The 72,089-nt window shown below is 37.7% G+C and overlaps 2 protein-coding genes and 1 non-coding gene across 4 annotated transcripts; 2 read left to right on the forward strand and 1 right to left on the reverse strand.

Moving 5' to 3' along the window:
* Positions 1-1,391: 1,391 nt before the first annotated feature.
* On the forward strand, positions 1,392-43,117 carry LOC145776355 (ras GTPase-activating-like protein IQGAP1). 2 transcript variants are annotated; one of them, XM_082587751.1, is made up of 39 exons: positions 1,392-1,417; positions 8,933-9,032; positions 9,184-9,418; positions 10,407-10,551; positions 10,827-10,940; positions 11,494-11,672; positions 12,428-12,515; positions 15,752-15,909; positions 16,685-16,775; positions 16,991-17,157; positions 17,340-17,504; positions 17,898-18,000; positions 19,342-19,596; positions 20,128-20,295; positions 20,439-20,581; positions 21,141-21,287; positions 21,565-21,672; positions 21,882-21,953; positions 22,156-22,225; positions 22,432-22,518; positions 22,671-22,792; positions 23,310-23,465; positions 23,653-23,816; positions 25,889-26,009; positions 26,811-26,914; positions 27,304-27,444; positions 28,337-28,421; positions 28,712-28,879; positions 29,247-29,314; positions 29,437-29,569; positions 29,734-29,836; positions 30,426-30,458; positions 32,220-32,352; positions 36,252-36,339; positions 36,830-37,063; positions 37,781-37,950; positions 38,200-38,304; positions 38,684-38,795; positions 39,171-43,117. In XM_082587751.1, the coding sequence occupies exons 2-39, from the start codon at positions 8,968-8,970 to the stop codon at positions 39,291-39,293; spliced, it is 4,923 nt and encodes a 1,640-aa protein (XP_082443877.1). In that variant the 5' UTR covers positions 1,392-1,417; positions 8,933-8,967; the 3' UTR covers positions 39,294-43,117. The 2 variants fall into 2 exon arrangements, with proteins under 2 accessions (XP_082443877.1, XP_082443878.1); XM_082587752.1 differs by lacking the exon at positions 30,426-30,458.
* LOC145776463 (U6 spliceosomal RNA) lies at positions 41,098-41,200 on the forward strand. Its single transcript, XR_014290252.1, has one exon. It is a non-coding gene; the product is annotated as a U6 spliceosomal RNA (small nuclear RNA).
* Positions 43,118-64,117: 21,000 nt separating the features above from the next.
* Positions 64,118-65,622, reverse strand: LOC145775940 (solute carrier organic anion transporter family member 4C1-like). The gene is made up of 2 exons (XM_082587353.1): positions 65,372-65,622; positions 64,118-64,848 (listed from the first exon to the last, which is right to left on the reverse strand). The coding sequence occupies exons 1-2, from the start codon at positions 65,559-65,561 to the stop codon at positions 64,589-64,591; spliced, it is 450 nt and encodes a 149-aa protein (XP_082443479.1). The 5' UTR covers positions 65,562-65,622; the 3' UTR covers positions 64,118-64,588.
* Positions 65,623-72,089: the final 6,467 nt, after the last annotated feature.

The raw sequence follows: 72,089 nt of genomic DNA on the forward strand, positions 1-72,089 counted from the left end.
TGTGAAATAATATATAATTATAATTGCCAACTTGATATTTAAATTCAAAGAAAATGAAGGGGTGTACCAGCAAACATCTATAGGATTGGCCCATGATACAAGAGAAGGATCCACAGAGGATCATTGATATTTGAAGCATTGAAGGTCTTAGTTATTTTTCCTTTTTCTTCAAATTATTAAATGAAATAATTGGCAAGTTTGGGCTGATGAAACTTCTCTTAGGCCACTACATCCGATGCTTTGTTTTTGAATCATTGTTGAGATAAATGGTTTTTAACAAATGTTGTTATGCCATAGCGTAATTTAAATTTTGTTGTGTGCTTTAATGTTTTCCAAGATGTCTTCTATTCAACGTGTGTTCAGTGCGCTAAGTCGGAAAGTACTGGTAGTTGGTATGACAATGATATAGAGTTAGGTAAAAGTTGTTACATTATTGGTTACTTTTCTCTCAGATTTAAATTTTTGATTAAAAGTTGTTGGAAATCGCTAGACGTTATCACATTGGACATTTGACTTTTCAATTGATACTTGTTCACAGAAATGTTTTTTGAAAATTCAATTTTGATAAATTCATGATGGTAGATTTAATGTTTTTTTTTCAATGACTACAGCTGATTGAAGTAGAAAAATGTAACAGACTACAAGTTTTTGTTTTATCCTTGGTTGAAAGTGCAAAACATAGCGTGGATGTTATTCACTTTCGTGGATGTGCAATTTATTATGATTCACTTGAGGTCATATTATTTTATCTGCGTTTTGCCTTGAGGCAATTTATGTATTTATCATTAGTCTGTTGTATTATTGTATCAATCCTAAGCTTTACTATTGCAGTGTGAAATTTCACTATTCACTATTCTATAGAAAAGCGATAGGCTATTTTAAAATGTTACTTATGAATATAACGGAACATTGAAATAGATCCTTTGGAACTTTTTAGCTAATTGATTGTTATTTTAAATGCAAAGATTGAGGACCACACAATTTTTAATCTAGTTTAATTTTATTTTTGGTGAATGTTGTTTTCAGCATTTTTTCAACAGTTTATTCAGTGATGCAATGAGCAGTTTGGATAACTAAACCTTTAACCGAGGTATTTTTGTGATATCATATTTATATAGATTTGTCCCTGTTTTGATTTTTGAAATTAAAAGTCAACAAACCCTTTTTATGACAGATAGTTTTTATACTGTGGCAACTGCTTAACTTTGAGGTCTTTTTTCAAAAGTGTGTAAAAACCTAATTGTTTTTCAGAAACTGCAAAAAGCTGTTTAATAAGTAGTAGGTACTTCACGATTGTAAACTTGGATGTGTGATAGCTGTATCAAATAAACGTGCAGAAGCTTACAGCTGCCTACCATGGAGACAACTAAAGAATCTGCTGGAGTATCTAGTGATGACACAAGGGCTGATTATGGATGTAAGTATGAAGTTTTTGTTTAATTTTGTCAAGATATTGCCTTTGTTCAATTTTTATGCTACGTACTTTAAATTATGGCAAGAGCAATCTTGAGTACTTGTTGCTAGTTGCTACAATCATTTTTTTTGACATCAAGTTAACATATGCATTATTCAAGCGATATATCAATTTAAAAATGGTTTTGTTGAGTAAGAGTATAAAGGTTTTATTGTGATGTTTCAGTATTTCACAGTCTACTTTATCCCTGCAAGAAATTGTTCTCCCTTTTGTTTGCTTGTAGGTGTTTTGTTTATAGACGTTGTTTACATGCGTTTTAGTTAATTTGTGACACCGTGAACTTATCAAGGTTGTAGAATAGCTGTATTGACGTCATCAGGCATATGGTACATGCGAGGTGTCGTTTTACCTTACCTACGGTGTGAACTTTGGGGCGCTCTACTTATAATTTAAGAGGCTCCGGTTTTTCGTGGAGAAAGTTACCGGCTGTTACTAAAAACTTTAAATTGATTTGCCCTTTAAAATGTTGATACAAAATTACAAATAAACTATTGTGTGATAGGAGGAAAAGATACGCAAGGTGTGTGCAACTGTACATGGAATTAATTTCTAATCAAGTTTCTATAAACATTTGTAGTGATTGAGCTTATACTTGTGCAAAAGCGGTTTCTGCCAACTAAGATACAAACGCTGCATCTTGGTTCTAATCGAAAATGTTCATTCACGTGATTTATTGGAAATGATGCGTTTGTTTGACCAGCTCTGAATTTATCGGTTCCTGCAAAGATGCAACAACGGAAGTGCCTTTGTGCCGGTTCATGTCTGTTTTGACGCTTGTCGCTGCGACGTTTAAGTTAATTTAACCTTACAGCATAATCGGAAATATAACTCAAATGGGTAACGATGATAAACAAACAAACGTGGTTCACCGTCTCGTTTAAAACTTAGTAAAGCAGTGATTCCCAACTTGCATGAACTTATGACGCTCCACGCTGCACATAAACTTCAAACGACGCACTGTCTAACATTTTTTTTTACTCAGAAGTTTAACGTCATGTTTTAACTTGACAAATGCGGTGTTTTCCTGAACGAAGCCGATGACAGGAGACTGTGAAGCAATATATATTTTTTGATTGACCTTGTTTACTTTACTCTTATCAGTTTGTGAATGTGATGTCAAGCAAACGTAATTACTCTAATTTGTACCTCGGTTTGTTAATCCACTTCGCCGCATGTGTCTCCTTTCCTGCCGCGCGGAGATTTCCGGAAACGTGCACGTACATCCAGGTCTTGATATTTCGTTGGCACGCGTCGTTTCCACAACCGTCAGAAACTTTGCCAGCACTTTTTATGATCACTACAGGCTATGCCGTCGTTTGAGTTAGTTAATATTGGTCAGGAGTGGTACTATGAATTTAATGAAGCATCAGCCATTGATAGACTCGTTGCGTCACAATTTAGACTAACTTTGGACGCCACCAGACAAGCTTTCCCAAGTCTAAGCTTCACGCAAAAAACGTTTCTCGTATTCTTAAGTTTTCTACTAAAAACCGTTGAATACGGGAGTTTTTTTTCATCATTGCATTCCAGAACATAGCTTGTTTTCGTTTAGTTTTCTTGCATGAATTGTTTATTGTGGTAATGTGGTAGCAATGACTGTCATTGACAGTAGGATAGTGCAAGTGGGCTTCAGATATAGGTAGCAATGACCATGGAATAATTACGATCGTTACGTTCATGACTTAATCAAAGTTATTTATTTTATGTATAGCATCTGTGCAATGACAAGCTCATGACCTTTTAAGGAAATAATTTTGTTTGAAACGAGCAATTGCCAAACTTGCAACATACTTGGCACAAGCTTTCATGCGTGGTGTCACTGCTCTGCATGTGTGTCATATTTTTACTCAATTCTGGTTCATGACGGAACACTGCTGTTGCACATCATTTGTAGTTTATGCAAGACTAGATTGACAGAACGCAATAGTTGAACGTTCAGATTTTTGTTTTAACAAACTCATAAGCTTTTTATTACTTCTGATGTACCGTACATGCCAATTCGAGTAGCCTAAATTACAAATTTCTGCCAGATGTCTTAGAACATGTTGTTCTTTGATTTTCAGACCATTTCAACCAAGTTGCACAGTTTAGCAGTAGTGAAATCGATTTTTCAGTACTACCATGGCCACCTGGAGATGCGGACTGATTTGTCACATTTTGCAGATTTTGATTACAGCTACTGCTTGTGCTTGCCTGACATTTTTTGAGATGTTTTTACTTTTTGCGGTTTCCTAATGACATAAAACTTTTTTGTTGCCTTGGGGAAGCAGTAGCAAATGAGAAAAAGTAAGTTGAAAAACGCAAAATCAGACTGTTATTGAAAATTAACAGTCTGACTAAAATCTTCAAAATCAAATTTTCTTTGTTTTTCAACATGTGAGAATGTTAAAACCTATTGTGTCATCTGGGGAAAAGAATAAAGAAAGCGTAAAAATCTAATTTTTAGAAAAATTTATTTAAACGTTCGCCCAAAGTTAGAAAAACCTGGAAATTTCTGCAAAATGTGACAAATCAGGCCGTATCTTTAAGTGGCCATGGTACTACTAACCAAAATATATACGCCTTTTTAAGTGCTATATCACATGCAGCTGAGTCGCTTGAATGGCTGAGTACAGTGCAAAGACTTTTCGAACCTTGTGCTGAATATGTTATGATTGATCTTTTCCATGACGTGCTGTACTCTCCGTGTTGTGACCTGGCCAGCAACTCAGTCTTATTTTACATGCACACCTTGAGAATCTATCAACTTGTAACGGACCAATTTACTGCGAAGCAAAGAGCAGTAGGTCACTTGACTCACGTGTTTTGTGTTCACTTTGCTGTTTCTGTAAGGTTAGGCATTTGTGAGCTTTTGATAGCAATTGATGTCTTTGTTGTTGCTAACTGGAGCAATCATGAGATTTAGCCGAGCACAGAATTTCGAAGCTGATCTTTTAGAGATGTTGCTTCCCCATGTTTGGCAATCTGATTTGTTCCCTTAAAAACATCAATCGAAAACGTTTTTGGGCTGTCGGCTTCTATCAACACCGTGAAGTGACAGTACAGAGACGAAATCGCACATGAAATTAATTATTTCAAGAAAAACTTTATACCACACTGACGTTTTTTACTTTTTATCGTAGCGAAATTTGAGTAATTGTTTGCCCGCTCTTTCCATTTATGTGAGCACCCAGCGGTGACAGAGTTTGCAGATCTAGTTTTTGTTGTCTTCAGCTTGTCGATCACATAAGTTCGTTAACGACTGCGTCTCAGTTTTGTTGAACATGATGTGATTTGATATCTTGGTAAATACCAGTGTCATAAGAATTTCTTTTAATAGTCATTCCGTGGATGCAAAAATAGGGCGCTGGGAGTTTTTAACACTGATTTGACATGAGTGTTTTGATTGTTATTGTTCGTGTTTTGGATTGACAAAACGAAAAACTCAATCGCCGAAATCTGTCTGAATGCTGATAGCTGTTAGATGTTACCCAACTACAAACTAGTTTTGCATCGTTTCATTTTTTTCCGATTTTTTTGCCCGGTAGATCTAATCCTATACTCCTCCAGCACTGTAACAAGCAGCTTTTCAATTTCTGTGCTTTTGCACAACCCAAAATTTTTTTTTGTATTTTTTTAATGTGTTTTTATATCATTTTAGCGCTTTTTGTACTAAGGTTGTACATTTTAGTTGTACTGCCTGTAGTATTGAGCCATTGTTTAATGAGCTGTTACATTTATTTTTGCATCAAGCATAATTATGTTTGCCAATGTAGCTTCAATGCATTGCAACTTCACAATTATCAAAGGCAGGCTGCTTCCTGCTTTACAGTCTTATCTCTCACTACTGTATAGGCAGCACCTTTTTAATACATCAAGAACGCAAAATACCCAACCAAGTGCAGTAGTGCACTAGCAATATACCTGTGGACGTTGTTATTTTTCATCTTTAATTAACATTGTCAAAGTATAATCTAAACAAACTGCGGTAAGATAGCAGGAAAAGTGAGGTCCTACGCCTTACAATGGTTTGACTGCTGTTTTGTCATGAAGTTGCTTGGGAAACTAGGTATTGAGATTTGCCACATTTGTTTGTTTGTTGTAAAGAATTGAGATAAACAGTGTTCTGCATTCTGCAACGCGATTGAAGTACGTTTTGTAGGTTAGCAGCAAAGGTTTGTCAGTGCAGCTGCGATGATTGAAATTTCCACTGCAGTTGATGAAATTATTCACCAATAGTATGTAGACTATAATGTGCAAATGGTAAGTCAATGCGGAGATTTGGGCAGTGGTAAAACAATGTCGACCTTAACTATATATTTCTTTTAATTACTTTTGTTTCAAACCGTTTTTAAGACAGTGGCTAGTGGCTACAGGGCGAAATCTGTGTTTTTTAAGCGCTAACAGGACATAGATCTACCAGCATCTTATGAATCTAGTTTGAAACTCTTTTTGTGTTTCTCAATTAAACAGGTTGTTTTTAAATTTGATCTCGTTCGATAGAGGTAACTTTGAAATTTTTTTTTAAATTGTTTAAGCACATTGAAGCTTGTTCATGGTTGGGTCTGCTCAACATGCAGCCATGTCCAAAGTAAGCTCTCCTGCTCATAAGACTAGAGCTGTTGATCGCAGAACATACAGCACTAGTAGCAATGACAGCTCTGCTAGTTATTTGGCCCGCAGATTTTCTATGAGACAGTCTGAATACGGTAAGTTTCGATAAGGTTCATCAGTAACGTATCCAATGTTGTTACCCGTGTTCTATTGTAAGAAATGTCTCTGTTATTTAGGTGAGGTTTACAAATATCCAGCACTGTTGTAGTGTTGTATGTTAACAAATCTGAAATTTATATCAGCTTGTGATTGAAAATGTGATGCTTTTTGTAATTAAAAGTTAATATATTTTTATCACGTATATGCTTCGTTCGTGTAGCAATCAGTGATCTTTGGTAGCTTTGTGATTTGCTGTTCAATTTTTGTTTGATTTTGTCTGACCTTTTGCGTGGAATTTGGCAGTTGTGAAACTGTCAGTCTGTCATAGATGGTAAAACAATATAAGCGATCTTCGCTAAAAAGAACAATAAATGATTTGTTGTTGCGTGTGAGGATGGAAATTCTATTTTAAATTTACCTTATGTGAATTTGAAAGAGGTGAATCCAAACTGTCAAGTTAAATGGGGATTTTGCATTTGAAATGATATTACTGGACAATAATCGGTATTACACAGAAATAAACTAATCGCCACACAACTCTCATCGAAAGTTTTGCACAAGCACTTTTGTACGTTTCCAGCAACACTCACCTAACCATATGAAAAGTGTAAAAGTTCTTTAATCACTTTCTTTTCTGATGCTGCGTCATAACAATATCTAACTTAACTCAGAAGAAATGAAGCAAAAATCAAGATTTTGCAAAAATGGCTAGAATGTCGGCCAGCTGCCTGCTCCCTTCTGCAGATAGGTATTTCGTAATGCGTGGAATGTATGCCATTTTTGCACTTAAAAACACAAACATAATGTAGCAACCAAGTAGTGAACCTTGAGATTTTTGTATGCATTCAAGTTATCTGCATGGCTTCTTCCACAATCGGTATAGATCAATAAAAATACAAATAACACAGTTAATTGGAACTTTGTGTATAGAGGGTAATAAGCAATTATTGTAAACTTAACATTTTCTTTCTACCAAAACGTCCTCTAAACTTTGTGTTTTTTAGTTATTTCCGATTAAAAAGTATGTCACAAATTGTAAAAGAAGCAGAAAAACTATTGTATCAGAGCCTCATGCATGTATTTAACAACAGCAAATCTTTCATATTCTGAAGTACAAGAACAGAAAACAACGCAGCTCTTTTGTGAAGATAAATATCGACTCAAGTTGTTCTCAGAATACAGTCAGCATCCCAACTCCACACTGTGTCCAGTGTCCACGTGGTTAGAAAAATTGTCACTGCCTTAAAGTGTCCGACTGTCCGATGTCTAGCAACTGAACTATTCATCCACATTTGCATCATGATCGGAAATACGCAGTTTGCGAGTGCGAGTTTAACTGGGTCTACTTTTTATCCTGCACACGTGAATACCAAATCTGTGAAGTATGGTTCATTTCGTTTTGCTTTGAGAACAAGTTATGAAATATGCGTGGTTAAGCGGCATGACATAATTATATGAATATAACATAAACACAAAGGTTTACATTTTTGAATTCTTAAACAGTGAAAGCATTGTCGAAATGAATTACAAAATGATTTGTCTAGATTCGTTTTGATCATGCAAGAAAATCGTGGAAATATTTTGAAGTTGTGGAATGCCCTTTTTTCTACACTGATCACTTAACAAAACATTGCAATGACAACTTTACTCAAATTTGATGGACTGTACGTTATTGAAGTGTTCATTTTCACACTGACAATTTGTATAAAGCACTGCTTGTCAATTTTTTTTCAAGTATTTATGTGTCACTCCACGGCCTACTAGAACACGGCCAAATATGTTGCTATTTGAGGAAATTTCTAAGAGTCTGAATTGGTACAATCATAGCTATGACAAACCTATCATCTTCCCATTTCCAAAAGTTAGTAAAATGAGCAATATTTGCATCTAGACATATTTTTGGCTTGTTTTTCCAGAGATTAGATATGTATGTTAAGCACAACTTGTGCAATAATAATGTAAAATATGTAAAAAATTTCCTACTACATCCTGGAGGTAGTCTCATCATACAGTCGTTAGGTTTTTGTATAGCAGGATTTTTTGCCAATAGCCACATTTTGCTTGCAAAATTAAACTTGGTGGAAAACAAAACGAACTAAAATTTAAATTAACACATCAAATGAACCGCTTACAACATAGAATTCACAAAAAATCCTTCATATTTTGAATGGAACATGCAATTTCACCAAAAGCGACACACCAAACGATATTACCTCCAGGTTGCAGTTGGAAAATCTTACATATTTTGCATTGTTATTGCATAAGTTGTGCTTAACATACATACCTAATCTCCGGTTAAACAAGCCAAACATATGTCTAGGTACAAATATTGCTTATTTTACTTACTTCTGGAAATGGGAAGATCACAGGTTTGTCATAGCTATAATTGTAACAATTCAGACTCTTAGAGATTTCCTCAAATAGCAACATATTTGGCCGTGTTCTAGTAGGCCGTGGTCACTCATTCGAATTTGCAAGTTTGCTTGCTTTCCAAAATGCCGTGTTGTATTTGGTGTAACATGTTGTTCAATATTTTGACAACCGTGTTCGCAAATCAACAAGAACGCAAAGGTCATGATGACGCATGCATTGGAAAGTGTTGTTTTTTGTTAAGTTTAAAAAGTGTCCTTTGTAAAATACACAGTCAAGTTTTACGGATGTAAGTGATCTTGCATTTGTAATTGTGTTTTGTGCACCGCATTGTGGCGGTACACTTGTGAAATATTGAAAAAGAAAAAAAATACTTATTCTTGGCTTTGTTTTCAGGCATTGGTCAGGATGACAGGTTGTCCGCGGAGGAAATGGATAACTTGAGAGGTCAAGCTACAGCGTATGAATATCTTTGCCATTTGGAAGAAGCAAAACAGTGAGGAACTAGAGTTTGAATGAATAGTACAAAAGCTAGCTTGAATTTATTGCCGACAATGCTTATTTGTCTTTTAATTATCCATATCCTCCATTCGTTCATCTATCGTTCGTTTATCTGTCAATAATCAATATCATTCGTCTTTCTTTAGGTGGATTGAGTTTTGTTTGCAAGAAGATTTGCCGCCCTGTATAGAGCTTGAGGAGGGATTACGCAATGGAGTATACCTCGGGAAGCTTGCCCACTTCTTCGCAGCAGACACTATACCTTTACGAAAAATCTATGACAAAGACATGAAAAAATATCAGCAGAGGGGCCTTCACTTCAAGCATACTGACAATATCAATTTCTTTTTTAAAGCAATGGAAAAAGTTGGGCTTCCTTCGGTTAGTACTAGGAAATGTTTTTTTGAGAAGCGTAGTTGTACCATTGATCAATGTAAATGATCATATAAGTTTATGTGTGACACTGATAGGTCTGTGAACTACTCAATAAGCAGCTTATTATATTGCAGGGTCATGTCTCAGTAAATGTAATTTTATGACGAGATTCTGCACAGCTATAAAACGCTTTCTTTTGACGACCCGGACTCGTAAAGTTATTTCTCGCCCTCTCGCCGTGTTTCTCGCATACGATATTGAAGCAATTTTAGTGCATTACGTCAGCGCGTGGTATCGGCACAAAAACAACCACAAACTTTTCAACTTCGAAAACCTTAACTCAACCCAGACAGCAAATCAGTCGTTTTTACATTGATGCAACGTTTGCAGATTGAATCAAGGTAAAAAAGGACTGATTTGCTGTCTGGCGAAAGCGAAAATCATACGAAATGTAGCTTCATTACCGCCTGCCTTTCAAACTTTGTTGTTTGTTTACTTATGAACAGAAAGTAAAAGCCAATCTTTTTCAACAGACTTCTTGTTGAATCGACACGGTTTTCACTCACTAATGTGGTTGCTGGTGCATATCAACGACCATATCAGTTCTAAAATCATCATAAACTTTTCATAGCGTTTAAAAAGACTGCCATGTAAATATGTTGTTTGCAGGATACCTTTGGAGCGAGTCATTCGCAGTCGCTGTTTATATTTTTACCCTCATTTTGACTTGTGTTTCTATGCTCATGAAATGTTCAATCAAATTAGAAGTCATAGGCCTAGAAATAAGGAATAAAAGGTAATTACTAAATCTTACAAAATCGATCCATCTACGTGGATTCAACGTCTGGATATAGATATATGACGCTTCAGCGTTGCTCACTTCCGTAAGTCAGCGGAAGCAAAGTGTCAAGTTTGTGAGATAAGTTTGCTTCGGATTTACAGCCACTATTTGCTCATTGTTCGTCCTTGGTGACAGCCACGTTTACAATTTCAGATATTTTATCCCGAAACAACGGACATCTATGACCGTAAGAACATGCCCAAGACCATTTATTGCATTCATGCCCTGAGTCTTTATCTATTTAAACTTGGACTGGCTCCTCAAATGAAAGATTTGTATGGAATTGCCCAGTTCACTGGTATGTATCATCATCATCCCGTTTCTGTGCGTTGTATCCTGCATTGAAGTTGAACTGTTGCACAAAATGGAATTGCTGTATAGTTTGAGTTGTCAAAGCTACCAGTGGTCGTTACCAGTATGCGCAAAAGATATAAAAATGGAGGAATTAGATTCCAATACTATATTTTACCCATAGATTGCAGTTGCACTATTACTTTTTGACTGTTCTTCTTGATTGCCATAAATTGGCCTTTGTCTTTGTAAGACACAAATTTATTTTGGGTATTATTGCAGAGGAAGAATTGTCCAATATGCGAAAAGAATTGGACAAGTATGGAATCCAAATGCCACAGTTTAACAAAATTGGTGGCATTCTTGCTAACGAGATGTCGGTCGACGAAGCCGCTTGTAAGTAGCATTTTTAAGTTTTTATGTAGACTGCATAGATCGATGGTTAACTTAGGTTTTCCCTGGCGCTTTTTCGGTTTATGACGGTTTGATAGTTAGTAAATGTCTTTAGCATAAGTTACTGAAGTGTATTTCCTTCAAGTTGTTTATGAAAATAATGTTCAGGAAATAAGTTTTTCTTGTGCTCAGCATGGGTAAGATGTTATGGCGTTGACTTTCGGTTACCTTCATACTGCGCAGCTAGCGAAGTTTTGCATTGATTTTACTGATAGCTTTTTTACATTAATTCCGCATCTATCCTCGAATTAACGTAAAAACAACGGATTTGGCTGACTGGGTGGCCCTTAACACTTATAAGCTTGACATGTATTGTAAGGCCAAGATTTTTATTCACTTTTGTGTGCATTTTTTGCGCAACATCACGTTGTGCCACGACTTGTCACCAGACACGAAAAACTACTCACAAACTCTTTACCTGGGTCAGGTTTTCAGTACCAAAAATATCTCTTGATCACAGTTTAAACGACTAAACACAGCACTTTTTGGTCGACAGTGCATGCTGCTGTCATTGCAATCAACAGCGCATTGGAAGCTGGAGATGCTGCAGCGACCATGCAGGCTTTACGAAATCCCAACGCTTGTCTGAATGCCCTGGAAGAAGGCATCAGTGAGGATTACCAAAATCGCCTCCTGGCCGCCAAGAAAGCAAAGACCGAAGCAGCTAATCAGAAGGTAGAGAGTTTTTATTTCAAAGATTATATTGGAATGAGAACAATCTGAAGATTTCATTTAGTTAACTTAAAAAGTAGGGGGATGTAATTTTTCTTGTCCAATAAGTTGAATTGATCTCATTTTGCTTGTTGATTGCTTGCCAAACATGAGAAGGTGTAAAGACAGAGCCCACCATCTAAGCTGAGCCTTAAACAAAACTAGTATCAGTCGTTTATGTCGATTGCCCTTGGCAGAAACGTGATGTTTTCACAGTTGCTTCTGTTATGGCTGCAGCCAACTATGGGTACAGACATGAATGTGGTAGAAAGCAATTTGAAAAACAAAATCGAATCACGTCTGAGGTTACGCTCACTCTCTGTGACTTTGTACAAAATCATTTTTGATCTCGTCTCATTTCTGTAGATTTGAAAAACAAGCGTTTGTGTGTAGAGTTGAGTTGCCTAAATTATTTATAGGAGATATCGCCTGCAGGATGAAACCGCGGATTTATGAAGTGATGTAATTGCAGGCGTGGCTCATAGATTCTCCAAGTCTACGCTTTTCGACTGGCAAAATGTATTGAACAAAATATAAGAATTTGTTTAATTATATTCAACCTTACAACTTGTTTGTTTATCAGAATCACAGCCATTTCAAGTTCTGTTTTTATGATTTTGGTGTCAATTTATAAAGTTCAACTTGTAAACTCATTTTATTGTCCTGATGACAGTTTTGCGAAAGATTTTACTCCAACAACTCTATATGATACTTAACAGAGCAAAGACACGACTGAAGATGAGAGGGACGTGTACGAAGAACTCCTCACTCATGCTGAATTACAGGGAAATATCACGCGAATTAATTGTGAGTTCTTTGGTGTTCGAACTCCACGCTTTTATCACTATGTTTGTTATGAGCTGTGTTTTCAGTTACTCGCCGATGCCGACAACAAACCAGATCGTTTTTACATTGATTTAATGTAAAAAAAGGAAAGATTTATTAGGATGGAATGTGGTTCATGTTTGTATGATCTCAAATTGAACTCAAGCTTTTCTCAGACAACAAAATCCGTCATTTTTACATTGATTTAACGTCTGCAGACGTTGAATCAATGTAAAAATGACGAATTTTGCTGTCTGGGATATCAATTTGACTTTTTATTGAAAGAATTTATTTCTTTTCATATATTTGCGGACTTGCAATTGCACGACTAATTTTTATTGAACTTTACCAGGTATCTGTGGTGGGGTAGCTGAAAAAATTAAACCTGATAGCAACATAGCTAACTGCCGAACATTGAACAATCTCTATATTGCTACTTTTATGGCTATATTTAGAACAGCGTACTTTATTTACGAAGATACCTAGGTAGGGGTGTGGCTATGGGAGATTGGTGGCTTAGCATCTTTTGTATTCAACGTGCTAATTCAAGGTGCTCGTTGTAGACTTTTTGAAAAATCACACACTTTTAGTGAATTCTGTAATACTGAAGAAAAAATTCAGTTTTATCTCCATCGCTCTATTTCAAAATTGTTCTACCCCATATCAGTTTTGCATTGCTGGAACAGTGGGCATATGCTCAAACCAAAAAGCTTCAGAGGAATTTGTTTGCTCATAAAACGTTCGATCGTAACTTGGCTATACAACTGCTCTGAACAAACACATTTTACATCAGTTTGATGTGTTACCACGTCTTACACATAAAAACGTAGCAAGTTTGGCCCTACAATCCTCTCGTGCCTTAACCCTACTTGTGTTTGCATTTCAAATTACGTTCAAAACTGCATACTTTCTTCACGAGTAAAATCTTTTTCACTTTGGTTTAGCATTTACAAACGCTGAATCAATGTGAAATGGCTGGTTTTGTTAATTTGTAATTCAAGAAAGTTTCCACTGGTGAATCACTGATTCGTTTTGTTGATTTGTAACTGCGTTTCAACATGGAAGTTTTTTGTCATCAGATCTCGAAGTTTATCTTATCTCAACCGTGTGTGGCACTGATTGGCCGCCATTGCTGTTGTAATTGCCTGGTAATGTTTAAAAGGTGAAATATTGCACAATTTGTTGTCCGCAAAGTGAGATCTTGTCGATCAGAAACTTGCTGGAGTATGTTACATTCAAGACAGACAAGCATCAAACACGAAACGATCTTTATTGTCTATGGTCAATCTTACTGCAGTTGTTATTGACTGTCAACGGTCACCACCGCATAACAACGCTACAGTTTGCAATTGAAACACTTCAATGTTTCGATGTTTTTTGTTTCTATGGCGCGTAAGTCAGCGTCATCATTTGATTCACTCTTCTCAGCATGTACTTGCGTGCTACTTTTTATGCTTCCACCCAAACAGGGCAACAAATTTTAGCTTTTTAAAGCATTTCAATTTAAAACACAATGTCTTTCCGAAGAGAACGTTGTCATATTTCTCAGATGCTTTATTGCAGCTACGAATTTCGTTTATTGCAACCCTGGACAGAATTAATTATATGGTCAGTAGGTTCTTATGACGTGAAAGTTTCGGTAAAAGTCAACAACGCACAAAATTTTGCGACTTTCTTGAAAGGACGTAATTATTTACTAAGTTTGATACAGAAGGTTAGCATAGAAGGGTGTTACTTGCATAACTGTGCCTGGTTTTTATGTTCGCACTGACACTGTGCTGCCAATGGCCTCTAAAATGTGATGCGTTCTTCACCTAAAATTACATATTAACTGGAGTTCGATTGAACGCATTTTTGTAGCTCTTCGCTTTGACTTTTCTGGGCGTGACCAAGTAAACAAGACGAGATACGTTTATTCACGAGTAGGCGACTACCCAGACACCAAAATCCTTCAATTTTAATGTCTGGGTGGGCATGCCGCTGCTTGTAAGGAAAATATATGAAGACTGCTCAGTGCTCATGAATTAAATTTTTGTCGCTTCAGCTCCCGTTTCGCAAAATTGCCATTTTCCTGCAACAATGTGGTGACTTTACAAAACTTAAATTTAGTTTTGTGAGTGTGCGCAAACGTCAGATAGTTTACTTTACTCGAAGCAACTATGTTCTTTCAGCCGCTATTAATCGTCTGCTAGTGTTAGTTTGTATCAAATCTCGGAAAATGAAAGTAGAGAAAAGAAATTGCTCGTGATGGCCAAACGTACATAACCATATCGGTTTGAACACAACGCGGAAAGCATTAATCTCAGTTTATGATATTGTATTGATTTGTCAAACGCAACACCGGAGAGGTTTGAGAGCCATATAAAAACGTTATTTCTACTTTGTGAAAGCCACCTAACGGAGTGGAAGGTCTGTGCGTCTTGGATGATGAAACCAAAGACTGGTTGCTCTCTAGTAGCCTTCCAGTGTAGTCCGGGAACATCGTGAATCTGGCGTGGTAAAATGATAGACCCTCGGCCCTAGAGGCTCACACGATGACGACGACGAAAGCTTTTATTTTGTTCGTTGGGCATTTGTTTTTGTACCCTTTCATAGTAGCGAATCCTAACAAAGGAACTGGTTCCCAACGCAGACATTTACATCCAGCTGAGTCAACAACCAAACATATGTTTTTGTTGCTGGATCAATGTAGATGTAGTCTTGTACTTTTGCGAATTCGACTTTTAGTCAATGCAATTATGACGTTTAATTAAACAAACAAGCTTTTGATAAGCTGGGCCTTTTGCTTTCGAAATTGATCTTTGGCACAACAGCGATTTTTGTGCGGTACCAGCATCATTTTACAGTGCCACGCCTTAATACGACATCGATACAACGCAAAGCTAAAGACTCTGACAATCACTCACTGTTTAGCATAGCTTGCACGAGCAAATTAATTTTGTTGTTCTATTGTAATTCATATGCCGGTTGGGTTGTTGGGTGTTAGGTTTTCGTTTACAAAGTTCTAACCACATTCTGGTTTGCGCAGTGATTTTGCTGACTGCTTTGTGGTGCCATTAATTCATGCATCTGTCAGTATCAAGCACAAATATTTTAACATTCAATTGTGTACAGAAAACGTCACAGCTTGATAACAATGATAAGTTCTAAAATGTTTCATACCTGCCGATGCATTAAGTCATCGCGGCCAAATCCAATGTTTTACATTTTCTTTTTAGTGGACGTTAAGCTGGAAAAATTACAAAAAGAGATCGACTCGGGTAGCGATGAAAATTTAATCGGCCGCTTAGCAGATCTTGGTATTTCCAATATTGACCCAGCCAACGTTGCTTTGTATGCTTACCAACTTCGAAAGGAAATCGCAGTGAAACGCGAGGTGAGTCGGCGACTGTCACATTTTGTTTATCAGTGAAATAGAACATGTGATAAAAGAAAGGTCTTTGAGGTGTTACAGTCTAAATCCTGCTTTTGAGTTTGAATGAAATGAATCTGGTTGGTTGGTTTTGAATCTTTATCCTCGGACTGACAAAGCCTTGATTGGTTATTCCTGGTAGTTTCGCATACTTGTAGAGGCTCTTGACTCAGGGCCGTTTACCGAGATTGGAAGAGCGAAGTTTTGCGATTGTTGAAGTGTTGTTGCTGGGAAATTATTGCATTCACTAGGTGCCGCTAAATGGAGAGCAGTCTTGAAATGCTTTGCTCAAGCGCACAACCCGAGAGTCGAACTTGCTCCGCGTGGTCGTGAGCCGGGCGCGTAATCACTGAGCTCACACCTCACCCTCATGCTCAATAAACCATAAGGTTTTGATCAGGTACCATCATGGGTACCATCCATCATTTTTCGCGAGTTAAAGTTACGTTACGTGGATTAATTTTATCCTATAAAAATATTTATTTTTTGCTACTTGCTAGAAAGTTTGTTCTCCAGGATCAATGTCTAGCAATATCCGTGTGCCGGTAAGACGTAACCCACATGCAGAAAAACCTTGAGTTTTAATTTGTAATGCTTTTTCGTACACTGGCAGTTGCTTTTGTTTTGTCATTGTCGTTTCCATCATTGTTTTTCATTCAGACTTAGAGTTGTTGGGTGTCAATCACTTTGTCATCTTACCACTCTAGTAAGCTGTTGTTTGCATTTTGTGCTTTCCCAGGCCACTGGTGATCCAAACGCGATATTGGACAAAGATGAAGTACAAGCCGCCATCAACAAGGCGAACGTGCTTGCCAACAAGCTAAAACAGAGTAAGCTGTTTGTTTTATAACTTCGGGACCTGCGCTTGTTCAGTGTGAAATGTACTTCAACGCTTCATCACTGGAAAGGTCAATAAATATTTAGTTTTGATAGCTTCTGACACTACTGGACTTGCCACTGAATTGACTGCATTGTATATGATGCAAAGCTAGCTTAAAATTATGCATTTTTCCTGTTGAGTTTATTGTTAAAACCTTTTTTTAAGGAGGAGAAGCGATACGCAACATCAACGCTCTTCTTGTGGAGGATGCCTCTCCGGAAGAGCTTGTGAAAGAGCTCAAGAAACCAGAAGCTAATTTTCCCGAAGTCTTTCACGACCCCGCGATAGTATATCACAAAGAATTAATCAAAACAAAGAACAACACTGAGAGAGTAAGAGTCTGATCGGTCCCTTGTTAGACCTTGTTAAAAACCCGTTCATGTTGACTGTTGAGCATTCGTACTGCAAGGTATTTTTGACAAATGAAAAACCTATTTTCTTTTTTTTGCAAGCGGCACCTAATATGTCTTCTAAACTGTACGACAGTATTAGTTAAGCAACTATTGATCGTTAGGATTTGACGCACGACGAAATCTGCAATGAATTGCCATTCCTCAACGCGCTGGCTACGTTAAATAGAGAGCTGGCAGCCGGTGATGAAGAGGCCATTTGGTCCGCCATGGAAAATCCCGACTTGGCCTTGGAACGACTTGACCGTGGAAACAAATCTAGAACTTGCGTGAGTAACTTCACAAAGATAAATGCAAATTCTCATGCTTTTTCGGTTCTTCAGCTAACGGGCATCTAGTCATTTTCACATCTATTAAATGGCTGCCGACGTCGAATAATGCTAAAGCCTTTTGTTGGATGTTTTATGCTATTTGCCGCAATTGTTCTTGTGTAATCTTAAGTGAAATGTTACATACATCGATAGCTAATAGCTATGTATATTGTTGCCATTTTATCGTAGAAAGTGTAGGATAATTTTATAGGCAGTTTTTGCATGAGGATTGATGTCCCTTTCTATTTCTGACTTCTTATCATTTCACTTTCCATAACGCACCTGTGCCACTTTCACATCTACGCTTTGTATTTATTGCCATTTAACTCGCTTTGAATTCTCTTATTCCAGACCGCACTAAAAGAACAAAAACTGAATTGCGATTATCTGATGCAAACAGACGTCCAATCTGCCGTCGATAGAGTCAACTCTATTGTACAAGAAGAACACGCAAGTAGGTATTTTGTCATGGTTAAAACCGTCATGGGTCATGTTGTTTTGAGTTTAAAAGTTTTTTGCGGAGTGCATAAAATTAGCCTATTTGATAGAGTTCTATCATTCATTTTATCACACCTTTCATAATTTTTTATTTGAATAAAAGTATGACCACCTTCATTGTGGTGCCCTATCAAACAAAATTATACGAATTTCTACATCAGGATCATTTTATTGTCTGCCGCTTAGTTCCACCATGAATTCTTGGATTCTTGTAGGCTATCGTTTAATTTGTTCTTTGTAACATCGGACGCCGGAACAGTTGCTGGTGGCCGAGTAGATCTCCGTCTTTCTACCAGGGTTAATTTATCCCTCGAATAAATCTTTGCTGTTAATTTAGCTAGAAACTTGGCAGTTGCCACAACGTCAGTTGACAACTTTGCGTCATAGTTTGGTCATCCAATGTTGTGTGAAGTCGTTTTGTTTCTTTTTTTCTTGGAAGATTTACTGTAATCCCTTGTGGTAGCCTTTTTTTCTTAAATGAGCCTCGATTTTGTTGGTACTTGACTGCAATACTCATGTACCTGACCAACAATCTTACGCATTGTTTAGATTTCGGAATAGTTGCCCATTTTTGTGATTCGAAATGAATTGCACTTCACAAGCTTAGAGAATGTTGCTTGTTGTTTTTGCGTTGGTTCAACGTATGCAAACAACAAGAGTTGCGCTACTGTTTGATATCAGATGTACGCGGTTGAATTTGTTTTTGGGCTTTGGTTTTTATATTTGGGAGCATTTCTTTCTGAAAGGCATCACACGCTTTGTGACGGGCTTATTTTTTTTTTTTGTCAAAAATAAACTATATTTTTTAACTTTTCTTGTTGCAGGCTGTTCTTTTTTTTTTGATAACGTTGAAGATTGGCGATTTGTATGTAATAATCCTTGTGACAGATATTTTCGTATTTTAGCATTCCAGCTTTGTGAACGACTTGCTAAGCACAAGAACAGCATTTATGATTAACATTCACGGTCAGATTTTATGAACTTGTGACTTGCTGGTAATCAATTGATTGATTGCGTAGTTCTTACAATGTAGCAGCGGTAAACACACGTTAATTATTGTTTTTGCACGGTTTCTTTGTTGCGTATTTGAGGCTTTTACCCCATGACCGTAAACATTGAAGTGTTGACTTTGCACGAACGTGGGAAATGCGAACCTCTGCAGTCTGCCGACGTTGAATCAATGTATAAATGACGGATTTTGCTCTCGGGGATGTGATTTGAAATTAAGTTGTTATATGATGATAAACTAACCGTTTATTAAACCGATATCGCAGTATTCATCATATCTCTTCCGCAGGAGTGGAAGCAGTGAATGATGTCAACAATGCTCTTTCAATGGACGACAGGGATGCTGTGCTCAGGGCTCTCCAGAATCCTGCTCTTCAGTTGACCAACGTTGATCCCAACAACATCACTCACTACGTCCGCCTCCTCAACAAGAAGAAGAGCAAGAAGATAGAAGAGAGCGGTGATCCCGACGCCGTGTTGTGGATCGATGAGATCCAGGAATGTGTTAATGACGGAAACAACCAGACCAGACACGCCCTAAAGCGTAAGTTTTGTATTTAACAATTCACATCTAAGCGTTGTAGCATGTTTATAGTCCTACCCACTGTTTATTATGAACCCACCCCCAGCCCCAGTAGGACAAGCTCTTATATAAGAAGTTTCATTTTTAAACCAAGGTTCTGTTATGGCTGCTGTGTTTGTGATTCGTTTCAAGTTATCCTTACAGAAATAGCATGTGCGTTTGGTTCCTTAGCATATATTGATCGTATTAAAGCCTTGAAACTTCAATATTAAAATATCGTTTTGTGTTTTGATTCGTCACCGTACAGGCAATATCGTCAACTGAATTGAACAAGAGTGCAGAGCTGAGTGGCACAGTTATGTGACAGTTTAACCACTGTTGTTTAGTTGACCATTCTATACTTTACCCATTTTTTGCAACCAATTTGTTTTTAACTGAAAATATTTTCTTGACATTTCCCGTACCATGACATCGAAATTGCCATGCACTTTGCTTTAACTTGACGCTTTCGATGGCTGCACAAGAAGCATCAAAATAATTCCTCTCATACAGAGGTGTCTGCTGTGACCACTGTTAATATCGCTCTGGAGAGCGACTCCTGGGAACAGACCTACGACATGCTACGTAGCAGTGACCTGGCCTTGACAGCCCTGGTTGAAGACTGCGCACAAACCTACCACGAACAACTCGAAGAAATGAGATCAGAACGCTTGGAAGAAGGTCAATGTCTAGTTTTTACTGTTGTTTTTTGTGTACATCAAACATTTAACGTTTGCGCATTGCGTATGTTTGACTTTTACGTCATTTGATTCGTCCAATGAAACAGGCTTCTTTGTCTTTTAATAGTTTAATCTCTTGGTTAGGGCTGGAAGATAATGCGTGGGTGAAATCAACCACCAAGGAAGGGGACACCTACTACTTCAACACTGAGACGTTGGACGGGTCCTGGGATGAACCGGATGACTTCAATCCTGAGACTGCCCAACTCAACAAGGAGGAAATTCAGGTCTTTATGACAATTCGCTGTTATCTTGCAACTGTGGTTTGTACCAAATGCTGTTTTCTTGGTTACTTCGTTAGTTTTAAATATGGAAGTTGACTTGTGCTTTGGTCTCATCTTGTCCTTAGTGGTGGCTCCAGCTGTAGTTTTGTGGCCTAGCATGATCTCCTCTTGTTAAACTTGCTGCAAAATCAAACATTTCAATTTCGTTAACAAATTTCATGAGCGTTTGTCGGCTGCATGGCCGAGTGGTGAGAGCCCTGGAACGGCAATCGAAAGGACGCCCGTTCGACACCGCTCAAGAGCATGCGGCTGTGTCTATGGCAGGACACTTAAAGGCATGCCTGAAGGTGGACACGAAGATTGGCTTCCTTGCCTTCCCTTCCACTTAATCTAAATCTTCAACCATCGGGTGTAAGCCTGGATACGACAAACAAAAACATGAGCGTTTGTTGTTCGACGTCGTTCATACGTCACGAATAAGCTCAAAGCATCCGTTGTCTTGCGAATAAACCGAAAGTCGTCATTGCTTGTGTTCAACTGTTCATGCCTCGCTTTTGCTCAGGAATGCATCAGCCTCGTGTCAGCAGCTTATGATCGCGCACAGTTGTGGAAGGACAACGAGGACTTCGTGATCAAGCTGCAAGCATTCGCCCGCATGCACAAAGCGCGGAAGGCTTACCTTCAGAGGATAGCTTTCATGAATGATCAGGTGATTCATGCAAAAAAAATTGACTTGATTCGAAATGGGTCCTGAGCAAATCACTGAAAGACAAGTGTTGCGTTGGGAGTAAACTAGGCAATAAATTTTCAAATACCGTGCTATTCATTTTTTTTCCGTGCTGCTGGATATGCTGTATAAACATTTTCATCTTTTATGTGAGGTAACATTAAACTAGCTAGAGAGAGTTGGCTTTTCTGCACCGGCAACGTTTGGATGAAAAGAAAACATAAAGCAATCATATCTGAATTAATGTAATTGTCATCAGCTCCCAGCTGTGGTTACGATCCAGGCACATTGGCGAGGTTTTTCGCAATGGAAGAAGTTCAACGAGAGAATGCAATTCTTCAGAGACAATGTGGATTTCATCATAAAAGTAAGACAAATTATATCTAGTTTCGTTTAGTTAGTTGCCTTTATCAAAGTTGAAACTAAAGATCAACAGAGCATCATTGCTAGAATAAATACACCAACCACTCCCATATAGCTAAGTTCCACCATGACAACTGACTCGTTTTTTTTGCACAGGTTTCAATTTTTTGACATGAGTTTCCATTAAAGTGGCTCTTTACAATTTTCTTGCAGATGCAGAAGTGGGTTCGGATGTGGCTTGCGAGGTCAAAGTTCACGAAGCGGCAGAAATATTTCAAAGCAAACGTGAGTGCTCCTTTGATGTTTATTTGCTAACAAGTATCCTGTCACCAGGTCAGTCCTTTTCTACATTGATTCAATGTCTGCAGACGTTGAATCAATATAAAAAACGACTGATTTGTTGTATGGGTCGTACTCCAATTGGTGTTAGGCCATTGCACCAAAAGAAGGAAAATAGTTAATTCACGATCCACGCCTTACTTTTCAGTTAAAAACGATCATTCGCCTCCAAGCCTGGTTCCGATCGAACAAAGCAAGACACGACTACAAAACCCTCAGTAAGAGCTTCATCGTTGATGAAATGTCTTTTGTGTGGACACAAACACTTATGTGTCTTCATCAAATTGATGTAGTTAAACGTTAACTAGACGCCATTTCCGACCATCGAGCCTTCACAATTCAGATGTAACGATGGATACTACTTGCAAAATAATCTTCACTTTTAGTTCTGCTTGAAATTGAATTTGATGTTATTTTTAACCAGCTGGAGTAGAGAATCCGCCGCTGAACGTTGTCCAGAAGTTTGTGCATTTGCTTGACCAACGAGCCAACGACTTCGCCGAGGAAATTGGTTTGTGATACTTTTCACTTCGTTTGTATCTGTGGTTTCAGTGCTGCGACTGAAAAAGCTGCTTTAGTATAAGAGTGCACCATTTTTCTCAAGTTGGTGTAAATAATGATAATGAACTGCAAAGATAACACGATTGTGCAAACACACCTCAGAGCTTCAAGACTTGAAGAAGCGAGTAGTCCAATGCATCAAAGCTAACAACGACCTAGAGACGGCCCTCAATACAATGGATATCAAAATCGGACTTCTGGTCAAGAACAGAATCACTTTGCAGGTGAGTTAAAAAAAGCTGGTCAACGTGCTATGGCGGCCACTTTCAGAGCTTGTTACATGTGATGTTTTTGTTATGATTTAGCCATGTTTAAGCGCTTTTGTTTATTCTTATCATAGTTTTATTATACGATATTTTGTTTACGATATTTATTTATACGATTTTTTTATTATACGATACGATAGTTTTGTATTACGATATTTTGCTTGTGGTTTGAGTATGGTGACTAGAATGAAGAGCTAGCTTTTCAAGTTCTAAATGCCTTTGAAGAATGCCAACAATGCAGCAATTCAATCTTTTCTCAGCCATCAAGAACTTTCCTTTTTACAGCTTTCACTATATAAAAAATACTCAACCTTTCTTGGCTTGTTAAGGTATAAATATAACTCCGGTTTAACTGCTTTGCATAAAGCAACATAACAACTTCAAATTTGCATCCGTTATAGAATGTAAATTTTCTTTATACCAAGTGTACACTTTAGTTGAATAATTTTTACTTTTTTGCTACTTCATACTTCAGGACGTGATCAATCACAGTAAGAACTTGCGCAAGAAAGGCGGGAAGGAGGCAACTGCAGGCGACGCTTCTGCAGTAACAGGCGCTGGCTTGAAGTCATTGAACAAATCGAACCGAGCCAGACTGGAGGCATATCAACATCTCTTTTATTTACTGCAGGTCGGTGTGAACTCACATATTTTCACAGTGCTCTGTGTTTTTCTTTTAATTTCGATTTAATGTCAATTGTTTTGTACATCTTAGAGCAAAAACACTTTTTTGAACTTTGATGCGTAACACTGCGTAATATTTTATGCTGCATCTACAAACTTCGCCTAACGAAATGTCTTTCATATCAACTTTTCAGACCAATCCGACGTACTTTGGAAAGTTAATCTTTAAAATAACTACCGGTCGCACAACCAACTTCATGCAGTCGGTCATCCTGTCTGTCTACAACTACGCCTCCAACCAGAGAGAGGAATATCTCCTGCTCAAGCTGTTCAAGACAGCCCTGCAAGAAGAAATCGAGTAAGTTTCATTGTGGCTTCAGCAAACAAAATTTGCCGTTTTTACTTTGTTCTAACGTCGCGAGATGTTGAAACAATGTAAAGAGATGACTTATGCTGGCTGGCTTGTTTTTGTGGCAAAACCGAGGAGATAAATCGCTTACGTTTCAGTCATGCGTTTTTAGTTCGACTCCAAGAAAAGTTGGATATCGAACAATGGGTGCTGTCACTCACTTCAGGCCGAGCATGAATTGACTGAGCGAAATTGCTGAAAGAACTGATCACCTTTGCGGGCTTCGTTGGTTCGTCGTGATTTTAAACGCACCTTACTTTTACAACCCAAAAATAGATTTTATTTTGCGTCATGCAACTTTAGAGTAATCTTTTGCACTAATTCGATTTGCTTGACTTGCGAGCAACTCAACCGTGATGGTGATTACGTTTGAGATACGACCCAACTGCCAACACTTATTTCTTGACGATTATTTTTATGTTCTTGTCAAAAAATCTCTATTGTCACTTTCTCTGAAACATACACCACAACCCAACCAGTGAAGTTACCGTTTTTTACCGCTTTAACGTCGCTGAACGTTGAAACAATGTAAAAACTGTAACTTTTGCTGTTAGGGATGGTTGTTGGGCTTGATAGTTCATATTAATTGTTCAAAGGAATGTTTTGTGCTGGCAAGCTGTCGTTTTATTTTCTTTCATTAAAAGGCCGAGTTTGTTTGAATATCTTTTTTTTTTATCTCATAAGATCAAACAGTTATTTTTACTGCTTGCCTTTGTCACCTGACCCTTAGACGAGCGGCTGCATGCTGAAAATGTTTTTTGATGTTGAAACTTGATAAACATTGGTCAGAGGCCGTAGGTATTTGCATAGTTGTGAACTTGTAATGGTGTGGACTGTGGATGCTTTGTTTTATTTGCAATCCTCTCTCTGTAACTATACCGGCATGTCTGAGGTATTGTTGTAAATCGTTAGATTAACGTAATTGGAGGTATTTGCATGATAGTTAGGGTCAATAACATCGTACCAGTGAGATGTTTTGAAATTGTCCCAGGCCTTGCTTGGGTTGAGACATGGGCACAATGAGGTCCATCTAAGTTCTAAGGGAATACGTTTGTCTCTACGAGCGAAAAATATAGCAATTTTGTAGCCGTCTACCTGAACTGAATCTTGAATTCATCTGGTGCTTTAAATACAACTTAGAATAAGCATAGACACTCTACGCAACGCGGGATGGATGGAAAGTTGGCATGGGCTTAATAACAAACATCAGTGGTGATGTGCGGAGAATGTCTCACAAAACCTTTTCAGAAACGTTTGATCGGTATCATTTACAATAACTTTGATATGAAATAGTGTTGTTAAAGATGAGATGAATCTTAAACGTTTATATGAAAGGTCACAAAAGAACAAGTCAAAGATTTCGTGTGTTTTTGTTCCAACACTTTGTAAAAGTGACGTTGTGATACAAATACCTTAAAAATATCACATTCCAGTTAGCGTCATAGTCATTCGTAGTAGAATACACACATAGAGGTATTAAAGCACTACCAATTCAGTGTCGACTTTGCGAACAACGCTAAAAGCCTTTACTTAACGTTGCAAGTCGATGGTAACGGCTCTATGGTCTTTTTCTTGCGGAAGAAAATGTTTTATTGGAGATGTAGTAATCCAATGAACTCCACGTAGTATGTGATTGTATCTGGTTGTTTGTAGGTCTGTAATCGATTGGTTGATTGACTTTGTTTGAACTTAATGAAAAAAGATTCATTCAAATTTGCCAAGTTTTCGATACCTACGTTGAATGCTTATTTAAATACTCTATCGTTTACATGTCAACGTTACTTCTACGTTATATCACGCTATCTCATCGAAAATTAAGATTTGTATGTTCTGCTCATTGCGGTGTCACAAAACGCCAGGGTATATTGCATAAGAAGATTTAAATAGTGAAGTGGAATTTAATGCAAGATTGAAAAAACAATAGAAAAACAAAATCAAAGAATTTATCTTTGTTAAGAAAACCTGCCTCAAAAAAGTGTTCAAGGTCTTTTAACTTTACACTATTTCATTTTTATTTTTAGATCAAAAGTGGATAAAGTTAAAGAAATAGCTACCGGCAACCCACTGGTCATCAAGATGGTGGTGACCTTTAACAGAGGGTCAAAAGGTCAAAGTTCGTTGCGACAAATCCTAGCACCACAGGTCATTTTTTGCATAATATTTTTTTTGTAAAGTGTTTTATAAATCTTGATTGGTTGGTTGCTTGAGGTAGGTTAACTTGTTTGGCCAAGCTCAAGCTCAAGTCCTTGAGTTTAAAACAAGTAATCTTACGACCGAATGAGGTTGTTAAGTAAAGAATAAATCTTGCACTTTTCCACGAATCATTATAGCAGAAAAAGACAAGACCATTGTATTTTCAGCTTAAACGTATATTGACAGCTATGTTTTGTCCTACATTTACAATAGTCTTTCATATTTTATAGATAGCTCGGAGTTAAGAACTCGGTTCATCCCGCTTACTTCCAAGCAATTGGCGTTATAAAATCTGCTGTAGTTTTCAAAATAAAGAATTCTCTATGGTTCAACGATAAAAATATGGTTCAACGATAAAAATATGTTCAACGATAATGTTCAACGATAAAAATATGGTTCAACGATAAAAATTCAAAGATAAAAATTTCTCTATGGTTCAACAAAGCAAACTCTCTACCAAAGCTTTAGTTTTCAAAATAAAGCGTATAAAATTGGAACCAACTATGTTTTATGTCATCTCAGTAGGTTTTGTTAACTTTTGGGTCGTATTATCATCCTGATACATCTGAAACAACCCTTTCGTATTTACCATCAAGGTGTAAAGTCAAAATATACCTGTTCTCAACTTACCTTGAACAGACTCTGTTGAGAAATCGGACGTAAGAACTTTGGCATGGAAATTTCGAACGATTTTCAAAGTTTTGTAATTTCCGTTCAAGTGCAGTGTGTGACAGACTCCAATTGTTTCAGGTTCAAGAAGTGATGAAGAACAAGACTCTCAATATCAACATGAGTCCTGTGGACATCTACAAAGCCTGGATCAGCCAGAAGGAGACTGAGACTGGAGAAGCATCGTGAGTACCCAGCTTGTTAATCCGTCATTTTGATATTGATTCAACGTCTGTAGAAGGTAAAAAAGCTGGATTTTTGTAGCTGTGTAGATCCGTACCACCCAATTACAGTATATTCTTTCAGGTTGAATCAACACTTTGCTATAAAATTTACAAACAACCGCTGCTGCTTTTTTACAAGAGGAAATCTTAACGTTATAACACATTTGTATCTGTTAATGCGTTATAATGTATGTCTTTGCAAGTTATTGTGTTTGAATTCTGTGTTTATGCATTGCGTTTTATGATAACTTTATGTTTCATAATGTTGATGGGTTAACTTTGTTGTCGTTGTGCAAGTTTACCAACCATTGACGGCCAATAAAGTATGTTTTCAACCATCTTCGCTGTAGCGACCTCCCGTATGAAGTAAATACCGAGGAAGCAATGAAGCATGACGAGGTGAAGAAGAGAGTGGAAGACACCATCAACCAATTACGAACCGTTACTGAGGCGTTTATGGCGGCAATTGTTGGATCCATCGATGCTATTCCGTGAGTGCAGTGTATTGATGCGTATTTATAGTGTATTTATCTTTGAAACAAAATGGATGATGATGATCGTTGTCGTCGGGTGAGCCTCTGGGGCCGAGGGTCTATCCTTTTACCACCCCAAATTCACGATGTTGCTGGACTACATTGAAAGGCTACTAGAGAGCAGCTAGGCTTTGGTTTCATCATCACTCCTTTAGGTGGCCTGAAGATGGTACAGCCATTTATGACGTGGTCTGCGGTCTGTTCCTCGGCACCACATTCACAGGAGGAGAAAGAGGCCATTCCCCATTGGTGCATGGTTGAACGGAAAAGCCCGACGCTCGTGCGAAGATGGTTGAGACGCACCCATGTCTGTCTTTGTAGTATCAGGCCGATGGGGCGTATGCAGGCATCGGAGATGAACGAATGGAGTTTGGTGGTACTTGACTTCCATTCAGAATTCCTTTTATGGTTCACCCAAGTAGCCGCACTTCGAATGGGTGTCTTGATTTCAGTCGACGGAGGTACTCGTTTGGGGTAGCAGAGATCTTGTGTTGGGGAAGATGGTTAGGCTCCAGTGCCCGTCGTCCGAGAGACAGAGTGGCTTCTTTGCGACGAATGATGATGATGATGCAATGTATTGTTTTGGTTGAAATGGCGGGATAAGCATTTTGAAACTACGATTTTGTTACATCTTAGCAAAAATCAAGTCCAACCATTGTGTTGTGACGCTGTTTCTTTTCTCACTCTCGGTTGTACTTTTGACAATTGTAAGACTTTTTAAAGTGACAGTGTTTCTTTCACGATACGGAGAAGTTAATTTCTAAACGTTTTGACATTTTCTACTCTTCATTCTCATGCCTTGTTTCATGTCCCTATTAACGTTAAGTTTAACTTTCATTTCCGTTTGCAGATACGGCCTGAGATACATCGCTAAGAGCTTGAGAGATTTATTGAAAACAAAATTCCCTGAAACCGACGAAGACGAAGTGCTTAAGGTTTGTACCTGCACAAACCTTCGTAACTTTGATAGCTTGTAGTCTACAAACTTTGCGGCAAAGTTTGCTATCGGTTCAGTTGGTTGGACAGAGAAGTTTCTACGCCTCTCACAACCACGTTTCAATAATTGGAGTTGCATGGGTTTCTCCCCGAGTTGTTTTTGATCTGCAGTCTTTGTTTCGGTTGATTACGTTTATTACTCCATCCCAATGTCTTCGAAACCAGGAAACGGATATTTTCAACTTACTTACTCGTAGTAGGCCACCTGGATAATCTCTATATTCCTCAGATGGTCGGCAACCTGATCTACTATCGGTACATGAACCCAGCAATCGTCGCTCCTGACGCTTTTGACATCATAGACGTGTCGGCAGGAGCTGCTGGCCTCAACAATGATCAGCGCAGAAATCTCGGCTCCATCGCTAAAGTTCTTCAATTTGCAAGCACTGGAAAGACGGTGGGTTGTTGTTTTCTATGTCTTGATTGGTTTGTGTACTCGTATGTTTGCTAAACTGTTGAAATGTTTATTTTAGTAGCGATATCCTTATAACGAGGATGGTTGCAATTGTGAATATAAGTTGCACTGTTGACGTTGTGTATTTGATGCGGAAATTCTGATTGCAGCAGTCCAACGTTTTGTCACGTATCCCACTCATTCAATAGCAGTTTTATAAAAATTTGACTAAAACAATTTTGCTCAACTCTGTAAAAGTTATCAGTTATAATTTACAAGTATTACGTTTAAGCAAATGCAGTTTTTACTCCTGTTAATATTTTATTGTAATCCGAGCATACCAGCATCCGTGATGAAATTTTGTCTTTAGTTTGCCGGTGATATGGAGCACCTTCGCTCGATCAACTCCTATTTGATGGACGCTTATGATCGGTTCAAGTGAGTACTGCAAAATGATCGGCTCATTTAGCCATCTTTATTTATTGAAGTCTTTTTTAACGTCTTTCTTTGTCTAAGGATACGTCGTTTCTTTCACACAAATTGAGTGACATATGTTTTAGGAATTTCTTAGTTGCTGTGTGCGATGTCCCAGAACCGGAGGAGAAATACAACATGGATGAGTACAGTGATGCTGTTCTCCTCGTTAAGCCAGTCATCATCATCAGCCTCAAGGAAATCCTCGATACCCACAAAGTAACAAAGCTTCCGTTTACCATTTCAACTCTTGTTTGAACTCTGGATGTGTGAATATGACAGCTTTTTTACACGTTGCGCGTTTTCATGTGAATTTTACGTTCCCATACGTTATTGTTATGGGTAGTTGGTGGTAAGTTGGTTAAGATAATTTTTTTTATCAGCTCCTCCAGGAACACGCTGACGAGATCGCTCCAAACTCCAACGATCCTCTTCATGATTTGCTGGAGGAAGTTGGAGAAGCTCCAGATGTTGCAACATTGATAGGTGAGGTGCAGCTATGACGTGGATCATTTTGTTTGCATTTGTTGTACATAAATTTTATTTGAATATCCATGAGCTTATAATTGCCGAATACTGTACCTCTTAATTTTGCAGTGTCTAACGTATTTTCATCATCATCATAATCCATTGTCGGTTTGTTTCCCACTAGTGGGGGTGGCCCGATTTTGGAATCAATAAACAAAAATTGGTTTTACCAAAGGTGGTTATTAATTTCTTTTAAATTCTGTTTTTCTTATTTCTCATGTTATTACTGTATTATCTAATTATTGTTTACAAAAACTTATTTATTTTGGAAAAATAAAATATCCACTTAGAGATTCTTTGGTCACACCTGAGTGGCTTGACGTGTAAGGAATTTGTCGTAGCATCCGTCACGTTTGAATTTCTTGTACGTCAAGTCATGTAGCGAAACGCAAAACTTGAATACATTCTGCATGGTACCAACCCAGACAGCAAATCAGCCGTTTTTTTACATTGGTTCAACGTCTGCAGACCTTAAATCAACGTAAAAACGACTGATTTGCTGTCTAAGAAGCTACGTTCTTAAACAAATGACGTTGATTTTCCAAAGGTGTAACTGCTGCTCGTCCTATAAAGCAACCAGGTAAAGAGAGAGGTCTCGTTTGTGCTGTAGTTGGTGCATGCTGGTGATGTCACCACTTACCCGATGGCTTTGATTGCTCTATTAATCTTTTCATACATCTTGTCGAAAAGATCGCATCCTTAACTTCTGTAAATCATCAGTGTCACTTCAACCGCGTTTTTGCGATTGTTCATCGCTTTGCATTGAATCTGTGCAAAAACGTGTGATGAGGTTGTTGAGAAACCGGAGCCGGTTTGACGGCGTCTGCACGTTTACACGCAGTGACTTGACAAGACATGATCATGTCCTTCCCATTTGATGCATGTTGACTTTGAATTCGGATAAAACCATGTTTGTGTGAAAAAAGTTTATTTATTGCATTGAGAGACAGTGAAGGCCAAATTGTGAACTACAAATTTGGTTTTACGTTTTTGGTTTCTCTAAAAATAATATTTTGTAAGCAATATTGCATTATACAGTATAATGCAATCCGGTTATTAATAATATCTGTGTGTTTGCAACCAGGTTATTGCTGGAGTGCTTTGAATAATAAAATCCTTCCTATATTTCGTTTGTATGACGTCCGAGAACCACCGCCAACGAAGCATGTGCAAACTTTATATTTTAACTAACGATAAAAGAGAAACTTTGACTCGAACTATGTCGTAAAAGTCAAAATAGTCATTCTTTTTTGTGACATCACCTTGTTCTTTTTACTTCTTGGCAGCTTGAAATAACAGCAATATGCTTGAAATAATGCTTTACTACATCGTCACTATTCACTAACAACCAAAAGAATTGAACAAATGCCGCTCACCCATGTTGAAGTTGTCTCATAGTCGTTCACTACACCCTTGATAGTCAGTCGCTTGTTCAGTGTATTCCTCAACATCTTGTCGCCTGCAAGATTTAAGTTCCCTCGTAGTGACTCGAACCTCAAACCTTAACCTTATATCATCTCGCTAATCTCGGAATGCTTTCATCTTCTAATATCCAGTGTCACATGATTACACGCTTCCAGTAGTGCATAATTTGAAGATTCGGTATCATGACCAAAGTAGCCACAACGATTTTACTTCGTCGTAGTACGTTGCATTAACGTAAACTGATTAGTTTGTTGCTGCATGGAAAAGCTCGCTTTGTGGTCTATTTGATAGAATTAAGTGTAAAAGCTACATACCAAGTATATGTCATATGGATGGAGAATGATTGAAAAGTTTCTGTGTGGGCTAGGTGGCACTGCCGTGTATCAACAAGTGATAATTTTATACGTATTTCAAAGTTTTTGTACAAGTGTCGAACAAATAATTATTTTTTGAGATATCTTTACTCTCTTGCTATCGCCTGCCTCAAACGGAATTTTCAATCATTATTGAATATCGCTAGTTTTAGGTTCAGCTTACCCTCATAGGTTAGTTTGCAGGATCGAAGCTGATCCAAAGACTTTTCGTGGATTGTTAATTTACCAATTCACGGTTCACTCTATAGTCTATATTCTATGTGGTTGGCGAAGTGTATCTCTACACAAGGACCTTTAGTTTTGAACAACATTCCATCTAGAACCTGGTGGTTAATGCGATAAAAGTTGCTTGAGTCTCCAAATAAGCAGTTTGTCTAGTCACTTTACGCGGCTCTGACCTTTGCATTGTTCAATTACAGTTTATCTAGTTCTTGCAATGAATTAATAACGGGAATATAAAACCAACCGCTTTTAACATAAAGTTTGGTCTTTAGTGGATATCAACTTTAAAGAAACTTTTGTAACAAAGAACAACTTTTCAGGTGAAGCTGGACGCCAGGAACCAGACAACGACCAGATGGATCAATTGCTTAAAACGGAAGTGACGTTGACGTTGGCAAGCAGCGTCGACATCAAAGACACTGACGACTCTGACGTAAAGAACCTGCTTTTAAGGTTCAACCTTTTTTACTCAAACTTGTCTACTGTCGCTAAAAATGCAGACTATAATGCCAGAGTTCATTCATGCAACAAAACTCCACACACAGTGCTATGAATGGAAACTACAAAGTATTTTACTTCGGTAAAAGCTTTCGAAACCTTGAATATTAGGGTGGAGTGAAAACAATTTTTTTCCTGAAATTCAAAAAAGTGTAGTTCTTAAAACCTGACAAATGATCCAAAACCACCATAAAAATTGATTTTAGGGGGTTGCCACTTTCATTGTCCTGGCAACCGGCCACAAGATGGCCGGAGAGACCCCAATTTCTGAAAATAGCCATAACTCCTGAACTGATCATTCTAGAAATACGTGGTTGGTCTTAAAAGATGCAGAACTATCAAGTTTCTATATGTCTTAAAAAAAGTTTTTGGTCTAAAGTCAACAAGAAAAAAGTTATGTGAAAAAATGTACATTTCTCCCAGAACGAGCAAAAGCATAAAGCAAAGATACATTTAGGAGCAAAATGAGTGGAGCGTTTAGTTAATCAACGCTAAAATATAAGAGCCAACAGATTATCAAATAGACTCATATCTTCATGAGACATTTTGGATAAAGACTATATCCAATTATCCATCATCAGTGTTAAAAAGAAGTTAAATTATTACATTGACACAATAGAGTCATTAAGGATCAATACAAAATACACATCACAGACCTGTTTAGTGTTTACACAAATTGCTTCTTGGTATCAAATCGTTTCATCAGCCTCCTCGATTTTATTCTTTGACGAATCATACCATCTCTTCGATCATGTCCTATTACAGCAGAGGAAGCTTCCGAAATTAATTTGACATGCCTTTCTACGGCTTGATTGTGGCAGGGTTGTTTAAATGTTAAGGGTTTCATCCTCAGTTCTTCAATAAGTGAGTCAGTGAGATTTCGGATTGCTGGGGGTTCTTCGATGTCAACTGCATTGAGGTTAACAAGTCTGTGGTAAGACTTGGCATTGAGGTTACGACGGGGTAATAGAAATCGCCTTATTGATCCGCATCTGGTATCAGTGTTGGCGTCGTCCTTGTCATCGTCACGTTCAACATACCCTCCTTTAAAATTGTTATCACTTATTACAAAAGGTATTTTACCCCTTAATGCCTGGACTTTGTTGACTGCTAACCTGCGGATATTTTCATCCTCATCGGAAAGCATCCCAAGAAGAATATTCTCAGGGTGTGCAAAGAATGCATTTCTTTGCACAACTTTCAATGAAATATCTCGAATTTCTTGGTTGGGAAATTGAAGAATTCTCTGCACAAGATTGAAGAAATTCTTGGATCCATCAGTGATTTTGTTTTTTAATTTTATTTGAAACCAAGTAGGAAAATAGATATGAACACAGAACTCAGCCAGGAGTATTAAATTTTTGGATGGTCTCCTTGTTGAGGTATAATATCGGAGGATTCGGCAAGCAAGAGTAAGCCACCTTGCATGAGCAATTGGACCTATCTCCAACAATTTTAGATCTGTGTCTACCGTACCCCGTACCAAGAATGATTGCCATACATATTCTGTAGCCATAGTATTGATCATGGCTTAAATCATCAATAATTTCATTTGGAAGTGTTGGGAAATTTTGGTTTGGTATCCGCTTGAAGTTTTCCACTGGCCAGTCTGAAGCAACCCCACCCAACATTTTGCCAATAGGTCCTGAAAATGTAGTTGGACTCTGAGTTGTCCCATCCAGACTAAGAAAGACATGTCTTAGGGGCAATTCGTTGCAGTGTAAAAGACATATGGCCCATTGTAGTGGCCTGTTTACTAGTTCTTCCAAAGCTCTGATGCACCCATTTTTTGCAGCAGTCATAGATGCAGTGCCATCTGTCCCAGCAATAACCAACGCTTCCTCTAAATCAGTATCTTTGATTGTGTTGTATATATCTTGTGCTATAGTGCGACCTTTACCATTCTCAGGGGATATATGTGTGAGGTAAAACTCTCCAGGCTCGCCAACTATAGCATAATGCTCTTGTAACTGTGTCGATCTATACAATTTTTCATTTTCCCCCATAAGCATAACCAGAGTGGCATCCTTTCTTCCATCAAAATACAAACTATCGACCAAATCAAAGTACTTCTTCTCTTCTTCCTGCACTATACATCTATATTTATTTCGCTCCCTTCTCAACTTGCTTCTGTCAATCACATAGGATTCATCTGCATCAGTTATTACACCAGCATCTTTTAAAGCACTATTTGCGACAGCAGCAGCAGCCCTATCAGATAGCTGGAATCGTTCGCACATTCTTGCGAGATTTGGCCAACTTTTTCTATTTTGTTCGAGTGATTGTGCATCAGGTAGAGAGTATTCTGATGTGGATGTTATCACAGTTGAAGTAGATTCAGTATCTGATGTCAGTTCCGAAACATGTGGTGATTGTGGTGTGCTTACTTGTGAGTGTGATGGCAAATTCAGTTGAGTTATTATACGTGATTGGACAAGCTCTTTGGCTCTTGATCTCGGATGAACATCTTGTCAGATTCTGTTGTTGGCTCAATTGAATTCAAACATCTGCCAATACGAGGTCCTTTTTGATCCTCATAGAATCTGTAATCATCCTCTGTCATTCTTAGATGATGTTCCTCTTCCAGAATCTTTCTTTGCTGAAGGTTTTCACAGAAAATATCGAATAATTTATCAACGTCTTTCATGAAGTCTGCCTCCCTTTTCAAAAATGTATCCCCTCTTTTCTTTTTACTGTAACGATCTATTCCACTAAATGTCTTTATCATGTCATGTATTTTTTTCGAAACTGTAAGGTGATGAAGAGGGTACACGTTGCACCATATCCACAGTTGGTTTAGTTCTTTGCCCACATTTGCTGCAACATCTTTTGTTCTGAAATTTTCCTTAAAGTGCAGAACTCTTTGGATCACATCTCTTTTTGTCGGAAGGGTCTGTTGAGAAAACCTTTCAATGCTTGAGAAGGTGTGGCCACTGTGAAGTACTTTCGTAAAACTGGAGTGGCTTCTGGTAACCATGGTGAGTCAAGTAATTAGATGAAATAAATCAATTAAAAGCATGAAGTTAGGTTTAAGATAATAATTCTGTAAAAAGAAAAGTGTTAACATAAGAAATCATTTTTTTCTTGAAAACAAAATACCAAATTGAATGAATTGTTTAATGTTTATATTTGTATATTTTCATATGTAATAATAAGAAAATGAACAGGAACATATTGTGTAAGTGTGGATGAAAGTAAACCAACAAAATTAATGATGATTGAGGAAATGTAAGACATATGCACTCTTATATCACTTTATCATGCCTCTAGATCAAAAGAACTAGTTCATTTACATACATTAAAAATGCATTTTGGTTGCACTTGCTCTAAAACATAGATTTTTTCAGATAACTTTTTTTCTAGTGGATTTAGACCAAAAACTTCTTTTAGGACTTATAGAAACTTGACAGTTCTGCATCTTTTGAGACCAACCACCTGTTTTTAGAATGTTCGGTTCAGGAGTTATGGCTATTTTCAGAAATTGGGACTTCTCAAACCACCTAGTGGCCGGTTGCCAGGCCAATAAAAGTGGCAACCCCCTAAAATCAAATTTTATGGTGGTTTTGGACCATTTGTCGGGTTTTAAGAACTACACTTTTTTGATTTAGGAATTTCACTCCACCCTATTGAATATGTGCCTGCGTGAGCAATAGTCTTTAAAATAAAAATGCACTTCTTGTTGAGCCCTCATTAATTTCACCAAAAAATGTCAACTCTCATGAAGCCTTGCGTTGGCGAACAACTCACTTAAACTCGACAAGTTGTAAGTCATCTATTGCTGGGTGTCGTTACTCAGACTTGTACATGAACCACGTTGACTGCATTGCTATCACTAACTTCGATACATATTGCAGGACCAAGCGTATGGTGATTGACATCATCCGCATACAAGTCGGTGAGAACATCACGGCTGTTCTGGACACACCTGCTACTGATCAACAGGTAAATTATCATTCAGTTAACAAAATCCGTCTATTTTTACATTGCTTCAACAATATTGCTAGCTTGGATGAAGAGTATCATGGCTCGGTTGTTGGACCGTGCCTCGCTGTGATCCCAGTCGTTCTCAGTTACCAATTGCGTCCCGCTTTTTCAGCTCTGTCTGTTTCAGCAAATTTTGCTATATGGTTTGATGGCAAGGTCAGGTTGTGCTTGCATGCACGTTGTTGTTCCTTCTTTCTTGAAAAGTACGCCTCAAGCTTTGTAAATCCATGGAGTCGGAATGAACTGATGGCTTCAATCCGCAGCACGATAAAACAAATGGAATACTTGTTTTGCTGTGTTGTTGATAGGTTTCTGAACTTCTTGCATATGTTAAATTCAAAGTTAATGACGCTTTACATTTCAACATCTGCAGACGTTGAATCAATGTAAAAATGATGGATTTTGCTATCTGTGTAGAGAACTGTGTCAAGATCTCGTGTTTTAACAGGAGGAAGAGCACATGCAAAATGTCACCAGACTTGAGGAGCAAAAGCGCAAAGAGATGGAGGAGACCAAAGACTCAGATGAATCGATGCTGAGGACTCGTTCGCTCCTCACAGAGAACAAACTACCTCTTGAAGACATGAAAAAACGAGTAAAAAGAAACCTAGAAAAGTTGGAAGGCCACGACATTGTCTCGTCCAAGGACAACTACCAAGCAATCGTCAACATGATCGCCAGGGTCAGCACTGCATCACTTTGTTTACTAGAGAATTTCTTGTTCGCTGTATCGCGTACTGTACAAAAACAGGCTGCTTCGATTTGTTGAAGGTTACACAAGATTGTATCACTTCGTTTGCGATCTCACTTTTATGGCGAAAATCGACCCATCAGTCCGTAATGACCAATTTGAACGAATTTTTGAGCAATTTTTAACCAAGTAAGAGAAAATCACGAACTTGTAATAACATTTGATAAGCCTTTAGCCACTAAGAAGCGTAAATGTTGTTTTTGGTTCGCATTCGCGTTGTCTCAATGACAAGCTTCTTAGCTCTACCGTTTATTCGGCAATAATTTGCCATTTGTTCTTTTCACCAAGTGCAAGTTTAGGCTAAAGAAGGTGGTGGTCTGCCTGAAGCCTGATTTGTGACTTGTTGATTGTATAAATCGGTTGTATCAGCATTTAACGAACGACATATGCTTAAAGACGTATCCATTTTTAATTGTGAAAAGTATATGATTTCTTGTTTGTTGTGCCACGCAGAAAAATAAGCTGCATCGATTTGTTCATAGGTTACATAAAACTTAACCAGCTTGTATTCAGCTATTTCTTTATACACCCTGGCGATGCGCATCAACCGGCCGTGTGAAACGTTAGCAAAACATCACACACTGAAACTACTGTCGCTTTATCAGCATTACTGGGAAGTCAATTCAAATAAGTGACTTTTTTCTTTAGGATATTCGAAACCAGCGACGATATCGTCAACGTAGGAAGCAGGAACTGACCAAACTAAAACAGAACATGGATAGGCTCGACCAGAAAGCCAAGTTCTTCGAGGAGCAATCAGATTACTACAATCAATACATCAAGAGCTGCCTTGAAAGTCTCGCCAACAAGAGCAAAAAGTTAGCTTTATACTTATTAGCTTTTGTAGAGCGTCATGTTCAATGAGTTACTCACTGCCATTACAATACATTTTACCCAGGGGGCAAATTTTTTTTATCAGAGATGGTATAAGTTACAAGCGAATTCGTTGATTATTTTCATCTAACCTGGACAGTTTCAATTAAAGATTGTATTAATTGTCTGTGGCCACATTTATTTATGATGTTCGATCATGGGTACCAGTGTTGAGTTGGTTCGTATTTCAACAGGTCTCAAAAGAAGAAAAAGAAGAAGGCACCCGCTATCAAATACACAGCGGCTGAACTTTACAGGAAGAAGATACTGCTCGAAATTGAAGGCTTAGAAACGGACAAGTAAGTCGAGGGAAAAGAAAGCTTTCATCATATGCCATCTTGTGAATACAATAAAAAAGGAAAAACCACTCGAGAAAGATAAGACCTAACTTCTCAGACAACATTTGAAACTATCTCCATCTTGCAACCGAGTAAATTTTCACGACAGCTATGTTGCGCAACCAATGGAAGTATGTGTTGGCCACATGGATAGATTTGAAGTAGAGGCTTACCAGAGTTACCAATATATTCTTTGCATACATTTCTTGTTGAAAATAAATCTCCTAGTTTACCAGCGTTCTTGCATTCTTTTTTAATACTAGCGTTTAATATCATCAACCGTAATATTTTCCTGTTTTTCAAACTCCTCATCTTCCCAAACTCCTCATCTTTCACATAGATTCCGCACGGTGATGTTCGAGATCTCTCAGGCGGAGGACGACGTTGGGAAGTTCGACATCGGTGCGAAAGTCCTTGGTGTCAACGTGGACAAAGTTGCGCTGGTTTTCCAGGTAGATGCTTCTTTCAATCTCCCCTAACGCTTGCCCTGTTTTTGTATACCTTGCTTTGAGAGTTCTATTCTTTCAGTAACCGTCACGCGTCGCATTAAGGAAAATTGCGCTCCGTGCCTGATGCCGGCAATCCAGACAGCAAAATCCATCATTTTTACATTGATTCAACGTGGGCAGACGTTAAATCAATTTAAAAATGACGGCTTTTGCTGTCTGGAAAATGGGTAGCCTCGTCATTACATTTTATCAGTTCTTCGTTATTTTTTTTGTTAATTTAATTTAACTGTGTTTACAAATTTTTTCCTCCACTTTGTTGTATCACATCTCTTGATAAACTGCGAGGAATTTTGCTGAAATTGCTTCACATCCTTCTAGGACTTACTCCAGCTCCAGTACGAAGGTGTCTCGGTGATGAAGCTGAACGTGAGCAACTACCAAGCACGAATCAATGTCAATCTCCTCATTTTCTTGCTCAACAAAAAGTTCTACGGAAAGTAACGTCAAACTGACGTCATCTACGCGAACTTGTCAACCCAGGCAGTTCTAATATGATCTTAATCTTTGTACTGTCCCAGATTGCAAATCAGTCGTTTTTTACATTGATTCAACGTCTGCAGACGTTGAATCAATGTAAAAAACGACTGATTTGCAGTCTGGGACAGTACAAAGATTAAGATTATATTAGAACAACAACATAACCGATGTTTGAGACGTGTTTTGCTGAATTTGCAAGAGGCCTTTATACTGTGACCGTTTTTATCATTGTTTCAAATTGATCAACATTTCACCCTGAACGTCTTTCCGCGCAGTTCTTGCAGAAGCAAACACGTGCTCTCAAATCCTTATTTCAATATCAAAGTAGATAAAACTGGATAAAAGGTTTTGAATTCAAGGCCAAGTTCGCTTATTTGACATAATGCTTTAAAGTTTGAATAGTACTGTTTATTTTCATTGTTTCTACGCGTTTAAATCTCAGTGCGTTGAAAACTTCATGTGTTTGTTTCGTCATTTCGGATTATTTTGCTTTGATGTGTTTCGTTGGCGTTGTGACTGAGGTTGGACTCAGCACGATCTTGTAAATAACCCAGCCACCAATACTTTGTGGTGAGTTGAAGAAATTCAACACACATTTTCTTACTGGACGATGCGGTTGATTTTTAACTGATAAATTTGGCGTCGTATGCGCAGAGGTCATAGTTTCAACTCGTCTGGCACAAAATAGCTTTTACACGTTGTGATTTGAAAATTTTCAACTCACATTTTAACTTGCAACGTTCTGCTGAAGTCGACAGATCTTACATTCCACAGGCAATTTAAGATTTATTCAGTGCAGCTCTTGATCACATGCTCATGTGAATTTCAGCGCTGATACATTCCTTCACTGCTGCTGTAATCCCAGACAGCAAAATCCGTCATTTTACATTGATTCAAAGTCTGCAGACGTTGAATCAATGTAAAATGACAGATTTTACTTGGGCGCTATGTGCTGTTCTCACAATATGCTTTCGATTTCATTGTGATTTGTGTCACTGGCTGATCGCTCAATGCAATGCTTGATGATCTCAATTAACAGTTCAGTTGTTTTGAATCTACTAAAGCAGGGGTCACCAACCTTTTTTGCATGCGGGCCACTTTGGCACTAAGGAGAGCTGTGGCGGGCCGCACTAATAAAATTTAAGTAGGTTGACTCTTATGCTAGAAAAGAACGCATTTCGTACCCAGTATCCAGCGTTACATGTTGTTCATATTTATGTTAGAATACCGCAGCAACAAAATTAATCGAACAACGCTACTGCCAGGCGGCCAGGCCAAGCTCCTTTTACAACACTTTTGATTTTTTTTTAAACAATATCTAATAAACGAGGCCACTTGTTTTGCGCACTTATAGCGAGGCGAGCGGTTTCATCAGAATATTCATCGCCAAGCAAGAGTGGTGTTGTCGCTTCGCTTCACAAAAGATATCTTGCAATTAACAATTTCAGTAAATAAGGAAATGTTTGACACATCGCAATACAGGCAACAATAGTGACTTGCAAACATATCAGCGAAAAATAGGCTCCAATAACAGGGAAAAAGAAACCAGGCACCATGAAACAAATGCTTGTGGAAATCACCCAAAAATCGTAATTCTATCGTAATTCATGAACAGTCTTCCCTTTAAAAAAGCAATGAGTTGGTTTTTCATTCTTTTTGTGAGAGTCTATAAAACCGTCTTTCTTTTGTTATAGACAACTGTCACTTGCTATGCTTATCATCGTGGCAAGAATGTGTTGATTAACAACATTTTGCAGAACTTGCTTCGGCAGTACATAACTACATATACTAAAATTGGAACGATACAGAGAAGATTAGCATGGTCCCTGCGCAAGGATGACACGCAAAATCGTGAAGCGTTCCATATTTATTAAAAAAAAAAACATTTTGCAATAGGCTACTAAGCTAAATCTTTTCATAATACAATCAGAAAAAGTCTTTAAATTTATATATAATATTTTGCCAATTTATTATAAATTGAGTTGGCACATCGACCTATTTTGCCAACAAAAACTTGCATAAAGAGAACACTGCTCGTGAAACACAATAACGGTGAAACGCACATTAGTGTTTACATGATATTTGCAAACTTAAAATAGGCAACCCTATGCTCACAGACATTTGCGAAAACAGACGTTTTAATCAACCACTGGGACAGTGTGGCTGGACATCGCATTGGAATAGCTTTAAGCAACCTCCACCTAGAACTATAATTTGATTGGTCGGTCGGTGGAATCGTATGCAAAGCCAAAATATGCTTCCCGGAAAGTATTTTTTGCCTTCGTGCTCTTTAACTCCTCAAGAAAAGTATTTTTGGTTATACTTGTACGACGATACCTTCTGCGGGCCGCAGCGATACAGCGTGGCGGGCCGCATGCGGCCCGCGGGCCGCCAGTTGGTGACCCCTGTACTAAAGCATCGTGACGTCAGATGTATTGTAGCAAGGTGTTGTTTGTTTTCTTCCGCGTTGCCAACTTTCATTGTCCAGAAACCGATTTCAGACTTTTCTTCTACAATCACCGCTATCGCTGCAAACAACTATCCAGCTAGTAAAATCCATCCTTTCACATTGATTCATCGTTTGAAAACGTTGAATTAATGTAAAAAGAAGGTCTTTGACTAAATGGAAAACTCCTTTTTAAACCTTTTTGTTCAGTGTCGACACATGTTGAATGGATGTTACAAATTTTAAGAAAGATTGAACTAAAACATTTAACCTATGTTACATCTATTAATAAAATGCTTCAAGTTGAAAAAGTGAACTACTGCTTGAAAACTATCGTTAATCAAATCGAATTTATTTTATTACTGTTATTATAATTTGTTGAAATTCCGAGATTTTTATAATTTTTTTTGTGAATCAATTTGCGTTCCTTCCGTATTTTAGATGATCAAGCATGATCAATTTGTTGAAGAAGCATTCCGTTTTTCATTACGTCATAGTTACGTCAAACCAACGGTTGGTGACGTTGTATAGTATACAGCGATGACCTTGCTTCTACGTAACCGTAACGTGAGGCGCTTGTTGCGTTTTAGTGCATTTAATTTTACCACTATCCCAGACTGCAAAATCTATCATTTTTTAGACGTTGAATCAATGTAAAAATGGTGGATTTTGCAGTCTGAGATCTTACAACTCCTGACAAAATTCAAAAAAACTTTTTTAGTCGTTTGAGGAATAATTATTACGTCACACTCACATTGAATCAACATAGCCTACTGCATCTTGCTGTAAAACTTGGCCACCCAACTTCAAACCAGCATAGCATTATCCTGTACAAGTGTGCATTGAATATACTTTTGAGAACATTTAATCAACATTGAGTAAACAACTGAACAATTTGAACATACCTTAAACCAGTCGAAACCGGTTTAAACTAATTATTTGCAGTTTTCTGTGGTGTGTATATCTTGTATTGTTGCTATTTCGCACGTCAACTATAACGTTCCAGTTTGCATTGATGATTTTTGAAAGACGAACTGTTTGGTACACCTTCGTTGAACTTTTCCCGCAGTTAACGTGTCAATTAAAGCATTAACGCGTCTTGCTAATTTCGTTTTTTTATTATTTGCAATATTCTAAGTGCTCCATTCACTGCTTCTGGTCTTCGCTTTCCTGCGCATGTACTTTTCGCATTTGCTTGAACATGCCTATGGTCAACGTGACGCAATAATTTTAATGCGCTGTTCATTAATTGCTTGAGTTTTTATTGCTCAAAATATCAGTTTTAAAAGTACGTTGTATTTACGTCTCGTGAACATAAAAAAGAAACGTTATTTTGCTCTTACAAAAACTTTGTGCGTACTTGGCAAAACTGGAAAGGTTCAGAGCAGATTGGGCATGTGCCCGTTGATGCAATTTCTTACATAATCACGGCGTTTGAACCTCAGTGAACTTCCATCAGATTTTATACGTTTGTCACGTTCCCTATCCAGTAGGCCAAGTTGACTTCATCGGTTTTAGAAATTCCTCATGGTGGAGATAAGATTTAGACCAAAAAGATATTACTTGACCAAGAAAAAGCTTAACTCTAATCCAGGGGTGTCTAAACTTTTTCCCAGGCAGGTCAGATTTGGTAATGCAGAAGTGCCCGCGAGCCAACAATCCCTGACAATTTTGTTTGCGTAAAGAAAGATGCATACATAGCAATATTGTATTATTATCATAGCAATAAGCATATTATTTTGTTGCATGCATATCATGGGATATGATATGTTAGCAGGGCCATTGGAAAGATAACTTTGGTCCGGCACCAATGAGGTTCTCCCGCCCCAAATCAAGATACTTTCAAGAAAAATGCACTACAGTAGAACTCGGTTAATCCGGATTCGGTTAATCCGGATCTTCGCCTATTCCGGACAAAAGTTGCGCTTTCTCTATCGCTTTATCCGGATTTGCCCGACAGTTTTGCCATTTTATGCTAAAACGTAACGTGGCTTATTGCTTATTATTGACGCCTACGAAGCCATGAAAACGCTGCAGCGCTATGGACTTAGCAGTTCTTGCCCTGGCATGGAAGACTGTGTCTTCCAAATAGAGGGCCTACTTATGGACCAATCAGTGAAACAGCGACAGTCAAAAATTACGGATTTCTTCCGTTCATGAACAGTATTCCCTCCTAACGCAAAGCAAATGCCCAAACTCGTACTGTAACTTGAAAAGATGTCGGTGGAATTTTCGGTCGTAATGTTTTTCCAATCGAAGACTTTGTTTGACCGTGATTTTTTGTAAGTTTTCCATAGAAACTCATCTTCGGTAACTGTTTTCAAAAGTTTTGAGTGACTACAGATTATTCCTACACGCATGTCTGAAGATGTAACTATTGCTAGTGTGTTCTTGCGTTAGACGCAGAGTCTACAAATGCATTCATTTTACATGCATTTCAAAAGAACTCTATCACTGAGTCGCTAATGTGGTGATGGCGCGTTTCGGAATTGGCAGATGACCCCACTAATGCGTTCAATTTCGGTGATTTTTACCGATACCCTTCTGTCTAGGCAACGTCAGGCTTGATAGAACCATCATCGGTTAATCCGGATCTTCGCCTAATCCGGATGGAATCGCCGGTCAAATAGAATCCGGATTAACCGAGTTCTACTATATTCTAACAATACCCGGCATTTTTATCAATTTCCAGGGCCCCTTGGAAAGTATCCGGCCCCTTAAAATCATCCCGGGCCAAAAAGTAGGCATACTCTTGTCAAACGCTACTGCAATTAAGTTAGGCTGTATAAGTTATCAGCTTTTCCATCAGAAATTAACACATCTGTGTTAATGTGAAGGATGAAACTGACACCTTGATTTCTTTACCAAAGTGAAGTCTGATTGGAGGTTAGTGGCAGACAAGCGTAAAATATCACGTAGTTGGCATTCGTTCAGTTTTGATTTCAAGCGTTCTTGTTTGAGTTAATAACCGAGAACGTCTGTTTACACTAATACATTCTTTTGCATTTCTGGAAATTCGATTTTATCCAGCTGTTGGTACAATAGATATAAGTTGCTGTCGGCTTAAGCGTCGCAGAGAAGCTCAATTAGCTGGAGCCTCACCAGGGTTCAAGCAAAAAGAAAGTGAATAGGCTAAGTCCTTTACATTTGTGGTAAAATCTCGAATGCGGTCGTTGAAATTGCTAGCAAGAGAATGAGTGAATGCTCGACTGTATCACTCATTACTATTCTCTCCAGGCAATAAAATTTCATTTTGCAACCATGATTCTAACTTTTTTCGCTCGGTTTTTGAGAAAATACTGTTTTTATTAATAAAAAAAAAATGAAAATTGAATTTGCACGATTTCTATGTGTCTACGGACCAAACATAACACATTGTGCAACAACAGGCGCGGGCCATACAAAAACGTGTCGCGGGCAGACTTTGGACACCCCTGCTCTAATCTATGCTTTGAAATGATTATGTCTACATATGTCTACTGCGTGCTGGCTAAACTGCAGGTGGGTCTGGTTAACACACCAAAGAAGACAGATTGATTGAATGCTTTCATCTTTATTCTTGGACTGGGAAAGCTTCTTTGAGAGTTTAATCCTGGCAGTTTCATATTCTACTTGTAGAGGCTTTTAAACCGCTGTCGCCGGTCGAATTTTTTCCAATTGTTGAAGTGTTGTTACCGGGAATTATTCCGTTCATTAGGTGCCCCTGAATTAAGAGCAGTCCTGATATGCGTTGCTCAAGCGCACACCCCGAGAGCCGAACCAGCGCCGCTTGATTTTGAGTCAGGCTCGTAAAACCACTAAACTAACGGGCGGACTCCACAGTCTTTCCGAGGAAGGTCAAGTAACAGAGTTTAGTGAGCCTTCAGATTAGCTTTTATGCATTATCGCGCACCGTATCCTCACTCACCAGAAAAATTAACATTAGTTAACGAATTTGAACATGCTACTGTACAATCTATTGCGTGGTGAATTTCACAAACAACAAAATAGCTTGACCATTAAAATATGCGACAAAATAAGTGCAATCATGGTGCAATCTACACAACTACTTTGCTTAGGAGCCAAACACTCAGTTTTGTTTTAAAATTTGCTATTAAAATGCACCGCATCTGTAGGGATGCAACCTAAGAAACTCATCAACACAAAATGGGTTGGATTCACCAACGCAAAATGGATGAGAAGAAATAATGAAAAGATCAATCAAACGGAAACATTTAATCACTTTGTGATATGGAACAGTATAGAGAATTTGCCCTAACAATATTTTTGTGTGGACATTACAGGTTACAGCATTGTCCAAACAGCTGCTGAAAGAGGGAATAGCCTCAGCAAAAGAGATATTCCTCATCAAACTAACCTTTAGCTTGGAGCCCTAAGAATATTTTAGACTACCTTATTTCGAATGCAAAAGTGGCATGTGTTTTCAGTATTACTTTGGAGAGGTATAGGCCAACGCGACCAAGTAGGCCAGTAGCCTAACGCTTAAATCCTTTACTGCAGTGGGTCTCAACCTTTTTGTCTTCACGGACCCCTTTTGGTGACCTCGAAGTGGTCGCAGACCCCAAAACAGAAATTTTGGTAGCCTGTATCGCGACGCACAGTTTGAGAATCACTGAAGGCCTAATACACAAATCAAATATAACCAATTATTACATGTTATAATTTATCAATCTTGCTGCAAATACGGAAACTTTCACGGATTTCCTGAAAACGTTTCGCGGACCCATGGTTGAGAACCGCTGCTCTACTGACTAGCTTACTGCACAGGACCTGCACCGGTTAATTACCATAATAGTGATAATGTGTTTTAATATTGCGTCAACAAGGTTCACGGGTTGCCAAATCTGATAAAACGCTGCTTGGGTTTAAACTGATCGATATGAGCAAAATCTCGTCTTTTATCGATTTACCAACAAGATGAGGCAGCCAAAGAGATAGAAATGATGGCGTCACATGCAATATAATGATTTCACTGTGTTCGTTGTAGATATGAATAAAATTTCGTTTTTTTATTGATTTATCAACAAGATGTGATGATGGCGTCATATGCATTAGCTTATAGTGATTTTGATGTGTTCTTTACAGAGTCAAAATTTCTTTGATGTATTATAGCAGTTTCCGAGGGACTTATGTAGCCTACAAGTTTCTGTGATAGGTGTAATAATAGTTTATGATGAACCTGAGTTCATTGCTACTCAGGAAGTAGCCTAAATTACAATTTTTTATTGAACTTGATAGGTTTTATTGAAAATAAAAGGTCATACGCAGCAGAATATGATGCAATTGTGTGTTTACATTAGTGAAACCAAAATTGCAACTATAGGATAGTTATTTTTGAAAGTATCATAAGCGATAGACATTTTAAAATCTCATTGTAGGCCTACGAGAATACATACAGTGCAACAGAAAACGATGCGCTGCAAAATCAAGTCTTATGTTTTTGCAATGAGCTCGAATTATTATTATTCGACTGCTGGCATCCAGATTACACCAATGTTTTTGTCAACATTTTATTGCTGTCATTTTTATTGCCGTCATTTTATTGCCGTCATTTCATGATCATGATCATGATCATTTCATGATCTTTTAGCATTTCATGATCAGCGCTTTGCTATTCCAGATTGTTTGCCACTTTCATGCAGAGATGTACGTATACGCCGCAAATTCTACGCCGCATACTTGCGGCGTAGACTTTTTGTTTACGCTAACGCTTGCGGCCACATTTTTTTGGATAGTTTGCGCTTGAGGCTACGCCGTAAAGATTTTGCGGTTTTTTAGCGCATAGCGTCAACGCATACTTTTTAATGTCTTTTTTTTCGTTACAACACGCCAATACCTTCCAGCGCTGCAGTTGAAAGAATGTTTTCAATGGGCAAAGACATATTGGAATCAAAACACAGCAAAATGTCAGATGAACACTTTCAGATGCTTGTGTTTCTTCGTGGAAATTCAAAATAAAACTTGTTTGTTTCGAGTGGTTTATACCTACCGTGTGAATGTTTGGCACCTAGCAAACAAAATTAGTTTACGCTAGTGTATGCGCTGACGCTGACGCCGCCAACTTTTTTTACAAGTTGCGTTGTATGGTTTTTCGAACATTTGCGTTAACGCTGACGGCGTCAATATTTTTTGTATGCGCGTACATCACTGCTTTCATGGCATCATTGACCGGTGTTCTGAAATCAATTAAAGTCTGATTTCGTTTTTTACGTTGTTGTTCACATTCAACATGTTTTCTGCTTTAATTTAATTTTATTGCAGACAAAATTACGTAAAGCCTAGTAGCCTACTAGCCTAAACACACAAAAACGATAAAAAAGCTGACCAGGCAATGAAATCAATCAGTGATCAACATAAAGAGCTTGCTGATAATGTTGGAAGTAATCAGATCTGCAAAAACAGTCAGAGGTTATCAAGGACATTATTATAGACTATTGCCGGAGTTAATGCAACGTTGTCTAAAGGAAAACATATTTTTTCTTGGGCTACTGCCACTTGACTTGTCTGTTGCTTTGTGAGTAGCCTAACTGCCTGTTTCTGTTCGATTTAATGATGAATGATGATCAAGACGGACTATTCCGTCTTGATGATGATGCATTGAAGGTAGGCTAGTTCATGGTCTATGATTTTTTGTTTCAAATTTATAGAAATACCGTAACTAATAATAAATAATTACAAGCAAAAATAATGCGTAAAAATTAAAGTACAGTATAACCTCAGCAGCCAATGTGTAACCAAAGCAAACATAAGGCTTTGTTGAATATAATATTAAAGGTCTTTGGTGTTGCAGTGCGATGAATAATGCATATCGTGTGTGAGGTTACACTGCAAACAATGGATTCCATAAATCAGGAGTGTGCAACCTTTATTACAGGAGGGCCAGATATAAATATCTGGGTGAAGCCGCGGGCCGCACGTTTATCACATGCTTTCTAGTAGTTGCAGGCAAAAAAAGTAGTTTTTTTGTGATTCATGTTATTCTTACGGCATTATTAAGGGACCTTATTTCCTTGCAGAAATAATAAGTTAAGACCCATAAATTTCTGAAGAAAACTGCTATTCAAACTTATTGTCACACCATCTTTAAACGAGTTCAGTGAGAGATTTGCAACTGGCTTCTTTTCTCGACGACTTTTTTCCAAATTTACTTTAATGGAAGTGCTCGCAATTCGAAGTCCATTTTCTAAGTGTTCCTCTCTCAGAACCGATCTATAGAGAGATTTTATGACGCCCATTTTAGAAAAAAATTGTTCGCACAAATACGTTGAGCCAAAAAGAGCCATTTTTGAAGCCATGAATTTTTTCAAATGTGGAAAGTCATCTTGGTTGGGATGTTTTCGGTAAAAATCGCCAAGATTCATTTTTAAATACTTTGCTTTCAATTTCGTTTTCTCTTGAAGATCAATCAGTTCAAGTTGGATATCAGCTGGTGCTTTGTCATTGTCCGTGTTGAATGGCGAAGAGAATATATCAAACGAAATGTCCATGAGGTTGAAGTCCTTGAAACGAGCCAAAAATTCATACAATAGTTTTTCAAGAAGTTCTGCAAATTCAGTTTTCTCCTCAGGATGCATTCCATAGTCTCTCAAAGTTGAAAAGTGGAAAAGATATCCAGTCTGCATGTGAGGTACCCTAAGTCGTAATTTGTTCATAAAGCCTTTTATGTGACCATGCATTTCATTCGCATACTGATTTTTTCTCTGCAGGCTTGTATTGCGATCATTCAGGTGCCTAGTTATATCAACCAAGAAAGCTAGATCGCATATTCAATTTTTGTCTTCCATTTCAGCTATTGGGTGCCCTTTAAGTTTCAAAAAATTCACGACTTCTTTACGCAGTTTGTAAAGTTGTCGTAACATGCAACCATTGCTTAATCAACGCACCACGAAAAAGTACAGTAGATCTTTTATGTGTCGTGTTGAGACCATCCAGAAACTTTTGAAACTGACGATGGTGGAGCCCTCGTGCTCAAATGAAATTGACTGCCCTAATAACCGGGCTCAAGACGTGTTTGAACTTCAAGGATTTTGCGCATAGATTTTGCTGGTGATGATACAATGAAAAATTGCTTTGTCATCATCGATATTTCTCTCCCTCAAGGCAGACTTCAAGAGACCTATGAATCCAATGCCAGTTCCGGAGATGGATCAAGCACCATCAGTTGCGATTCCGCATAAGCTGGAAAAGTCCAGTTCGAACTTGTCAAAAACATCAATTACTTCAGTGAAGATGTCAGCACTAGTTGTCGTGCCCTTTATTGACTGTAGCGACAGAAGCTCTTCCGTTTCGTTTAAGTCTTTGTCCACTCGTTTTACAACTATGGCCAATCTGTGCTGTGTCCTTCTGGTCCGTACTTTCATCAATCGCAAAACTCCATGAAACAAAGTTCTTCACCTTATCTCTGAGAGGGTCACTAATATCACAAGCAAGATCATCGATACGCCTCGCTATCATCCACCGTGACAGACTTATTTTCTCGAGCTTCATTCTTCATTTTAGGACACATTTCTTCTGCGACATCGATGACACTGCTTTACAATATTACCGTCAGAATACGGTTTTGTAGTTCAGCTATTCTCTGTGCAATTCTGTGCCTCAGGTCTACTGACGTTCCAAATAAATAAATACAATCGGATTAGCGGTGGCCGGTGGGAGATTTTTAAAATGGTTAACAGAAGGTGCGAAATGTACAATATTCCACTCTACAATGAATTATTCACACGTACCAGACTAAACTAAATTATGAACACGTTTCGCGGCCACACACAATTCAAAATTGGCACATCGTCGCGGGCCGCACAATTTTTCTTTGTGGGCCGCATTTGGCCCGCGGGCCGCACGTTGCACACCCCTGCCATAAATCATCAATGCAATTGAATACAGAAGGTAGTAGATGGTGACGGTGTAACAAGAGGTTTGTGTATGGGGATTTAAGCGTAACATGGGCATATTTTTGTGCAAACTAAACGTTATAGGCTACATAGGCTGTAGTTTGCCTATGACTAGAAATGATTCAACTTCAACTTCATTTCTACGTCTGTCAGCTACGTCTACAAAAAGATTCTTCCGTCACTCTATCAATTTAACAAAACAGAATGTATGATTGAAACAAAAATCTTACTTTTTTACCATTTTAGTTTAGCAGGGATTACTGTATTATAGCCTACCGCCGGAATGATGGCAGTGGGTTACTTGGAGGACTGGAACATCATGTTTGCAACCATAAGGATAGGCTAAGCCTTCTAGCTTTGGAAATTACCTGGAGATTACAACTTCTGCATAATTTATGTCCTCATTTTAACTTTCTCATGATTTGATTAAAAAAACGAAAGTTGTCTGCACAAATTTGCCATCAGCTTGTCAAAATGCTGTCACAAAACAGAGGATCGATGTTACGCAAAGTTTCTTTCCAAGAAAACAGTTAGAAAGTGAACATTGGTTGGTCACCAGATTGGTTTATGTGCTAATATGTTTGTATTTGGTAGCTGTTGATTTTGATTCAGTATTCCCTTAATCATTATCAAAGATGAAAGTAGGCTAAAGTACTGTAGGTGAAGGTGGGCGCAAGTCGGTAGCCTACAAAAGATAAAGGGAAAGTTGGTAGCCTAAAGGTGGCCCAAGTAGGTACTATTGATTAAGGAAAAGTAGGTAAAGGTAGCCGTAACTTGGTCGATAAGTAGATTGTTAAGGGCGGCTACAGTTAAGTAGTAGCTCCAGTGGCGTAGCCAGAAAAAAATTGGGACGGGGCGAATATTTGATGAATTGAAGAGAACGACTAAGTGTTTGATTTAAGACATCGCCACCTGATGTGCAGTGGCGTATCCTGGTGGTTTAAACAAGGGAAGCAATAAATCTGGTCGGGGTTAGAGCGTGCCGAAGGCACGCGTATTGTAGGGGGATCCGGGGGCATGATCTCCGGAAAATTTTTGCAAAATTACACTCAAATAATGGATTATAGCGCTTACTGGAAACACTTTGAGGGTAATATTTGTATGAAATTTATTAGCAGATAAACAACTATTAACTTATTAAAGGTAGCTGTTACACACAAACGGGCAAAAACTGCAGCTAGCGATTCTGAAATTGCTTCCACAGATTAGTTAAAAGAAGCATAAATCGCGTAAACTTTGCCCGATTTACGATTTGCAAAATTTATTGGTGTCTTTCTGTGTGTCTAAAACAAGTCCTGGGGGGTGTTAATAGCCAGATGTCTTGGAAAACGATATAAATTTATACAAATTATATTATATTTTCAACAAAAGGTTCAACTTCGGAATCCAAACTTTGAAAATTTGGGGGGGCATGGCCCCTTTCGCTCCCCTCTGGCTACGCCTATGAATAGCTCGATCAAGTTTAGATTTGTTGTGTCGTGATAAGAACATACGTAACTTAAGACTCAAAATTGTGTTCTATTGCATGGTAAGCTAATCCTTTGCAGGTTTATAGATTGTAATATTTTGTGTAGGCTTGCTTGCACTTGTTAGTGTAGACTTACTTGATGGCTACAAGGAAGTTATTGGTCCCTGGCATAACGTTTGGCACGACATCATTTGTGCTTTTGATTACTGCGCTAGCAATGGATAACTGGTATGTCTTCGATGCACACTTGTATCTCAAAACATGTCCAGACACTGAAATGTTTGATCAGAGCTTAACATCTCCATTGCCTATCTCCAGAAAGTTTATTATTCCAGACAGTGCGTTTGATTTCAGATCCATCGGAGAGAATGACAAGAGTGAAAAACGCCAAACAAAAAACAAAAAGTCCCTATTTGTTGGAAAACCTGCACCTTTGTGTGAGTCTTTGATCGACGAAAAGTTGAAATTAAACAGAGACTTCGTACAACTTGCAAGTTATCACTTGATCCATTATGACAAAAAAGACGCAAAAAAGCGACCATTGAAAAGACACAGGCATAGTTTCAGCAAAACACTTATTCACAGAAATAACAAACTCTTTTATGGTACACAAATTAATTCAAACTTGAAAAGTCCTCTCAATTTGGTGTCCGATGACAGGCAAGAGAAATGGAAGAAACTTATAGATTCTCTCACAATGAATTTGCATTCCTTTGGAGGAAGAGATGTCTCAGCAAGAGGAAATAAGTTTTATGTTCGTAACACCCCTGTAAGAAAAGTTGTTGGCTAACAGTTTTGTCCTTTGGTGTATTCAAGATGGTGGCGATAATAAAGAAAGAAAAATAAAATATCACAATCATCAAGCCCAGATTTAAGGAGGAGCAGAGGGTGCAGGTGCCCCGAGCCCCCTTTTGAAGGGCCCCCGACGTGGAAAAAATGTTATCTTTTGTTATTATTATTTTTTTTCTTTCAGCCTTTGAAGTTTGTGCAAAATGCTGTGCAGTGCTGGGTTAATGCTACTGTAGACGTAGAGAATTTTTTTTGGCATGGGGGCCTCCTGATCTAAAAGTGCTCCGGGCCCCCATCAGCTAAATCCGGCCCTGACAATCATGCGATGAATATTCGAAAACCTTTCTTTACTTTTAAATTTTCCAACGACAAATCTGTAATAAACTATTATGAGAACTTTAAAGTAGCGAATGTGCCAGTGCCCAGTGAGCATGTCATCTTAATTTGACAATATGAAAAAGAAGCATAAAGTATATAGCCTAAAATTAACCTGGTTTGGTAACTTGCATAATCCATAGATAAAGTTTGCCAAACGTGTCTAAAAAGGTCTAATAGCCGCAAGAATCGCCTAGATTTTGTCTAGTTCTGTTTTCAGCTAATTTTATTTTTGTAAGTTTTTATTTAATTTTCCGCAATTCTATCTCACAAACTGTGAAACAATAACCATTTAAAAAAGAATAAAATAAAGCCTATAAAATTATCAAATGTTGTAGCTAAGTGCTACCGTACTTCCATTGCAAACTATTCTTTAAGTTCCATGTGTATCGTTCGTTCAGTTCATTCATATAGAATATAGATAGACCAAGGCTCAACAAACTTCTTTCGCAGGCCAGATCTGGCCAGCAGTTTGCAATGAACAAAATGGTTATATGACCCGAGAGCATCTCTTCTTACAGTCACCTGGCACTTCCTCAAAAAAGTTTGTTGACTTGATATAGACTACAAGGCCCAACTAAATGAAAATATTAAAACACTTTTAGTGGTTTGAACCTCTACAAATTTGTATATATTGCAGATGTTAAGCAACAAGACAAAAGTGGTGAAGCCGGTATCTGAATGCAGGCTGCGCCAGTTCAGTACAACCACAGGCTTGCTTAATATTTGTTACGCCGCTACACCAGAGCTATACATCACCACATTGATAAAAAATGGTAAGCATCACTTTCATGCAAGGCATGAGTCAACCAACTACTTGGTTGGTTAGTTTTTGAATCTTTATCCCATGGCGCCCTGCTTTATCCTCGGACTGACAAAGCCTTGATTGGTCATTCCTGGTGGCTCTTGACGCAGGGCCAGTTACCGAGATTGACAAAGTGAAGTTTTCCGATTGTTGAAGTGTTGTTGCCGGGGAATTATTCCATTCACTAACCCATTCCTAATTATCTCATTCACATTATTAATATTCACGTCAACGGCAATTTTCTATTTATCAAGAAGTGTAGGCGATGTAAGTTTCAATTATTGTTATACTTCGGCCTTTCTTGGAATGGGTATTAATTTTTCAAAATCTCAAGGAATAGGCTATAACGACTACAGACAGGAGCAGACTGAGTCTGCTGAACGATTTTATAACGTCTTGTCTTTTGTGTTTTTTGTGTTTTGGTTTTAATATGGACAACCTTGTCTGATACAAATAAAAAAATAAATAAATAAATAAAATAGACCACTCTAATTAAAAGGGTTCTAGAATTCATTGTTTCAAACAATTTATTGTCCACTGAAGGTGTGTGAAGGTTTAAAGTAGAGTCTGAATAAAACTCTAATTTAAATCAATCTACAAAGTTTTATCACCGTTTACTTTTGTTATATTAGTCACAATACATTTTTGAGAGAATTCCGTTGTAATCTACATCGCATTGTTGCGCCGTTTGTGTGCTGTGTTAAGTTTACGATCGTTGTCGATACCGAGGCATCTTGTACAAGGCTGGTAAATTTTTACTAATGCTGCCCATTCAAATCCACTTGTCAAAATAAACAAATCTGATAAATAATTCAACACCTTTCTCTTTGTTTTATGTTTAAATCAACGAACGACTGTGAAGTAAGAGAATTTAGAAATCCATGATGATCAAAGCTCAAAAGTCACCAAGTTTTTCTTCTAAAAAGCAAATGAAACTTTTTGTTGATTACAGCTACAATTGGGATTTTTGGTTTTCTGTTTTCAACAACATTACAGTATATTTTTTCATGCTTTTGATTAAACTCATTTATCTATTTCCTTTACATTTGTATTGATTTTTTATAATTAAACAGGCCCCAGATTCGTATCTAATTTTTTGACGCTACGCCTTTTGAAAATATAATTGGTAGAAATTCATTAGGCTATAAAGTTTCTACTGCATGTTTGATCGATCCGAAACAAACTGAAGTTTTGTTTTATGTGAAAGTTTGTTTTGTTTTTATTAGTGTTTTTATAGAAGTGATATTTTAAAGGATGAATATTGTAGATGTCAATGTATTTATTTTCATCAGCTTCAATAAATCCTATTTAGCTGAGGATATAAGGCTATCGAGTATCAAACTTGAGTAAATAAAACGATACTTTAACGTCATTTCAACGTAACCCAATAAATAAAATAGATCGAGAAGCCCTGTTGTCGAAATATGTTTTGACATCCTGCTTCACTCTGAAATGGGATTTTCACAAGATTTTGATTTTGTGTGAATGCAAACCTTCCAAAATTTAATTCTAAGGGTTGAACGGGCAATGATGGCTATTTTGATAAGGGTGGTTAAATTTAATTTGCATTGCTTTTTATTTGGCATTGAGCATTTGTTTTGTGTTATTAATGTTATTTTGAAGTATCTAGTCCTATGGCTATGTCTAAACGTGTTTTCAAGCAATTTCCATTTTCCATATATTTGATCTGTGTTGAAAAATATGTGATCTGTATGACCGCATTGGTATTTGACTGGTATTGAAAAAGCATTTTACATTAATCAATTTCTACAAGGCCATATAATGATATGACTTGGGTTAGGCTCAGTGGTAATGTTCTAACTTGCGCCTAATGAATACTGCTGTTACTGATCAGCCTCGGCTGGGGATGATAGGAGAAGTAGGGGATTGCTCACTGAAAAAGAAGGTTGACAACTGGAAGGTCATAACCTTAATGTTATAACAAAACTTAGTGCAACTACAGCATAAGGGTTAACGCCATACGTTGTCTACCATGGTGCAGGGAATGTGACTTTATCCGCTTATGTACACGTGTTGTTAGAATGAACGTATCAAAAACATGTTCATTTTTACTATGGGAGTCATGATAATGCAGCGATAGACTTTACGCTACAGTGAGAACGGGAGATGGTTTCACTAGTTCTTTGGCAATTCTGCTGATTTTTATTTTGCGATAACCCTCCAGTTGTCCACATTGCAAAAATATGTAATTGTAAAGTGATTCGTTCCAGTATTCCACTAGGAAAACCGAGTAAATGTGATTTTGAACTGCACAGTGCATTGGACATTTTAGTGTCTGTTTAACATGCCCCCTTTACAGACCAATTGTTACCACTTCAACATTTAAAACTTTCAAAAATATTTTTTGCCTTAAACAAAATCATCAGTTTCAAAAACTCAAAAGAAAAGAGGAAGAGATATCGATGGGCACTTGGTTCTGTTGCGGCTGCAGTGGTGTTTGTTTTGAGAGTGTATTAGTACATGCCGAAGCAAGATATTTTTTTCAATCATTTGCAAACGTTAGATTGGAAGCATGGTTGTGCATATGGAACCACTCAGCGCGTAATCGACAACTATTTTTGTCTCAGTGAAAGAAATTCCATCGATAATTAAAAAACAAAATCGATCGATACTTGATAGGCCAAGATAGATGCGATTCTTGATGACGTGACAGCAAACAGGATCTTATCTGTTTGAAGGAAAGTATGATCATGCAAAATTGCTAATGAAAATTAAATTTCTGAATATCCAAACATAGAGTTTAGTCTAGACCAGAGATTCTCAAAATTTTCGATCTGCGACCCCTTTTTCTGTTTTCTGCGACCCTTAAAGGTAAAAATAGCAGTCTAACTCATAACCTACTATTCATTAAAAGACTATAGGCCACTAATAGAGAGCAAAAAAAGTTCCTACTTTGTTTTGAGTGGTTTTATAGGTGTAAGAAAAGCCTAAATTTTAGAGGTGTGAAAAAATTCTTTAAATTATTTTTTCCACAAATCATATATTATTTTAAACTTTGCCACTCGTGCCAGTAATTCAATTACCCACTATATAAATATACGTTGTCAGCCTGTACAATTAATTTGCCACAAATGTTTAAATATTCAATAAACTACCGTAGGTCTACTTTTATTGTTAGGCTATTAGGCCACAATTTTAATCATTTTAAAAACTAAACAAAGCCAAAAACTTTGTACCCAAACTTTTAGAACGAAATTGAAAAGCCTCTCGACTTTGTGTAAACAAGAAAAAAAATCGTTACATGTTTTGGATTATTGCTTTTTTGTTGTTGTTTCAAGTAGGCTACTTTACTGTAATTTATCCGCAACTTTTGATTGTTGTTGAATTACAGTTAGCTATGTGTTGTTGCAAATACGACTTATCGCTTTCTCTTATTAATTTGAATTTTGTAATTTGCTTTGATAAAGTTTGCCAATAACCATTTGATTCTGCAGGTCTGCTTTCAAAATGTCAACCAGTCTCTTATGGTCGAATAGAGAGAAAGCAATTTCCATATAATTTGCGAAAGAATGAAACAGCGGTGGTTTACAAAAACGAAAAGACGTCTTTGGGTAATTTTAATAATATCCTACTGTATAGTAATAGCCTACATAACTACAATAATTTAATTGTTTTAACAAGTTCTATTAGCAATGTGTGTGTTTTACGTATTTGGCTTTTAAATGAACCTTGTGGTTTTATTTATTAGAAATACGTCGAACAATGGTGTCTTTTCTATTTCTTGGAATCACATTGCAAGCTTTTGCTGTGGTGATGACTCTGTTGGGCTGGTGTCGCAACGCAGGATTTGAGCAACTGTCAGGCGGAATAGTGTTTCTTATGTCAGGTATTGTTTGTAAAGCTAGTTTTTTGAACTTTAGAAACCATCCTTAGATTATTATTGCAGGTCCAGTAAATTTCTTAAACTAATTTTGAAGATTTGTTTACTCCAATAGAAACGACGGCTTCATAGTCCGAGCCTTAAATCGGCCAATTGCAAAAAATATAAATTCTCTTACGTTTCTGTTTTTAAAGCTAAATTTAATATAGATTTCCCAACAGTTAACTTTAACGAATATACAGCAGTAGGTTTAATTGTAAGCTTATGTGCATGTGAGTCTAAACTTTGGTTAACTTTTTTTATAAGCTAAAGCCTGAAGTATTGGCCAATCCAAAAAATCTTGTTAAACTGATACTTTTGTGAGCATATAGTTAGATTATCTTAACATTAAATTGCAAGTTATTGCAGTTTAGCTTCTTTGATGTTTTACTTCTGAAACAAAAACGCTGCGTCAATTGGTTAGTGATGTAGGCTATCATATATAATTGCACACATTGCACTTTTAAATTATGCTGGATTTTCATTCAAGCTTTGATTCTACGATTGATGATAATGTTTTTCAATGTGGACTATCATAGGTTATGATCATGGCCACCTAAAGATACGGCCTGATTTGTCACATTTTGCAGAAATTTCCAGGTTTTTCTAACTTTGGGCGAACGTTTGAATAAATTTTTCTAAAAATTAGATTTTTACGCTTTCTTTATTCTTTTCCCCACATGCCACAATAGGTTTTAACATCCTCACATGTTGAAAAACAAAGAAAATTTGATTTCGAACATTTTAGTCAGACTGTTAATTTTCAATAACAGTCTGATTTTGCGTTTTTCAACTTACTTTTTCTCATTTGCTATTGCTTCCCCAAGGCAACAAAAAAGTTTTATGTCATTAGGAAACCGCAAAAAGTAAAAACATCTCAAAAAATGACAGTCAAGCACTAGCAGTAGCTGTAATCAAAATCGGCAAAATGTGACAAATCAGGCCGCATCTCCAGGTGGCCATGGTTATGATCAATAATAAATCAAAGTCGTAACCACAAACTAGAATACAAAACAAACCATATAATTCCTTAAGACACTCTGAGCCAAGACACAAAAACCCTAAAACCTGCTCGGCTTATCTCCAGAAATGCCGACTAAAACTTAGAAAAATCAAACCTCTGGCAGCAGCTTTTCAATTACATAACAGGGAAGTTGATCGTGAGCTGAATGTTAAGATCAATGGAAAATTATTGCTTTCTGCCCCGAGCCAAGCTATCTCGGAGTAGCATTAGGCAAATCGCTCACGTACCGTCACGGATTCCTGCGTCCCACATCATTGAAAAGTCTACTTATTCTCGCTGGCATTCAGTTTCAACTAGTTGGGCTTCGTCGCAAAGCAGCCATTCTATTCCTCAGGCGACCAGCTTTTGAGCCAAATTATCTTCTCTATTCTACGATATATGTTCCTTCATATAAGAAGCTCATCGATTGACATCACGTTTGTTCCGAGCCAAATGTTCAACTTCTGCAGCGAAACCGGCAAAACAAAGCTTCTCGGTGACTAGTTTACTGATGTATTTGCAAGTAGGCAATAGGCTAAAGTAAGCCACAAAGGCTTCCGTGTGCGCCAACCAGCAAAGATCTCCATGTACAAATCAAGCACCATTTTATACTTAATCGATACACTACTTGGTGCTAGATTACCAGCTTACTATCAAGGTAAACTATGAACAAAAAATTTTACAAGTGTATTTAAAGTTTTGTTATTGTGTTTAGGGGTATTTCAGCTGTCTGGCTTACTTGCTTTTGTCGTTCTTTGTCAAAGTGAAATGTCCAGGAAACCATACGATCTGTATGGTGTACCGACACTGGTGATACATCGTTACGGATACTCGGCTTTCATTGCATGGGCATCGCTTGCCGGCACGCTGTTAGCAAGCTTTTTATGTATCATGGGACCATTGCACCAGCCAGCCCTGCCATTGTTGACGTGTACACAAAGTTTAAATGAAAGAAGGTAGTTATGCTGATGACGTTTTGGTAGCAACACTTTTTTGTACTATAGCCTCCGTCTGGCTTCACGATTAACAAAAAAATCACTGTATCTTACATTTTGCCGTGCCAGGGACAGGGTTATCAATACTCGAAGCATAAGTTAAGGGTTGTAACCCAACATTGAACAGTAATCGCTTAGCTATTTAATAAGTATTGAGGAGAACTTGAAAAACAATCAATTTTTATTTTCATCATCATCATTTTCAGCCTGTGAGAGCCCACTGCAGAGCGTAAGCCTTCCCCTTTTCATGCCAATTTACATGATTATGTGTTAGTTAGTACCAATTGGTTGTATTGCATTGTTTGTCAATGTCGTTCCTACATCTCACTTTTGGTTTTCCTTTCTTTCTTTTGGTTTCTCGTGGTGTCCATGTTGTTAATTTTTTAGTCCATCTATTGTCCTGATATCTTGCTATATGACCTGCCCAGGACCATTTTAGTTTCTTGATTGTGCTTAATATATCTCGTAATTTTGTTTGATTTCTGATCCATTCAGCAGTCTTTTTATCTCGCCATGTTAAACCCATCATGATTCGTTCATGTGCTCTCTGCATAGTTCTTAGTTTAAATGTTAATTTCTTTGTAAGGTTCCAAGTTTCTGCACCATATGTAGCGGTTGGAAGGATGCATTGATCGTAGACTTGTTTCTTGAGAGAAAGAGACAGTTTTGACTTAAATATCGAACTTGCTCTTCCGAAGGCTTGCTTTTTAATTTTTATTTTAAATGTTCATTAAAGTAGAAGTAAGCTACGGAATAATGCACATATTTTTTTTTTTGCTGCAAAAATTTTGTTTTCAAATATTTTCCATAGCATGCCCTATAAATTTTGGTTTGACATTACTAATCTTGTAGTGTCTACAGCGGATATGACTTTCAAGCATTTTAAGAGATATGGTGCTCTTTAAGAAAATAAAACCATGCTTCATGCTCCTTGTTTTATGCTAAAAAGGCAACACTTTATTTTCGAGTACAACAAAATTATTGTTTTAGGAGACGAAAAGAAGTTTCCACAAGTTGCAATGATGAAAACCGTCATAGCGAGGATGAAAGATCAAAAGCGCCATCTCATTTTTCAAGACAAAACGTTTCACAATCCATCGATCTGCCAGCCACCTTAAGCAAAATAACAACAACAGAGAAAGGAATGCCCTCGAGAAAGACCGTTGAGCGTGTGGATAACATAAACAGTTCAACCCTTGTGGAGCAAAGTTCAGAAAAAAATTATAATGCAAAAGCAGATTACGTCAGAAGCGTAATGAGTCCTGTGGCCTCAGTCCGAACACCGAAAGCAGCTATTAGAGCACTGGAGGAAGAGAAGCTTGAGAGTATAGAATTAATGAGGAGAAAATGGCGCCGTCAAAGTGACGCAGAGCGCGAATTTGCAACCTCGCCGAGACATCAGAATCTGAAGAGGCAACATTCCGAAAGTGAACGCTCAACCATTTATTTGACCAACAGAGGTGTCGTTTCTGGTCCTGATCACCACAAAAGGATTCCATCTTCGCATTCCATGTTGGAAAAATATGTTAGAACAACAAAATCTCTCCCTCGAGACTTAACACGTACTCAGACGAGCAGCTCCATGTGTCAATACACAATTCAATCATTACTTGGTGAAAAGTGTGGTCCAAGCATTACACATAGATCCGCTTTAGTACCGAATGCTGTTTCTGCAAACAAAATGAGAGACGTAGTAGTAACTACTGACTCGAAAGCAAATATTGGAACGTTGGTGAATTCAAATTTAAGAAGTAACTCCTTGAAGGTATCTAACTGCAGTAAAAGGTATACTGGAAATTTAAGTTTAAAGGCAATTAAATCGAATGAAAAATTGCAGGAAGGGTACTGTAGAAAATTTTGCTTGAATAGTCATGACAACCTCAAAACATCGTAAATTTAACGTTTTTTGCCGTCTGTCATATTCTTTGTATATTGTTTTGAATATTGTTTGAAACAGTGGGCCAGATAGATGAATCGCACTCCAAAGACTAAAGAACCTCTTGAAAACGTATCAAAAACTATAGTTTAGTTAAAATTAAGATTTATACTTTGTTTTCTTCCTATTTTTTTTACTACAGACAAAGCTTACATGCAATGATAAGACAAATGCAATTGATGTTGATCTGAGGCTGGCTACTCTAGCATAGACAAGATAGAGATGTTCTTCTTCTTCTTGCTTATGAGACCGTCTCGATTTGTTGTCATTCGCTTGATTGCAAGAATCAATTACCAGGGCTCACCACTAGGAGGTTGACAACTTGAGCCCGGATAGAGATGTTCGAACTCATTGACTATCAGTAATATTGTAAACCCTTTACAAAATTGTTACATAATATAGCCCTACCAGGCTAGTTAGTTTATTTTCAAAACATTTTTTTCGTTGAATAGTTCTAATCCCTCGTGATACTAATAAATATATTTTAACGACATAACCATCACAAAAGGTATAGAGAACTATAGAAAATAATACTATATAATATTATGAATATTGAACGTTTAGTTTAGCATTATCTTTAATTTTTTACCATGTCACCTTCCTTTTGATTGACATAAAGATGATAAAAAGATAAACGACGCAGTTCAAATTTAAATATCGAACAACAGCACGCAGTAGTGAATTAAGTCGTATAATAGTTATAATTTTTTGAGAGTTATAGAAACAAAAATATCGTTCAAGAGCTGTCTGCGTGTCGGTTGATTGGTTTGAATTTTTAACCCTTGAACTGAGAATGCCTCTGAAAGGTTATTTCTGGCAATTTTGCATACTTGTAAAGCTTTGAACACCGACGCAAGCTCGTTGGTTACAGAGATTGGTAGAGGGAATTGCGGACTATGTAAGCTTGATCCCCCAATCTAGCTCCAGGTATCCGGTCAGCAAATCTTCGTTTAAAATGCATAGTAGTTGTGAACACAAGAAATCTAGTAATTGGCGCTGAAACAGAGTGCAGAAACCACAAGTGATCTTCTTGGCAGTCAATGTGATCAACGGACAAGGTTATTGTTATGGCGTAGTGAAATTAATATGGTGTGGTGGATTTTGTAAAATAGTGTAACCTACTATAACTTAGCCTAATCAGGATCGTTCTATGAAATAAATGCAAAGTAGCCTACAGTAGGCTAACCTGCGAGCTTCAAAATACTTTGAGAAATAAAGTACAGTATTAGGAAATTAGCCTAGATTACTGAACGCTGTCAAAATATAAAGCATTGAACGTTGTGCGATAGCATTGGATGGTAACGCAGCCAACATTAAAACAGCATTGTTTCGGCGATTGTATAGCTTATACCTTAATTTGAAAACAATGTCTTAAGTTGTCATCTGTGTTTGGCTGTTGGTCATAAAATAAATCTGATTCACTGTGTAGAATAACAAATTGTAAGACAGTCGAGAAGAAGCGATCTTCCTGGCGTCAGCACTACCTGACTACTCACTTGAACAGCGAGCATTGTGTTTCGCTAACCATGCCGGTGTGGCCTCCGTACTGGCCATCAAGACTTTCCCCAAAAACATGTGCTTCTCGGCAGTCGAGTGTAGCATGAATTCAGCGGTAGACAGGTGTTTCGCCCATGAGGCTGGGCTTATCAGTGTCGCACCACTAATACTTGAGGCTACACCGGTCTGGTATGGTTAGCGAAACACAATGCTCGCTGTTCTACAGTGCGTAGTCAGGTAGTGCTGACGCCAGGAAGATAGCTCCTTCTCAACAGTGCATATCCTTGGCGACAGTTAGTTTAGTTGTTTTCTTTCCGAAAAGGTAAGGATTCAACTGACTGACAAAAGCAGCTGTTGAGAGCTATGTGACATGAATAAGTGGTGCGATACTGATGAGCCCGAAACATCTTGACTTCTGAGCTTTGCGCGAAAGAAAAAAAAGAGAGTCCGAAACGAATATAAGCCTACCTTGATTTCCCCAAGCATTGAGTGATCACCTTAAATACACTGAATATACGCCACTATAGTTACTCCTATATAATAATCGACCGAAACGATGTCGAACAGTTGACATTAATAACTTATTGAAAGTTAGTTTAAACTTTTATAGGCTTATTTTTTTTTATTAAACTGTTAATGCAGATGCCTAGTGCTGCCAACTGCTACGTCATACCAGGCTGGTTATCACAAAATAGTTGTAGCCTACCGTTTATTTTCGATAACAGTTTTGTGGTTTATAGAAATTATTTTTCAAAAAGGTCGAATAATTTGTAATAAGAAGTAGGCTACTGAAATTGCACATGCACAGGAATGAAGACAGAAGAATATACGCTAAAATACAATTTTTTGTTAAAAAAAATATCATTGAAGATAACAGCAGTTTGGACCAGCATTTTTATACTACAGACTTTTGTACTTCCTTTAAAATAAAACACAAACCATGGAACTCAATAACACTAGGCCTAGCAATTTATAAAACAAAACATAGCTTACGTTTAAAGAGATTTAAATTATTTTTCTCTAATTACGTATCTGTAAATAATTAATCGATAGAAATCTGTTTCATGACTCTATAAAAAACCACCACATTTAGCACTCAACCTTGATTAAATTAAAGTGCATCAAAGAATAAAAAAATGATTGGAAATATTATGCATCAAACCCTGAGCACTGGTTATAGTGCCGTAACAGGTTCATCACTGCTGGAAGAACAGCGGGAATAGGTGTCACTGTGTGCAATGGTGCTGCCTACTCGATTGTCCGAGCTGGTTTTAAATTCATCAGTTTTTGCTTGTTCATCCACATTGTCTGAGAATGCTTCGTTCACCAAAGCGGTCTGACGCTTTACGCCTTCTTCATCGTTTTCAGGTGGAGGCTTGTAAAACCAAAAAGCGAGAAAGAATAATGTGGACGAGGCCAATTTGCAAGCTACGGCTGCGGGGAAATTGAAAAGATTTGTTGAAATGTGCAGATATATTGTAATTTTCAAATACAAAAATATGTTCTTGAAGTATAGTCTAACATAATTGTTCCCTTAAAAATATACTGTAGGCTATATAATTTACAAACTAACAGCATATGTATTGGGTTTACAATACAGATGTATCAAATCGGCCCAATAACTCTCTCTACCAACACCCGAGCTCTACAAACATGACAAAAACAAGCAACAATATTAATGGTCCAACTCTTGACGCTTGCAGTTAAACTGCGCCACTCAGTAAAAAGACCAGTTTATAAGAAATCCCGCTTTATCTGCAAGCGGAAGAATTACACAAAATATTTCTCAAATTCTTTTAAAAATACATCTAATCAAGGTTGAACAAGTTCTCCTTGTAAACCTTAGAGAAACTTGCGACTGCTTTTTTATTGAATTGAACGTTTATAGCCTACTCTGTGATGTATTGGACAAGTCGTTGAGTTTTGCTACGTGTTTTCTAAAACATATTTTACTTACATACTGCCAGAACATTGATAGTCATCTGATTGTTGTCGTATATCCAGCAGGAACCTTTAGTCCCATCACACTGGCGGGTTTGCCACAGAATGCAGGCCAAGTCCAATATACTGCCAAACATGATGGGACCAGGAATGCTTCCTAAAGCTCTGATTAGCAACCACTGTACTCCGAGAGCAAATGACCTCATGTTAGGCGGGACAATCCTGCAGTTTCAAAAAGGTTTAACTGCATGATGGTCTAAGGCAGAGTTATAAATTTGTTAATTAATTATACGATTTGTAGATTTATAAACAGATATACTCAAAAATATTTACAATCGCAAATCCTTATTTTATAACAAACCTTATAAAACGGCTAAAGCTTTTCAGAAAGTAAAAAGAATATTTTGATGTCATGGAAAAAAGGAGTTCAACCTGGTTTCGCAGCAGAAACAGTACTCTTTTATAGTTTATAGAGAGCATTGATTTCTGCTAATAACCTAAACCGTGAAACTTCTTATCATGCAATGTTGCACAGGATTGCGGTAGCCTGCTATGGGAGTGGTGGACACAGGACACCTGCTTCAGTTGCATTTTTAACGAAGCTAATTTTTGTTGAGTGATATCGTTCATGGCCACCAAAAACGAACCACCGAGTCTGAACTCCTTATGTTCAACTTCAGTCAAAGTAGTAGAGGAAAAGTTTCACTGTTGGGTGGGGGGGAGCAAATAGTTACACACACAAATGTTTAAAGGCATACTAAATAAAAATTTCAAACGGGAATTATGCATTAAAATGAGTAAACTGAACATTCAAGAATACATTTCAAAAAAAATTACCGAAAAAAATTTGTTTTCAATGGCGCTGGTAAGGCCCAAAGTCCAATGTTTCATTTATTTTCATTTTTTTCAAAATGACCAAAAAGTGCAAACACTGCTCGAGAATACGTCACTAAAGACAGCAATAACAAAAGCCACGTTACCACATCTGATGTTTTGAGCAAACTGTCTGATGTTTTGATGTTGAAATGTGTTGTTTTGATGTACATACATACTTAGCCTACAGTTAAATCCCCCGCAGTAACAATTGTTGCGCGATTAGCTGATTGCTATAGTCTTTAGTGACGTAACTGTACGGTCGCACGCTTCGCTGCTCAGGCCAAATCTCGTTTTGAAAGCTCTGGCAAAATCACGCGCGCAATGGTGGTCAGACCGCAATGGGGCAAAATTTTATTGAAAATCGTTTTATGGTAGCATGTTAAACACAAAGAACGCGGAAAATCGCCAAGTCAGGTTTTTCCTTTAGTATCCCTTTAAAACAATTTTTTTTCAAATGTAGGTACTGAATAAAGACAAATATTCATGAAACGTTATTCAACAGGTAATACAATGTCATTAAAACGTTTTAATAGTATTAAGAACATATTTGGTTAGGGGTAAGTTAATTTATTTGCGGTGCGATTGCATTTCCAAGCTTCCCCTCTTGTGGCCACGTCCTTAAATGGTGGTTGACGGTGGTAGACACTCGTATCAGCACGGTGCAGATAATAGGACTTGCACTAAAGCAGGGGTTCTTAAACTTTTTTTAACGCGGACCCCTTAAAAAAAATTTTGGTTCGCGTGGACCCCCTTTGTGGCCTAGTCCGAAAAACTTTTTTGATCAGCATGAATTGGACATAACGCAATAAAATTAAAATGAATTGGTAGCAACATTTGTGTTTTATTAAATTTAAGAAATAGCAAATGCAGATTGTTTTTCAATACCTTCGATTTCATTTTATTAATGTGAAGGATGCTGCTGTTTGTCTTCAACAAGAACATGAAATTGTGGCTTCGTCTTTGATAACGCATGTCATCTTTTGCATCCAACCGGTTTCGACTCATTGTTTTGATAGTTACCAAGGATGAAAATCCTGACTCACATAAATATGTGGTCGCAAAAAAGATGATAGCAGCCATGCTCTCTTTACCAAAAGAGGATAGGTATGCTTGCGTCAACGAGCTCCAAAACTTGCCAATTCTTTTCGAATTGAAGGACATTCTTAATGATTCCATTGCCCTTAGTTCAATGAACTCATCTTTTGCAAGGTCCTCATCACTGATAGATTCCAGTTCAACGAGGAAAGGGTAACGTATGTTTTCGGTAAAAATCGCCAAGATTCATTTTTAAATACTTTGCTTTCAATTTCGTTTTCTCTTGAAGATCAATCAGTTCAAGTTGGATATCAGCTGGTGCTTTGTCATTGTCCGTGTTGAATGGCGAAGAGAATATATCAAACGAAATGTCCATGAGGTTGAAGTCCTTGAAACGAGCCAAAAATTCATACAATAGTTTTTCAAGAAGTTCTGCAAATTCAGTTTTCTCCTCAGGATGCATTCCATAGTCTCTCAAAGTTGAAAAGTGGAAAAGATATCCAGTCTGCATGTGAGGTACCCTAAGTCGTAATTTGTTCATAAAGCCTTTTATGTGACCATGCATTTCATTCGCATACTGATTTTTTCTCTGCAGGCTTGTATTGCGATCATTCAGGTGCCTAGTTATATCAACCAAGAAAGCTAGATCGCATATTCAATTTTTGTCTTCCATTTCAGCTATTGGGTGCCCTTTAAGTTTCAAAAAATTCACGACTTCTTTACGCAGTTTGTAAAGTTGTCGTAACATGCAACCATTGCTTAATCAACGCACCACGAAAAAGTACAGTAGATCTTTTATGTGTCGTGTTGAGACCATCCAGAAACTTTTGAAACTGACGATGGTGGAGCCCTCGTGCTCAAATGAAATTGACTGCCCTAATAACCGGGCTCAAGACGTGTTTGAACTTCAAGGATTTTGCGCATAGATTTTGCTGGTGATGATACAATGAAAAATTGCTTTGTCATCATCGATATTTCTCTCCCTCAAGGCAGACTTCAAGAGACCTATGAATCCAATGCCAGTTCCGGAGATGGATCAAGCACCATCAGTTGCGATTCCGCATAAGCTGGAAAAGTCCAGTTCGAACTTGTCAAAAACATCAATTACTTCAGTGAAGATGTCAGCACTAGTTGTCGTGCCCTTTATTGACTGTAGCGACAGAAGCTCTTCCGTTTCGTTTAAGTCTTTGTCCACTCGTTTTACAACTATGGCCAATCTGTGCTGTGTCCTTCTGGTCCGTACTTTCATCAATCGCAAAACTCCATGAAACAAAGTTCTTCACCTTATCTCTGAGAGGGTCACTAATATCACAAGCAAGATCATCGATACGCCTCGCTATCATCCACCGTGACAGACTTATTTTCTCGAGCTTCATTCTTCATTTTAGGACACATTTCTTCTGCGACATCGATGACACTGCTTTACAATATTACCGTCAGAATACGGTTTTGTAGTTCAGCTATTCTCTGTGCAATTCTGTGCCTCAGGTCTACTGACGTTCCAAATAAATAAATACAATCGGATTAGCGGTGGCCGGTGGGAGATTTTTAAAATGGTTAACAGAAGGTGCGAAATGTACAATATTCCACTCTACAATGAATTATTCACACGTACCAGACTAAACTAAATTATGAACACGTTTCGCGGCCACACACAATTCAAAATTGGCACATCGTCGCGGGCCGCACAATTTTTCTTTGTGGGCCGCATTTGGCCCGCGGGCCGCACGTTGCACACCCCTGCCATAAATCATCAATGCAATTGAATACAGAAGGTAGTAGATGGTGACGGTGTAACAAGAGGTTTGTGTATGGGGATTTAAGCGTAACATGGGCATATTTTTGTGCAAACTAAACGTTATAGGCTACATAGGCTGTAGTTTGCCTATGACTAGAAATGATTCAACTTCAACTTCATTTCTACGTCTGTCAGCTACGTCTACAAAAAGATTCTTCCGTCACTCTATCAATTTAACAAAACAGAATGTATGATTGAAACAAAAATCTTACTTTTTTACCATTTTAGTTTAGCAGGGATTACTGTATTATAGCCTACCGCCGGAATGATGGCAGTGGGTTACTTGGAGGACTGGAACATCATGTTTGCAACCATAAGGATAGGCTAAGCCTTCTAGCTTTGGAAATTACCTGGAGATTACAACTTCTGCATAATTTATGTCCTCATTTTAACTTTCTCATGATTTGATTAAAAAAACGAAAGTTGTCTGCACAAATTTGCCATCAGCTTGTCAAAATGCTGTCACAAAACAGAGGATCGATGTTACGCAAAGTTTCTTTCCAAGAAAACAGTTAGAAAGTGAACATTGGTTGGTCACCAGATTGGTTTATGTGCTAATATGTTTGTATTTGGTAGCTGTTGATTTTGATTCAGTATTCCCTTAATCATTATCAAAGATGAAAGTAGGCTAAAGTACTGTAGGTGAAGGTGGGCGCAAGTCGGTAGCCTACAAAAGATAAAGGGAAAGTTGGTAGCCTAAAGGTGGCCCAAGTAGGTACTATTGATTAAGGAAAAGTAGGTAAAGGTAGCCGTAACTTGGTCGATAAGTAGATTGTTAAGGGCGGCTACAGTTAAGTAGTAGCTCCAGTGGCGTAGCCAGAAAAAAATTGGGACGGGGCGAATATTTGATGAATTGAAGAGAACGACTAAGTGTTTGATTTAAGACATCGCCACCTGATGTGCAGTGGCGTATCCTGGTGGTTTAAACAAGGGAAGCAATAAATCTGGTCGGGGTTAGAGCGTGCCGAAGGCACGCGTATTGTAGGGGGATCCGGGGGCATGATCTCCGGAAAATTTTTGCAAAATTACACTCAAATAATGGATTATAGCGCTTACTGGAAACACTTTGAGGGTAATATTTGTATGAAATTTATTAGCAGATAAACAACTATTAACTTATTAAAGGTAGCTGTTACACACAAACGGGCAAAAACTGCAGCTAGCGATTCTGAAATTGCTTCCACAGATTAGTTAAAAGAAGCATAAATCGCGTAAACTTTGCCCGATTTACGATTTGCAAAATTTATTGGTGTCTTTCTGTGTGTCTAAAACAAGTCCTGGGGGGTGTTAATAGCCAGATGTCTTGGAAAACGATATAAATTTATACAAATTATATTATATTTTCAACAAAAGGTTCAACTTCGGAATCCAAACTTTGAAAATTTGGGGGGGCATGGCCCCTTTCGCTCCCCTCTGGCTACGCCTATGAATAGCTCGATCAAGTTTAGATTTGTTGTGTCGTGATAAGAACATACGTAACTTAAGACTCAAAATTGTGTTCTATTGCATGGTAAGCTAATCCTTTGCAGGTTTATAGATTGTAATATTTTGTGTAGGCTTGCTTGCACTTGTTAGTGTAGACTTACTTGATGGCTACAAGGAAGTTATTGGTCCCTGGCATAACGTTTGGCACGACATCATTTGTGCTTTTGATTACTGCGCTAGCAATGGATAACTGGTATGTCTTCGATGCACACTTGTATCTCAAAACATGTCCAGACACTGAAATGTTTGATCAGAGCTTAACATCTCCATTGCCTATCTCCAGAAAGTTTATTATTCCAGACAGTGCGTTTGATTTCAGATCCATCGGAGAGAATGACAAGAGTGAAAAACGCCAAACAAAAAACAAAAAGTCCCTATTTGTTGGAAAACCTGCACCTTTGTGTGAGTCTTTGATCGACGAAAAGTTGAAATTAAACAGAGACTTCGTACAACTTGCAAGTTATCACTTGATCCATTATGACAAAAAAGACGCAAAAAAGCGACCATTGAAAAGACACAGGCATAGTTTCAGCAAAACACTTATTCACAGAAATAACAAACTCTTTTATGGTACACAAATTAATTCAAACTTGAAAAGTCCTCTCAATTTGGTGTCCGATGACAGGCAAGAGAAATGGAAGAAACTTATAGATTCTCTCACAATGAATTTGCATTCCTTTGGAGGAAGAGATGTCTCAGCAAGAGGAAATAAGTTTTATGTTCGTAACACCCCTGTAAGAAAAGTTGTTGGCTAACAGTTTTGTCCTTTGGTGTATTCAAGATGGTGGCGATAATAAAGAAAGAAAAATAAAATATCACAATCATCAAGCCCAGATTTAAGGAGGAGCAGAGGGTGCAGGTGCCCCGAGCCCCCTTTTGAAGGGCCCCCGACGTGGAAAAAATGTTATCTTTTGTTATTATTATTTTTTTTCTTTCAGCCTTTGAAGTTTGTGCAAAATGCTGTGCAGTGCTGGGTTAATGCTACTGTAGACGTAGAGAATTTTTTTTGGCATGGGGGCCTCCTGATCTAAAAGTGCTCCGGGCCCCCATCAGCTAAATCCGGCCCTGACAATCATGCGATGAATATTCGAAAACCTTTCTTTACTTTTAAATTTTCCAACGACAAATCTGTAATAAACTATTATGAGAACTTTAAAGTAGCGAATGTGCCAGTGCCCAGTGAGCATGTCATCTTAATTTGACAATATGAAAAAGAAGCATAAAGTATATAGCCTAAAATTAACCTGGTTTGGTAACTTGCATAATCCATAGATAAAGTTTGCCAAACGTGTCTAAAAAGGTCTAATAGCCGCAAGAATCGCCTAGATTTTGTCTAGTTCTGTTTTCAGCTAATTTTATTTTTGTAAGTTTTTATTTAATTTTCCGCAATTCTATCTCACAAACTGTGAAACAATAACCATTTAAAAAAGAATAAAATAAAGCCTATAAAATTATCAAATGTTGTAGCTAAGTGCTACCGTACTTCCATTGCAAACTATTCTTTAAGTTCCATGTGTATCGTTCGTTCAGTTCATTCATA

The sequence above is a fragment of the Aplidium turbinatum genome, chromosome 8, assembly GCF_918807975.1.
Source record: "Aplidium turbinatum chromosome 8, kaAplTurb1.1, whole genome shotgun sequence".
NCBI lineage: Eukaryota > Metazoa > Chordata > Ascidiacea > Aplousobranchia > Polyclinidae > Aplidium > Aplidium turbinatum.

Bases quoted from the DNA above. Each gene is read 5' to 3' on its own strand.
- LOC145776355 (XM_082587751.1), top strand. From the start codon at position 8,968: ATGGATAACTTGAGAGGTCAAGCTACAGCGTATGAATATCTTTGCCAT. The intron at 18,001-19,341 runs GTAGGTATTTTG...TCTCTTCCGCAG, and splicing joins TGTACAAGAAGAACACGCAA to GAGTGGAAGCAGTGAATGAT. The intron at 23,817-25,888 runs GTAAGTTTCATT...TTTTATTTTTAG, and splicing joins GCCCTGCAAGAAGAAATCGA to ATCAAAAGTGGATAAAGTTA.
- LOC145775940 (XM_082587353.1), bottom strand. From the start codon at position 65,561: ATGAGGTCATTTGCTCTCGGAGTACAGTGGTTGCTAATCAGAGCTTTA. The intron at 64,849-65,371 runs GTAAGTAAAATA...ATTTCCCCGCAG, and splicing joins TATCAATGTTCTGGCAGTAT to CCGTAGCTTGCAAATTGGCC.